The sequence below is a fragment of the Chiloscyllium punctatum genome, chromosome 51 (genome assembly GCF_047496795.1).
Source record: "Chiloscyllium punctatum isolate Juve2018m chromosome 51, sChiPun1.3, whole genome shotgun sequence".
Taxonomy (NCBI): Eukaryota; Metazoa; Chordata; class Chondrichthyes; order Orectolobiformes; family Hemiscylliidae; genus Chiloscyllium; species Chiloscyllium punctatum.
Window position 1 is genome coordinate 54,299,255 of NC_092789.1, and position 71,903 is coordinate 54,371,157.

The following is a 71,903-nucleotide window of genomic DNA, read 5'->3' on the forward strand; positions in this document are numbered from 1 at the left end:
GAGATATCTGTACACTGACTGGTGTCTCTCAGTCCCCTCTCTCTCTCTCTGGGAGATATCTGTACACTGACTGGTGTCTCTCAGTCCCCTCTCTCTCAGGGAGATATCTGTACACTGACTGGTGTCTCTCGATCCCCTCTCTCACTCACAGGCAGATTCCTGTACACTGACTGGTCCCTCTCAGTCCCCTCTCTCTCAGGGAGATATCTGTACACTGACTGGTGTCTCTCAGTCCCCCCTCTCTCTCACAGGGAGATATCTGTACACTGACTGGTGTCTCTCAATCCCCCCTCTCTCTCTCAGGGAGATATCTGTACACTGACTGGTGTCTCTCAGTCCCCTCTCTCTCAGGGAGATATATGTACACTGACTAGTTTCTCTCAGTCCTCTCTCTCTCTGGGAGATATCTGTACACTGACTGGTGTCTCTCAGTCCCCTCTCTCTCTCACCGGGAGATATCTGTACCCTGACTGGTGTCTCTCAGTCCCCTCTCTCTCAGGGAGATATCTGTACACTGACTGGTGTCTCTCAGTCCACTCTCTCTCAGGGAGATATCTGTACACTGACTGGTGTCTCTCAGTCCCCCCCCTCTATCTCAGGGAGATATCTGTACACTGACTGGTGTCTCTCAGTCCCCGCTCTCTCTCTCAGGGAGATATCTGTACACTGACTGGTGTCTCTCAGTCCCCCCTCTCTCTCTCTCAGGGAGATATCTGTACACTGACTGTTGTCTCTCAGTCCCCTCTCTCTCAGGGAGATATCTGTCCACTGACTGGTGTCTCTCAGTCCCCTCTCTCCATCAGGGAGATATCTGTACACTGACTGGTGTCTCTCAGTCCCCCCCCTCTCTCAGGGAGATATCTGTACACTGACTGGTGTCTCTCAGTCCCCTCTCTCTCAGGGAGATATCTGTACACTGACTGGTGTCTTTCAGTCCCCTCTCTCTCAGGGAAATATCTGTCCACTGACTGGTGTCTCTCAGTCCCCTCTCTCTCAGGGAGATATCTGTACACTGACTGGTGTCTCTCAGGCCGCCCACTCTCTCTCAGGGAGATATCTGTACACTGACTGTTGTCTCTCAGTCCCCTCTCTCTCAGGGAGATATCTGTACACTGACTGTTGTCTCTCAGTCCCCTCTCTCTCAGGGAGATATCTGTACACTGACTGGTGACTCTCAGTCCACTCTCTCTCAGGGAGGTATCTGTACACTGACTGGTGTCTCTCAGTCCCCACTCTCTCTCTCTCAGGGAGATATCTGTACACTGACTGGTGTCTCTCAGTCCCCCCTCTCTCTCTCTCAGGGAGATATCTGTACACTGACTGTTGTCTCTCAGTCCCCTCTCTCTCAGGGAGATATCTGTACACTGACTGGTGTCTCTCAGTCCCCCTTCTGTTTCTCAGGGAGATATCTGTACACTGACTGGTGTCTCTCAGTCCCCTCTCTCTCAGGGAGATATCTGTACACTGACTGGTGTCTTTCAGTCCCCTCTCTCTCAGGGAGATATCTGTGCACTGACTGGTGTCTCTCAGTCCCCTCTCTCCCTCAGGGAGATATCTGTACACTGACTGGTGTCTCTCAGTCCCCTCTCTCTCAGGGAGATATCTGTACACTGACTGGTGTCTTTCAGTCCCCTCTCTCTCAGGGAGATATCTGTACACTGACTGGTGTCTCTCAGTCCCCTCTCTCTCAGGGAGATATCTGTACACTGACTGGTGTCTTTCAGTCCCCTCTCTCTCAGGGAGATATCTGTGCACTGACTGGTGTCTCTCAGTCCCCTCTCTCTCTCAGGGAGATATCTGTACACTGACTGGTGTCTCTCAGGCCGCCCACTCTCTTTCAGGGAGATATCTGTACACTGACTGGTGTCTCTCAGTCCCCTCTCTCTCTCAGGGAGATATCTGTACACTGACTGTTGCCTCTCAGTCCCATCTGTCTCTCAGGGAGATATCTGTGCACTGACTGGTGTCTCTCATTCCCCTCTCTCTCTCTCAGGGAGATATCTGTACACTGACTGGTGTATCTCAGTCCCCCCTCTCTCTCAGGGAGATATCTGTACACTGACTGGTGTCTCTCAGTCCCCTCTCTCTCAGGGAGATATCTGTACACTGACTGGTGTCTCTCAGTCCCCTCTCTCTCTCAGGGAGATATCTGTACACTGACTGGTGTCTCTCAGTCCCCTCTCTCTCAGTGAGATATCTGTACACTGACTGGTGTCTCTCAGTCCCCTCTCTCTCAGGGAGATATCTGTAAACTGACTGGTGTCTCTCAGTCCACTCTCTCTCAGGGAGATATCTGTACACTGACTGGTGTCTCTCAGTCCCCTCTCTCTCTCTCGGGGAGATATCTGTACACTGACTGGTGTCTCTCAGTCCCCCCTCTCTCTCAGGGAGATATCTGTACACTGACTGGTGTCTCTCAGTCCCCCCCCTCTCTCTCAGGGAGATATCTGTACACTGACTGGTGTCTCTCAGTCCCCTCTCTCTCAGGGAGATATCTGTACACTGACTGGTGTCTCTCAGTCCCCGCTCTCTCTCTCAGTGAGATATCCGTACACTGACTGGTGTCTCTCAGTCCCCTCTCTCTCAGGGATATATCTGTAAACTGACTGGTGTCTCTCAGTCCCCTCTCTCTCAGGGAGATATCTGTAAACTGACTGGTGTCTCTCAGTCCACTCTCTCTCAGGGAGATATCTGTACACTGACTGGTGTCTCTCAGTCCCCTCTCTCTCAGGGAGATATCTGTAAACTGACTGGTGTCTCTCAGTCCACTCTCTCTCAGGGAGATATCTGTACACTGACTGGTGTCTCTCAGTCCCCTCTCTCTCTCTCGGGGAGATATCTGTACACTGACTGGTGTCTCTCAGTCCCCCCTCTCTCTCAGGGAGATATCTGTACACTGACTGGTGTCTCTCAGTCCCCCCCCTCTCTCTCAGGGAGATATCTGTACACTGACTGGTGTCTCTCAGTCCCCTCTCTCTCAGGGAGATATCTGTACACTGACTGGTGTCTCTCAGTCCCCGCTCTCTCTCTCAGGGAGATATCTGTACACTGACTGGTGACTCTCAGTCCCCTCTCTCTTAGGGAGTTATCTGTACACTGACTGGTGTCTCTCATTCCCCCCCTCTCTCTCTCAGGGAGATATCTGTACACTGACTGGTGTCTCTCAGTCCCCGCTCTCTCTCTAAGGGAGATATCTGTACACTGACTGGTGACTCTCAGTCCCCTCTCTCTTAGGGAGTTATCTGTACACTGACTGGTGTCTCTCAGTCCCCACTCTCTCTCTCTCAGGGAGATATCTGTACACTGACTGGTGTCTCTCAGTCCCCCCTCTCTCTCTCTCAGGGAGATATCTGTACACTGACTGTTGTCTCTCAGTCCCTCTCTCTCAGGGAGATATCTGTACACTGACTGGTGTCTCTCAGTCCCCCTTCTGTATCTCAGGGAGATATCTGTACACTGACTGCTGTCTCTCAGTCCCCTCTCTCTCAGGGAGATATCTGTACACTGACTGGTATCTTTCAGTCCCCTCTCTCTCAGGGAGATATCTGTACACTGACTGGTGTCTCTCAGTCCCCTCTCTCTCTGAGGGAGATATCTGTACACTGACTGGTGTCTCTCAGGCCCCCCACTCTCTTTCAGGGAGATATCTGTACACTGACTGTTGCCTCTCAGTCGCCTCTGTCTCTCAGGGAGATATCTGTGCACTGACTGGTGTCTCTCATTCCCCTCTCTCTCTCTCAGGGAGATATCTGTACACTGACTGGTGTCTCTCAGTCCCCCCTCTCTCTCAGGGAGATATCTGTACACTGACTGGTGTATCTCAGTCCCCCCACTCTCTCAGGGAGATATCTGTACACTGACTGGTGTCTCTCAGTCCCCTCTCTCCCTCTCAGGGAGATATCTGTACACTGACTGGTGTCTCTCAGTCCCCTCTCTCTCTCAGGGAGATATCTGTACACTGACTGGTGTCTCTCAGTCCCCTCTCTCTCTCAGTGAGATATCTGTACACTGACTGGTGTCTCTCAGTCCCCTCTCTCTCAGGGAGATATCTGTACACTGACTGGTGTCTCTGAGTCCCCTCTCTCTCAGGGAGATATCTGTACACTGACTGGTGTCTCTCAGTCCCCTCTCTCTCAGGGAGATATCTGTGCACTGACTTTTGTCTCTCAGTAACCCCTCTGTCTCTCAGGGAGATATCTGTACACTGACTGGTGTCTCTCAGTCCCCTCTCTCTCTCACTCAGGGAGATATGTGTACACTGACTGTTGCCTCTCAGTCCCCCCTCTCTCTCCGGGAGATATCTGTACACTGACTGGTGTCTCTCAGTCCCTTCTCTCCCTCAGGGAGATATCTGTACACTGACTGGTGTCTCTCAGTCCCCTCTCTCTCTGAGGGAGATATCTGTACACTGACTCATGTCTCTCAGTCCCCTCTCTCTCTGAGGGAGATATCTGTACACTGACTCGTGTCTCTCAGTCCGCTCTCCCTCTCAGGGTGATATCTGTACACTGACTGGTGTCTCTCTGTCCCCTCTCTCAGGGAGATATCTGTACACTGACTGGTGTCTCTCAGAAGCCTCCCTCTCTCTCAGGGAGATATCTGTACACTGACTGGGGTCTTTCAGTCCCCTCTCTCTCTCTGAGGGAGATATCTGTACACTGACTGGTGTCTCTCAGTCCCCTCTCTCTCTCAGGGAGATATCTGTACACTGACTGGTGTCTCTCAGTCCCCTCTCTCTCAGGGAGATATCTGTACACTGACTGGTGTCTCTCTGTCCCCTCTCTCTCAGGGAGATATCTGTACACTGACTGGTGTCTCTCAGTCCCCCCTCTCTCTCTCAGGGAGATATCTGTACACTGACTGGTGCCTCTCAGTCCCCTCTCTCTCAGGGAGATATCTGTACTCTGACTGGTGTCGATGAGTCCCCTCTCTCTCTCTCAGGGAGATATCTGTACACTGACTGGTGTCTCTCAGTCCCCTCTCTTTCTCTCAGGGAGATATCTGTACACTGACTGGTGTCTCTCAGTCCCCTCTCTCTCTCTCAGGGAGATATCTGTACACTGACTGGTGTCTCTCAGTCCCCTCTCTCTCTCAGGGAGATATCTGTACACTGAATGGTGTCTCTCAGTCCCCTCTCTCTCCCTCAGGGAGATATCTGTACACTGACTGGGGTCTTTCAGTCCCCTCTCTCTCTCACAGGGAGATATCTGTACACTGACTGGTGTCTCTCAGTCCCCTCTCTCTCTCACAGGGAGATATCTGTACACTGACTGGTGTCTCTCAGTCCCCTCTCTCTCAGGGAGATATCTGTACACTGACTGGTGTCACTCAGTCCCCTCTCTCTCTCAGGGAGATATCTGTACACTGACTGGTGTCTCTCAGTCCCCCCTCTCTCTCTCAGGGAGATATCTGTACACTGACTGGTGTCTCTCAGTCCCCCCTCTGTATCTGTCTCAAGGAGATATCTGTACACTGACTGGTGTCTCTCAGTCCCCTCTCTCTCTCAGGGAGATATCTGTACACTGACTGGTGTCTCTCACTCCCCCCTCTCTCTCTCAGGGAGATATCTGTACACTGACTGGTGTCTCTCAGTCCCCTCTCTCTCTCAGGGAGATATCTGTACACTGACTGGTGTCTCTCAGTCCCCTCTATCTCTGGGAGATATCTGTACACTGACTGGTGTCTCTCAGTACCCCCCCTCTCTCAGGGAGATATCTGTACACTGACTGGTGTCTCTCAGTCCCCTCTCTCTCTCAGGGAGATATCTGTACACTGACTGGTGTCTCTCAGTCCCCTCTATCTCTGGGAGATATCTGTACACTGACTGGTGTCTCTCAGTCCCCCCCCTCTCTCAGGGAGATATCTGTACACTGACTGGTGTCTCTCAGTCCCCTCTCTCTCAGGGAGATATCTGTACACTGACTGGTGTCTCTCAATCCCCTCTCTCACTCTCAGGGAGATATCTGTACACTGACTGGTGCCTCTCAGTCCCCTCTCTCTCAGGGAGATATCTGTACACTGACTGGTGTCTCTCAGTCCCCTCTCTCTCCCTCTCAGAGAGATATCTGTACACTGACTGGTGTCTCTCAGTCCCCTCTCTCTCAGGGAGATATCTGTACACTGACTGGTGTCTCTTATTCCGCTCTCTCTCTCAGGGAGATATCTGTCCACTAACTGGTGTCTCTCAGTCCCCTCTCTCTCTCTCAGGCAGATATCTGTACACGGACTGGTGTCTCTCAGTCCCCCCTCTCTCTCACAGGGAGATATCTGTACACTGACTGGTGTCTCTCAGTCCACTCTCTCTCTCACAGGGAGATATCTGTACACTGACTGGTGTCTCTCAGTCCCCTCTCTCTCAGGGAGATATCTGTACACTGACTGGTGTCTCTCAGTCCCCCCTCTCTCTCAGGGAGATATCTGTACACTGACTGGTGTCTCTCAGTCCCCTCTCTTACTCTCAGGGAGATATCTGTACACTGACTGGTGTCTCTCAGTCCCCTCTCTCTCTCTCAGGGAGATATCTGTACACTGACTGGTGTCGATGAGTCCCCTCTCTCTCTCTCAGGGAGATATCTGTGCACTGACTGGTGTCTCTCAGTCCCCTCTCTCTCAGGGAGATATCTGTACACTGACTGGTGTCTCTCAGTCCCCTCTCTCTCTCTCTCAGGGAGATATCTGTACACTGACTGGTGTCTCTCTGTCCCCTCTCTCTCAGGGAGATAAATGTACACTGTCTGGTGTCTCTCAGTACCCCGTCTCTCTCTCACAGGGAGATAACTGTACAATGACTGGTGTCTCTCATTCCCCCGTCTCTCTCCCAGGAAGGTATCTGTACACTGACTGGTGTCTCTCAGTCCCCTCTCTCAGGGAGATATCTGTACACTGACTGGTGTCTCTCTGTCCCCTCTCTCAGGGAGATATCTGTACACTGACTGGTGTCTCTCAGAAGCCTCCCTCTCTCTCAGGGAGACATCTGTATACTGACTGGTGTCTCTCAGTCCCCTCTCTCTCTCTCAGGGAGATATCTGTACACTGACTGGTGTCTCTCAGTCCCCTCTCTCTCTCTCAGGGAGATATCTGTACACTGACTGGTGTCTCTCAGTCCCCTCTCTCTCAGGGAGATATCTGTACACTGACTGGTGTCTCTCAGTCCCCTCTCTCTCTCAGGGAGATATCTGTACACTGACTGGTGTCTCTCAGTCCCCCCTCTCTCTCTCAGGGAGATATCTGTACACTGACTGGTGTCTCTCAGTCCCCCCTCTCTCTCTCAGGGAGATATCTGTACACTGACTGGTGTCTCTCAGTCCCCTCTCTCTCTCAGGGAGATCTCTGTACACTGACTGGTGTCTCTCAGTCCCCCCTCTGTATCTGTCTCAAGGAGATATCTGAAAACTGACTGGTGTCTCTCAGTCCCCTCTCTCTCTCTCAGGGAGATATCTGTACACTGACTGGTGTCTCTCAGTCCCCTCTGTCTCTCAGGGAGATATCTGTGCACTGACTGGTGTCTCTCAGTCCCCTCCCTCTCAGGGAGATATCTGTACACTGACTGGTGTCTCTCAATCCCCTCTCTCACTCGCAGGGAGATATCTGTACACTGACTGGTGCCTCTCAGTCCCCTCTCTCTCAGGGAGATATCTGTACACTGACTGGTGTCTCTCAGTCCCCTCTCTCTCAGGGAGATATCTGTACACTGACTGGTGTCTCTCAGTCCGCTCTGTCTCTCAGGGAGATATCTGTCCACTAACTGGTGTCTCTCAGTCCCCTCTCTCTCTCTCAGGGAGATATCTGTACACTGACTGGTGTCTCTCAGTCCCCCCTCTCTCTCACAGGGAGATATCTGTACACTGACTGGTGTCTCTCAGTCCCCCCTCTCTCTCTCAGGGAGATATCTGTACACTGACTGGTGTCTCTCAGTCCCCTCTCTCTCTCACAGGGAGATATCTGTACACTGACTGGTGTCTCTCAGTCCCCTCTCTCTCAGGGAGATATATGTACACTGACTAGTTTCTCTCAGTCCTCTCTCTCTCTGGGAGATATCTGTACACTGACTGGTGTCTCTCAGTCCCCTCTCTCTCTCACAGGGAGATATCTGTACACTGACTGGTGTCTCTCAGTCCCCCCTCTCTCTCTCAGGGAGATATCTGTACACTGACTGTTGTCTATCAGTCCCCTCTCTCTCAGGGAGATATCTCTACACTGACTGGTGTCTCTCAGTCCCCCCTCTCTCTCTCAGGGAGATATCTGTACACTGACTGGTGTCTCTCAGTCCCCTCTCTCTCTCACAGGGAGATATCTGTACACTGACTGGTGTCTCTCAGTCCCCTCTCTCTCAGGGAGATATCTGTACACTGACTGGTGTCTTTCAGTCCCCTCTCTCTCAGCGAGATATCTGTACACTGACTGGTGTCTCTCAGTCCCCTCTCTCTCTCAGGGAGATATCTGTACACTGACTGGTGTCTCTCAGGCCCCCCACTCTCTTTCAGGGAGATATCTGTACACTGACTGGTGTCTCTCAGTCCCCTCTCTCTATCAGTGAGATATCTGTACACTGACTGGTGTCTTTCAGTCCCCTCTCTGTCAGGGAGATATCTGTACACTGACAGGTGTCTCTCAGTCCCCTCTCTCTCTCTCAGGGAGATATCTGTACACTGACTGGTGTCTCTCAGTCCCCTCTCTCTCTCTCAGGGAGATATCTGTACACTGACTGGTGTCTCTCAGTCCCCTCTCTCTATCAGTGAGATATCTGTACACTGACTGGTGTCTTTCAGTCCCCTCTCTCTCAGGGAGATATCTGTACACTGACTGGTGTCTCTCAGTCCCCTCTCTCTCTCTCAGGGAGATATCTGTACACTGACTGGTGTCTCTCAGTCCCCTCTCTCTCTCTCAGGGAGATATCTGTACACTGACTGGTGTCTCTCAGTCCCCTCTCTCTCTCAGGGAGATATCTGTACACTGACTGGTGTCTCTCAGTCCCCCCTCTCTCTCTCAGGGAGATATCTGTACACTGACTGGTGTCTCTCAGTCCCCTCTCTCTCTCAGGGAGATCTCTGTACACTGACTGGTGTATCTCAGTCCCCCCTCTGTATCTGTCTCAAGGAGATATCTGTCCACTGACTGGTGTCTCTCAGTCCCCTCTCTCTCCCTCGGGGAGATATCTGTACACTGACCGGTGTCTCTTAGTCCTCTCTCTCTCTCAGGGAGATATCTGTACACTGACTGGTGTCTCTCAATCCCCTCTATCTCTAGGAGATATCTGTACACTGACTGGTGTCTCTCAGTCCCCCCCCTCTCTCAGGGAGATATCTGTACACTGACTGGTGTCTCTCAATCCCCTCTCTCACTCTCAGGGAGATATCTGTACACTGACTGGTGCCTCTCAGTCCCCTCTCTCTCAGGGAGATATCTGTACACTGACTGGTGTCTCTCAGTCCCCTCTCTCTCAGGGAGATGTCTGTACACTGACTGGTGTCTCTCAGTCCGCTCTCTCTCTCAGGGAGATATCTGTCCACTAACTGGTGTCTCTCAGTCCCCTCTCTCTCTCTCAGGGAGATATCTGTACACTGACTGGTGTCTCTCAGTCCCCTCTCTCTCTCTCAGGGAGATATCTGTACACTGACTGGTGTCTCTCAGTCCCCTCTCTCTCTCACAGGGAGATATCTGTCCACTAACTGGTGTCTCTCAGTCCCCTCTCTCTCTCTCAGGGAGATATCTGTACACTGACTGGTGTCTCTCAGTCCCCTCTCTCTCTCACAGGGAGATATCTGTACACTGACTGGTGTCTCTCAGTCCCCTCTCTCTCAGGGAGATATATGTACACTGACTAGTTTCTCTCAGTCCCCTCTCTCTATCAGGGAGATATCTGTACACTGACTGGTGTCTCTCAGTCCCCTCTCTCTCTCAGGGAGATATCTGTACACTGACTGGTGTCTCTCAGTCCTCTCTCTCTCAGGGAGATATCTGTACACTGACTGGTGTCTCTCAGTCCCCCCTCTCTCTCAGGGAGATATCTGTACACTGACTAGTTTCTCTCAGTCCTCTCTCTCTCAGGGAGATATCTGTACACTGACTGGTGTCTCTCAGTCCCCTCTCTCTCTCTCAGGGAGATATCTGTACACTGACTGGTGTCTCTCAGTCCCCTCTCTCTCAGGGAGATATATGTACACTGACTAGTTTCTCTCAGTCCTCTCTCTCTCAGGGAGATATCTGTACACTGACTGGTGTCTCTCAGTCCCCTCTCTCTCTCACAGGGAGATATCTGTACACTGACTGGTGTCTCTCAGTCCCCTCTCTCTCTCACAGGGAGATATCTGTACACTGACTGGTGTCTCTCAGTCCTCTCTCTCAGGGAGATGTCTGTACACTGACTAGATTCTCTCAGTCCTCTCTCTCTCAGGGAGATATCTGTACACTGACTGGTGTCTCTCAGTCCCCTCTCTCTCTCTCAGGGAGATATCTGTACACTGACTGGTGTCTCTCAGTCCCCTCTCTCTCTCACAGGGAGATATGTGTACACTGACTGTTGTCTCTCTGTCCTCCCTCTCTCTCTCAGGGAGATATCTGTACACTGACTGGTGTCTCTCAGTCCCCGCTCTCTCTCTCAGGGAGATATCTGTACACTGACTGGTGACTCTCAGTCCCCTCTCTCTCAGGGAGATATCTGTACACTGACTGGTGTCTCTGAGTCCCCTCTCTCTCTCTCTCTTAGGGAGATATCTGTACACTGACTGGTGTCTCTCAGTCCCCCCTCTCTCTCTCAGGGAGATGTCTGTACACTGACTGTTGTCTCTCAGTCCCCTCTCTCTCAGGGAGATATCTGTACACTGACTGGTGTCTTTCAGTGCCCTCTCTCTCAGGGAGATATCTGTACACTGACTGGTGTCTCTCAGGCCCCCCACTCTCTTTCAGGGAGATATCCGTACACTGACTGGTGTCTCTCATTCCCCTCTCTCTCTCTCAGGGAGATATCTGTACACTGACTGGTGTATCTCAGTCCCCCCTCTCTCTCAGGGAGATATCTGTACACTGACTGGTGTCTCTCAGTCCCCTCTCTCCCTCTCAGGGAGATATCTGTACACTGACTGGTGTCTCTCAGTCCCCTCTCTCTCTCAGGGAGATATCTGTACACTGACTGGTGTCTCTCAGTCCCCTCTCTCTCAGTGAGATATCTGTACACTGACTGGTGTCTCTCAGTTACCCCTCTGTCTCTCAGGGAGATATCTGTACACTGACTGGTGTCTCTCAGTCCCCTCTCTCTCTCACTCAGGGAGATATGTGTACACTGACTGTTGCCTCTCAGTCCCCCCTCTCTCTCCGGGAGATATCTGTACACTGACTGGTGTCTCTCAGTCCCTTCTCTCTCTCAGGGAGATATCTGTACACTGACTGGTGTCTCTCAAACCCCTCTCTCTCTCACTCAGGGAGATATCTGTACACTGACTGGTGTCTCTCAGTCCCCTCTCTCTCTGAGGGAGATATCTGTACACTGACTCGTGTCTCTCAGTCCCCTCTCCCTCTCAGGGTGATATCTGTACACTGACTGGTGTCTCTCAGTCCCCTCTCCCTCTCAGGGTGATATCTGTACACTGACTGGTGTCTCTCAGTCCCCTCTCTCTCTCTCAGGGAGATATCTGTACACTGACTGGTGTCTCTCAGAAGCCTCCCTCTCTCTCAGGGAGATATCTGTACACTGACTGGTGTCTCTCAGTCCCCTCTCTCTGAGGGAGATATCTGTACACTGTCTGGTGTCTCTCAGTACCCCGTCTCTCTCTCACAGGGAGATAACTGTACAATGACTGGTGTCTCTCATTCCCCCGTCTCTCTCCCAGGAAGGCATCTGTACACTGACTGGTGTCTCTCAGTCCCCTCTCTCAGGGAGATATCTGTACACTGACTGGTGTCTCTCTGTCCCCTCTCTCAGGGAGATATCTGAACACTGACTGGTGTCTCTCAGAAGCCTCCCTCTCTCTCAGGGAGACATCTGTCCACTGACTGGTGTCTCTCAGTCCCCTCTCTCTCTCTCAGGGAGATATCTGTATACTGACTGGTGTCTCTAAGTCCCCTCTCTCTCCCTCGGGGAGATATCTGTACACTGACCGGTGTCTCTCAGTCCCCTCTCTCTCTCTCAGGGAGATATCTGTACACTGACTGGTGCCTCTCAGTCCCCTCTCTCTCAGGGAGATATCTGTACACTGACTGGTGTCTCTCAGTCCCCTCTCTCTCTCTGAGGGAGATATCTGTACACTGACTGGTGTCTCTCAGTCCCCTCTCTCTCTCAGGGAGATATCTGTACACTGACTGGTGTCTCTCAGTCCCCCCTCTCTCTCTCAGGGAGATATCTGTACACTGACTGGTGTCTCTCAGTCCCCCCTCTCTCTCTCAGGGAGATATCTGTACACTGACTGGTGTCTCTCAGTCCCCTCTCTCTCTCTCAGGGAGATATCTGTACACTGACTGGTGTCTCTCAGTCCCCTCTCTCTCGCAGGGAGATATCTGTACACTGACTGGTGTCAATGAGTCCCCTCTCTCTCTCTCAGGGAGATATCTGTACACTGACTGGTGTCTCTCAGTCCCCTCTCTCTCTCAGGGAGATCTCTGTACACTGACTGGTGTCTCTCAGTCCCCCCTCTGTATCTGTCTCAAGGAGATATCTGTACACTGACTGGTGTCTCTCAGTCCCCTCTCTCTCCCTCGGGGAGATATCTGTACACTGACCGGTGTCTCTTAGTCCTCTCTCTCTCTCAGGGAGATATCTGTACTCTGACTGGTGTCTCTCAGTCCTCTCTCTCTCTCAGGGAGATATCTGTACTCTGACTGGTGTCTCTCAGTCCTCTCTCTCTCTCAGGGAGATATCTGTACACTGACTGGTGTCTCTCAGTCCCCTCTCTCTCTCTCAGGGAGATATCTGTACACTGACTGGTGTCTCTCAGTCCCCCCTCTCTCTCAGGGAGATATCTGTACACTGACTGGTGTCTCTCAGTCCCCCCTCTCTCTCTCAGGGAGATATCTGTACTCTGACTGGTGTCTCTCAGTCCTCTCTCTCTCTCAGGGAGATATCTGTACACTGACTGGTGTCTCTCAGTCCCCTCTCTCTCTCAGGGAGATATCTGTACACTGACTGGTGTCTCTCAGTACCCTCTATCTCTGGGAGATATCTGTACCCTGACTGGTGTCTCTCAGTCCCCCCCCTCTCTCAGGGAGATATCTGTACACTGACTGGTGTCTCTCAGTCCCCTCTCTCTCTCAGGGAGATATCTGTACTCTGACTGGTGTCTCTCAGTCCCCTCTCTCTCTCTCTGGGAGATATCTGTACACTGACTGGTGTCTCTCAGTCCCCTCTCTCTCAGGGAGATATCTGTACACTGACTGGTGTCTCTCGATCCCCTCTCTCACTCTCAGGCAGATTCCTGTACACTGACTGGTCCCTCTCAGTCCCCTCTCTCTCAGGGAGATATCTGTACACTGACTGGTGTCTCTCAGTCCCCCCTCTCTCTCACAGGGAGATATCTGTACACTGACTGGTGTCTCTCAATCTCCCCTCTCTCTCTCAGGGAGATATCTGTACACTGACTGGTGTCTCTCAGTCCCCTCTCTCTCAGGGAGATATATGTACACTGACTAGTTTCTCTCAGTCCTCTCTCTCTCTGGGAGATATCTGTACACTGACTGGTGTCTCTCAGTCCCCTCTCTCTCTCACCGGGAGATATCTGTACCCTGACTGGTGTCTCTCAGTCCCCTCTCTCTCAGGGAGATATCTGTACACTGACTGGTGTCTCTCAGTCCACTCTCTCTCAGGGAGATATCTGTACACTGACTGGTGTCTCTCAGTCCCCCCCCTCTCTCTCAGGGAGATATCTGTACACTGACTGGTGTCTCTCAGTCCCCGCTCTCTCTCTCAGGGAGATATCTGTACACTGACTGGTGTCTCTCAGTCCCCCCTCTCTCTCTCTCAGGGAGATATCTGTACACTGACTGTTGTCTCTCAGTCCCCTCTCTCTCAGGGAGATATCTGTCCACTGACTGGTGTCTCTCAGTCCCCTCTCTCTATCAGGGAGATATCTGTACACTGACTGGTGTCTCTCAGTCCCCCCCCTCTCTCAGGGAGATATCTGTACACTGACTGGTGTCTCTCAGTCCCCTCTCTCTCAGGGAGATATCTGTACACTGACTGGTGTCTTTCAGTCCCCTCTCTCTCAGGGAGATATCTGTCCACTGACTGGTGTCTCTCAGTCCCCTCTCTCTCTCAGGGAGATATCTGTACACTGACTGGTGTCTCTCAGTCCCCTCTCTCTCAGGGAGATATCTGTACACTGACTGGTGTCTCTCAGGCCGCCCACTCTCTCTCAGGGAGATATCTGTACACTGACTGGTGACTCTCAGTCCACTCTCTCTCAGGGAGGTATCTGTACACTGACTGGTGTCTCTCAGTCCCCACTCTCTCTCTCTCAGGGAGATATCTGTACACTGACTGGTGTCTCTCAGTCCCCCCTCTCTCTCTCTCAGGGAGATATCTGTACACTGACTGTTGTCTCTCAGTCCCCTCTCTCTCAGGGAGATATCTGTACACTGACTGGTGTCTCTCAGTCCCCCTTCTGTTTCTCAGGGAGATATCTGTACACTGACTGGTGTCTCTCAGTCCCCTCTCTCTCAGGGAGATATCTGTACACTGACTGGTGTCTTTCAGTCCCCTCTCTCTCAGGGAGATATCTGTACACTGACTGGTGTCTCTCAGTCCCCTCTCTCTCTGAGGGAGATATCTGTACACTGACTGGTGTCTCTCAGTCCCCTCTCTCTATCAGTGAGATATCTGTACACTGACTGTTGCCTCTCAGTCCCCTCTGTCTCTCAGGGAGATATCTGTGCACTGACTGGTGTCTCTCAGTCCCCTCTCTCTCTCTCAGGGAGATATCTGTACACTGACTGGTGTATCTCAGTCCCCCCTCTCTCTCAGGGAGATATCTGTACACTGACTGGTGTCTCTCAGTCCCCTCTCTCTCAGGGAGATATCTGTACACTGACTGGTGTCTCTCAGTCCCCTCTCTCTCTCAGGGAGATATCTGTACACTGACTGGTGTCTCTCAGTCCCCTCTCTCTCAGTGAGATATCTGTACACTGACTGGTGTCTCTCAGTCCCCTCTCTCTCAGGGAGATATCTGTAAACTGACTGGTGTCTCTCAGTCCACTCTCTCTCAGGGAGATATCTGTACACTGACTGGTGTCTCTCAGTCCCCTCTCTCTCTCTCGGGGAGATATCTGTACACTGACTGGTGTCTCTCAGTCCCCCCTCTCTCTCAGGGAGATATCTGTACACTGACTGGTGTCTCTCAGTCCCCCCCCTCTCTCTCAGGGAGATATCTGTACACTGACTGGTGTCTCTCAGTCCCCTCTCTCTCAGGGAGATATCTGTACACTGACTGGTGTCTCTCAGTCCCCGCTCTCTCTCTCAGGGAGATATCTGTACACTGACTGGTGACTCTCAGTCCCCTCTCTCTTAGGGAGTTATCTGTACACTGACTGGTGTCTCTCAGTCCCCCCTCTCTCTCTCTCAGGGAGATATCTGTACACTGACTGGTGTCTCTCAGTCCCCGCTCTCTCTCTAAGGGAGATATCTGTACACTGACTGGTGACTCTCAGTCCCCTCTCTCTTAGGGAGTTATCTGTACACTGACTGGTGTCTCTCAGTCCCCACTCTCTCTCTCTCAGGGAGATATCTGTACACTGACTGGTGTCTCTCAGTCCCCCCTCTCTCTCTCTCAGGGAGATATCTGTACACTGACTGTTGTCTCTCAGTCCCTCTCTCTCAGGGAGATATCTGTACACTGACTGGTGTCTCTCAGTTCCCCTTCTGTATCTCAGGGAGATATCTGTACACTGACTGGTGTCTCTCAGTCCCCTCTCTCTCAGGGAGATATCTGTACACTGACTGGTATCTTTCAGTCCCCTCTCTCTCAGGGAGATATCTGTACACTGACTGGTGTCTCTCAGTCCCCTCTCTCTCTGAGGGAGATATCTGTACACTGACTGGTGTCTCTCAGGCCCCCCACTCTCTTTCAGGGAGATATCTGTACACTGACTGTTGCCTCTCAGTCGCCTCTGTCTCTCAGGGAGATATCTGTGCACTGACTGGTGTCTCTCATTCCCCTCTCTCTCTCTCAGGGAGATATCTGTACACTGACTGGTGTCTCTCAGTCCCCCCTCTCTCTCAGGGAGATATCTGTACACTGACTGGTGTATCTCAGTCCCCCCTCTCTCTCAGGGAGATATCTGTACACTAACTGGTGTCTCTCAGTCCCCTCTCTCCCTCTCAGGGAGATATCTGTACACTGACTGGTGTCTCTCAGTCCCCTCTCTCTCTCAGGGAGATATCTGTACACTGACTGGTGTCTCTCAGTCCCCTCTCTCTCTCAGTGAGATATCTGTACACTGACTGGTGTCTCTCAGTCCCCTCTCTCTCAGGGAGATATCTGTACACTGACTGGTGTCTCTGAGTCCCCTCTCTCTCAGGGAGATATCGGTACACTGACTGGTGTCTCTCAGTCCCCTCTCTCTCAGGGAGATATCTGTGCACTGACTTTTGTCTCTCAGTAACCCCTCTGTCTCTCAGGGAGATATCTGTACACTGACTGGTGTCTCTCAGTCCCCTCTCTCTCTCACTCAGGGAGATATGTGTACACTGACTGTTGCCTCTCAGTCCCCCCTCTCTCTCCGGGAGATATCTGTACACTGACTGGTGTCTCTCAGTCCCTTCTCTCCCTCAGGGAGATATCTGTACACTGACTGGTGTCTCTCAGTCCCCTCTCTCTCTGAGGGAGATATCTGTACACTGACTCATGTCTCTCAGTCCGCTCTCTCTCTGAGGGAGATATCTGTACACTGACTGGTGTCTCTCAGTCCCCTCTCCCTCTCAGGGTGATATCTGTACACTGACTGGTGTCTCTCTGTCCCCTCTCTCAGGGAGATATCTGTACACTGACTGGTGTCTCTCAGAAGCCTCCCTCTCTCTCAGGGAGATATCTGTACACTGACTGGTGTCTCTCAGTCCCCTCTCTCTGAGGGAGATATCTGTACACTGACTGGTGTCTCTCAGTCCCCCCTCTCTCTCAGGGAGATATCTGTACACTGACTGGTGTCTCTCAGTCCCCCCTCTCTCTTTCAGGGAGATATCTGTACACTGACTGGTGTCTCCCAGTCCCCCCTCTCTCTCTCAGGGAGATATCTGTACACTGACTGGTGTCTCCCAGTCCCCTCTCTCTCAGTGAGATATCTGTACACTGACTGGTGTCTCTCAGTCCCCTCTCTCTCAGTGAGATATCTGTAGACTGACTGGTGTCTCTCATTCCCCTCTCTCTCTCTCAGGGAGATATCTGTACACTGACTGGTGTATCTCAGTCCCCCCTCTCTCTCAGGGAGATATCTGTACACTGACTGGTGTCTCTCAGTCCCCTCTCTCTCTCAGGGAGATATCTGTACACTGACTGGTGTCTCTCAGTCCCCTCTCTCTCTCAGGGAGATATGTGTACACTGACTGGTGTCTCTGAGACCCCTCTCTCTCAGGGAGATATCGGTACACTGACTGGTGTCTCTCAGTCCCCTCTCTCTCAGGGAGATATCTGTGCACTGACTGGTGTCTCTCAGTCCCCTCCCTCTCAGGGAGATATCTGTGCACTGACTGGTGTCTCTCAGTACCCCCTCTGTCTCTCAGGGAGATATCTGTACACTGACTGGTATCTCTCAGTCCCCTCTCTCTCTCACTCCGGGAGATATGTGTACACTGACTGTTGCCTCTCAGACGCCCCTCTCTCTCTCAGGGAGATATCTGTTCACTGACTGGTGTCTCTCAGTCCCTTCTCTCTCTTAAGGAGATATCTGTACACTGACTGGTGTCTCTCAGTCCCCTCCCTCTCTCACTCAGGGAGATATCTGTACACTGACTGGTGTCTCTCAGTCCCCTCTCTCTCTCACTCAGGGAGATATCTGTACACTGACTGGTGTCTCTCAGTCCCTTCTCTCTCTCAGGGAGATATCTGTACACTGACAGGTGTCTCTCAGTCCCCTCTCTCAGGGTGATATCTGTAAACTGACTGGTGTCGATGAGTCCCCTCTCTCTCTCTCAGGGAGATATCTGTGCACTGACTGTTGCCTCTCAGTCCCCCCTCTCTCTCTCAGGGAGATATCTGTCCACTGACTGGTGTCTCTCAGTCCCCTCTCTCTCTCTCTCAGGGAGATATCTGTACACTGACTGGTGTCTCTCAGTCCCCTCTCTCTCTCAGGGAGATATCTGTACACTGACTGGTGTCTCTCAGTCCCCTCTCTCTCTCTCTCAGGGAGATATCTGTACACTGACTGGTGCCTCTCAGTCCCCTCTCTCTCTCTCTCAGGGAGATATCTGTACACTGACTGGTGCCTCTCAGTCCACCCTCTCTCAGGGAGATATCTGTACACTGACTGGTGTCTCTCAGTCCCCCGCCTCTCTCCCAGGAAGGTATCTGTACACTGACTGGTGTCTCTCAGTCCCCTCTCTCAGGGAGATATCTGTACACTTACTGGTGGCTCTCTGTCCCCTCTCTCTCTCAGGGAGATATCTGTACACTGACTGGTGTCTCTCAGTCCCCCCTCTCTCTCTCAGGCAGATATCTGTACACTGACTGGTGTCTCTCAGTCCCCCCTCTCTCTCAGGGAGATATCTGTACACTGACTGGTGTCTCTCAGTCCCCCCTCTCTCTCAAGGAGATATCTGTACACTGACTGGCGTCTCTCTGTCCCCTCTCTCTCTCTCAGGGAGATATCTGTACACTGACTGGTGTCTCTCAGTCCCCTCTCTCTCAGTGAGATATCTGTTCACTGACTGGTGTCTCTGAGTCCCCTCTCTCTCAGGGAGATATCTGTACACTGACTGGTGTCTCTGAGACCCCTCTCTCTCAGGGAGATATCGGTACACTGACTGGTGTCTCTCAGTCCCCTCTCTCTCAGGGAGATATCTGTACACTGACTGGTGTGTCTCAGTCCCCTCCCTCTCAGGGAGATATCTGTGCACTGACTGGTGTCTCTCAGTAAACCCTCTGTCTCTCAGGGAGATATCTGTACACTGACTGTTGCCTCTCAGTCCCCCCTCTCTCTCAGGGAGATATCTGTACACTGACTGGTGTCTCTCAGTCCCCTCTCTCTCTCACTCAGGGAGATATCTGTACACTGACTCGTGTCTCTCAGTCCCCTCTCCCTCTCAGGGAGATATCTGCACACTGACTGGTGTCTCTCAGTCCCCTCTCTCTCCCTCTCAGGGAGATATCTGTACACTGACAGGTGTCTCTCTGTCCCCTCTCTCTCAGGGAGATATCTGTTCACTGACTGGTGTCTCTCAGTCCCCTCTCTCTCTCTCAGGGAGATATCTGTACACTGACTGGTGTCTCTCAGTCCCCTCTCTCTCAGGGAGATATCTGTACACTGACTGGTGTCTCTCAGTCCCCTCTCTCTCTCTCAGGGAGATATCTGTTCACTGACTGGTGTCTCTCAGTCCCCTCTCTCTCTCAGGGAGATATCTGTACACTGACTGGTGTTTCTCAGTCCCCTCTCTCTCTCTCAGGGAGATATCTGTACACTGACTGGTGCCTCTCAGTCCCCTCTCTCTCAGGGAGATATCTGTACACTGACTGGTGTCGATGAGTCCCCTCACTCTCTCTCAGGGAGATATCTGTCCACTGACTGGTGCCTCTCAGTCCACCCTCTCTCTGGGAGATATCTGTACACTGACTGGTGTCACTCAGTACCCCGTCTCTCTCTCACAGGGAGATAACTGTACACTGACTGGTGTCTCTCAGTCCCCCGTCTCTCTCCCAGGAAGGTATCTGTACACTGACTGGTGTCTCTCAGTCCCCTCTCTCTCTCAGAGAGATATCTGTACACTGACTGGTGCCTCTCAGTCCACTCTCTCTCAGGGAGATATCTGTACACTGACTGGTGTTGATGAGTCCCCTCTCTCTCTCTCAGGGAGATATCTGTACACTGACTGGTGTCTCTCAGTCCCCTCTCTCTCCCTCGGGGAGATATCTGTACACTGACTGGTGTCTCTTAGTCCCCTCTCCCTCTCAGGGAGATATCTGCACACTGACTGGTGTCTCTCAGTCCTCTCTCTCTCCCTCTCAGGGAGATATCTGTACACTGACTGGTGTCTCTCAGTCCTCTCTCTCTCTGAGGGAGATATCTGTACACTGACTCGTGTCTCTCAGTCCCCTCTCCCTCTCAGGGAGATATCTGCACACTGACTGGTGTCTCTCAGTCCCCTCTCTCTCCCTCTCAGGGAGATATCTGTACACTGACAGGTGTCTCTCAGTCCCCTCTCTCAGGGTGATATCTGTACACTGACTGGTGTCTCTCTGTCCCCTCTCTCAGGGAGATATCTGTAGACTGACTGGTGTCTCTCAGAAGCCTCCCTCTCTCTCAGGGAGATATCTGTACACTGACTGGTGTCTCTCAGTCCCCTCTCTCTCTCAGGGAGATATCTGTACACTGACTGGTGTCTCTCAGTCCACTCTCTCTCAGGGAGATATCTGTACACTGACTGGTGTCTCTCAGTCCCCTCTCTCTCTCAGGGAGATATCTGTACACTGACTGGTGTCTCTCAGTCCCCTCTCTCTCTCTCAGGGAGATATCTGTACACTGACTGGTGCCTCTCAGTCCCCTCTCTCTCAGGGAGATATCTGTACACTGACTGGTGTCGATGAGTCCCCTCTCTCTCTCTCAGGGAGATATCTGTACACTGACTGGTGTCTCTCAGTCCCCTCTCTCTCTCTCTCAGGGAGATATTTGTACACTGACTGGTGTCTCTCAGTCCCCTCTCTCTCAGGGAGATATATGTACACTGACTGGTGTCTCTCAGTCCCCTCTCTCTCAGGGAGATATCTGTACACTGACTGGTGTCTCTCTGTCCCCTCTCTCTCTCTCAGGGAGATATCTGTCCACTGACTGGTGCCTCTCAGTCCACCCTCTCTCTGGGAGATATCTGTACACTGACTGGTGTCTCTCAGTACCCCGTCTCTCTCTCACAGGGAGATAACTGTACACTGACTGGTGTCTCTCAGTCCCCCGTCTCTCTCCCAGGAAGGTATCTGTACACTGACTGGTGTCTCTCAGTCCCCTCTCTCTCTCAGGGAGATATCTGTACACTGACTGGTGCCTCTCAGTCCACTCTCTCTCAGGGAGATATCTGTACACTGACTGGTGTCGATGAGTCCCCCCTCTCTCTCTCAGGGAGATATCTGTACACTGACTGGTGTCTCTCAGTCCCCCATCTCTATCTGTCTCAAGGAGATATCTGTACACTGACTGGTGTCTCCCAGTCCCCCCTCTCTCTCAGGGAGATATCTGTACACTGACTGGTGTCTCTTAGTCCCCTCTCTCTCAGGGAGATATCTGTACACTGACTGGTGTCTCTCAGTCCCCTCTCTCTCTCTCAGGGAGATATCTGTTCACTGACTGGTGTCTCTCAGTCCCCTCTCTCTCTCAGGGAGATATCTGTACACTGACTGGTGTCTCTCAGTCCCCTCTCTCTCTCTCAGGGAGATATCTGTACACTGACTGGTGCCTCTCAGTCCCCTCTCTCTCAGGGAGATATCTGTACACTGACTGGTGTCGATGAGTCCCCTCACTCTCTCTCAGGGAGATATCTGTACACTGACTGGTGCCTCTCAGTCCCCTCTCTCTCAGGGAGATATCTGTACACTGACTGGTGTCGATGAGTCCCCTCACTCTCTCTCAGGGAGATATCTGTAGACTGACTGGTGTCTCTCAGTCCCCTCACTCTCTCTCAGGGAGATATCTGTACACTGACTGGTGTCTCTCAGTCCCCCCTCTCTCTCAGGGAGATATTTGTACACTGACTGGTGTCTCTCAGTCCCCTCTCTCTCAGGGAGATATCTGTACACTGACTGGTGTCTCTCAGTCCCCTCTCTCTCAGGGAGATATCTGTACACTGACTGGTGTCTCTCAGTCCACTCTCTCTCAGGGAGATATCTGTACACTGACTGGTGTCTCTCAGTCCCCTCTCTCTCTCAGGGAGATATCTGTACACTGACTGGTGTCTCTCAGTCCCCTCTCTCTCTCAGGGAGATATCTGTACACTGACTGGTGTCTCTCAGTCCCCTCTCTCTCTCTCAGGGAGATATCTGTACACTGACTGGTGTCTCTCAGTCCCCCCTCTCTCTCAGGGAGATATTTGTACACTGACTGGTGTCTCTCTGTCCCCTCTCTCTCTCTCTGGGAGATATCTGTCCACTGACTGGTGCCTCTCAGTCCACCCTCTCTCTTCGAGATATCTGTACACTGACTGGTGTCTCTCAGTACCCCGTCTCTCTCTCACAGGGAGATAACTGTACACTGACTGGTGTCTCTCAGTCCCCCCTCTCTCAGGGAGATATCTGTACACTGACTGGTGTCGATGAGTCCCCTCTCTCTCTCTCAGGGAGATATCTGTACACTGACTGGTGTCTCTCAGTCCCCTCTCTCTCTCAGGGAGATCTCTGTACACTGACTGGCGTCTCTCAGTCCCCCCTCTCTATCTGTCTCAAGGAGATATCTGTACACTGACTGGTGTCTCTCAGTCCCCTCTCTCTCCCTCGGGGAGATATCTGTACACTGACTGGTGTCTCTTAGTCCCCTCTCCCTCTCAGGGAGATATCTGCACACTGACTGGTGTCTCTCAGTCCCCTCTCTCTCCCTCTCAGGGAGATATCTGTACACTGACTGGTGTCTCCCAGTCCCCTCTCTCTCTGAGGGAGATATCTGTACACTGACTCGTGTCTCTCAGTCCCCTCTCCTTCTCAGGGAGATATCTGCACACTGACTGGTGTCTCTCAGTCCCCTCTCTCTCCCTCTCAGGGAGATATCTGTACACTGACAGGTGTCTCGCAGTCCCCTCTCTCTCTCAGGGAGATATCTGTACACTGACTGGTGTCTCTCTGTCCCCTCTCTCAGGGAGATATCTGTACACTGACTGGTGTCTCTCAGAAGCCTCCCTGTCTCTCAGGGAGATATCTGTACACTGACTGGTGTCTCTCAGTCCCCTCTCTCTCTCAGGGAGATATCTGTACACTGACTGGTGCCTCTCAGTCCCCTCTCTCTCAGGGAGATATCTGTACACTGACTGGTGTCGATGAGTCCCCTCTCTCTCTCTCAGGGAGATATCTGTACACTGACTGGTGTCTCTCAGTCCCCTCTCTCTCTCTCTCAGGGAGATATTTGTACACTGACTGGTGTCTCTCAGTCCCCTCTCTCTCAGGGAGATATATGTACACTGACTGGTGTCTCTCAGTCCCCTCTCTCTCAGGGAGATATCTGTACACTGACTGGTGTCTCTCAGTCCCCTCACTCTCTCTCAGGGAGATATCTGTACACTGACTGGTGTCTCTCAGTCCCCCCTCTCTCTCAGGGAGATATTTGTACACTGACTGGTGTCTCTCAGTCCCCTCTCTCTCAGGGAGATATCTGTACACTGACTGGTGTCTCTCAGTCCCCTCTCTCTCAGGGAGATATCTGTACACTGACTGGTGTCTCTCAGTCCACTCTCTCTCAGGGAGATATCTGTACACTGACTGGTGTCTCTCAGTCCCCTCTCTCTCTCAGGGAGATATCTGTACACTGACTGGTGTCTCTCAGTCCCCTCTCTCTCTCTCAGGGAGATATCTGTACACTGACTGGTGTCTCTCAGTCCCCCCTCTCTCTCAGGGAGATATCTGTACACTGACTGGTGTCTCTCTGTCCCCTCTCTCTCTCTCTGGGAGATATCTGTCCACTGACTGGTGCCTCTCAGTCCACCCTCTCTCTTCGAGATATCTGTACACTGACTGGTGTCTCTCAGTACCCCGTCTCTCTCTCACAGGGAGATAACTGTACACTGACTGGTGTCTCTCAGTCCCCCGTCTCTCTCCCAGGAAGGTATCTGTACACTGACTGGTGTCTCTCAGTCCCCTCTCTCTCTCAGGGAGATATCTGTACACTGACTGGTGCCTCTCAGTCCACTCTCTCTCAGGGAGATATCTGTACACTGACTGGTGTCGATGAGTCCCCTCTCTCTCTCTCAGGGAGATATCTGTACACTGACTGGTGTCTCTCAGTCCCCTCTCTCTCTCAGGGAGATCTCTGTACACTGACTGGCGTCTCTCAGTCCCCCCTCTCTATCTGTCTCAAGGAGATATCTGTACACTGACTGGTGTCTCTCAGTCCCCTCTCTCTCCCTCGGGGAGATATCTGTACACTGACTGGTGTCTCTTAGTCCCCTCTCCCTCTCAGGGAGATATCTGCACACTGACTGGTGTCTCTCAGTCCCCTCTCTCTCCCTCTCAGGGAGATATCTGTACACTGACTGGTGTCTCTCAGTCCCCACTCTCTCTGAGGGAGATATCTGTACACTGACTCGTGTCTCTCAGTCCCCTCTCCCTCTCAGGGAGATATCTGTACACTGACAGGTGTCTCTCAGTCCCCTCTCTCTCTCAGGGAGATATCTGTACACTGACTGGTGTCTCTCTGTCCCCTCTCTCAGGGAGATATCTGTACACTGACTGGTGTCGATGAGTCCCCTCTCTCTCTCTCAGGGAGATATCTGTACACTGACTGGTGTCTCTCAGTCCCCTCTCTCTCTCTCTCAGGGAGATATTTGTACACTGACTGGTGTCTCTCAGTCCCCTCTCTCTCAGGGAGATATATGTACACTGACTGGTGTCTCTCAGAAGCCTCCCTGTCTCTCAGGGAGATATCTGTACACTGACTGGTGTCTCTCAGTCCCCTCTCTCTCTCAGGGAGATATCTGTACACTGACTGGTGCCTCTCAGTCCCCTCTCTCTCAGGGAGATATCTGTACACTGACTGGTGTCGATGAGTCCCCTCTCTCTCTCTCAGGGAGATATCTGTACACTGACTGGTGTCTCTCAGTCCCCTCTCTCTCTCTCTCAGGGAGATATTTGTACACTGACTGGTGTCTCTCAGTCCCCTCTCTCTCAGGGAGATATATGTACACTGACTGGTGTCTCTCAGTCCCCTCTCTCTCAGGGAGATATCTGTACACTGACTGGTGTCTCTCTGTCCCCTCTCTCTCTCTCAGGGAGATATCTGTCCACTGACTGGTGCCTCTCAGTCCACCCTCTCTCTGGGAGATATCTGTACACTGACTGGTGTCTCTCAGTACCCCGTCTCTCTCTCACAGGGAGATAACTGTACACTGACTGGTGTCTCTCAGTCCCCCGTCTCTCTCCCAGGAAGGTATCTGTACACTGACTGGTGTCTCTCAGTCCCCTCTCTCTCTCAGGGAGATATCTGTACACTGACTGGTGCCTCTCAGTCCACTCTCTCTCAGGGAGATATCTGTACACTGACTGGTGCCTCTCAGTCCACTCTCTCTCCCTCGGGGAGATATCTGTACACTGACTGGTGTCTCTCAGTCCCCCCTCTCTCTCAGGGAGATATCTGTACACTGACTGGTGTCTCTTAGTCCCCCATCTCTATCTGTCTCAAGGAGATATCTGTACACTGACTGGTGTCTCTCAGTCCCCTCTCTCTCCCTCGGGGAGATATCTGTACACTGACTGGTGTCTCTCAGTCCCCCCTCTCTCTCAGGGAGATATCTGTACACTGACTGGTGTCTCTTAGTCCCCTCTCTCTCTCAGGGAGATATCTGTACACTGACTGGTGTCTCTCAGTCCCCCCTCTGTCTCTCAGGGAGATATCTGTACACTGACTGGTGTCTCTCAGTCCCCTCTCTCTCACAGGGAGATATCTGAACACTGACTGGTGTCTCTCAGTCCCCTCTATCTCTGGGAGATATCTGTACTCTGACTGGTGTCTCTCAGTCCCCCCCCTCTCTCACGGAGATATCTGTACACTGACTGGTGTCTCTCAATCCCCTCTCTCACTCTCAGGGAGATATCTGTACACTGACTGGTGCCTCTCAGTCCCCTCTCTCTCAGGGAGATATCTGTACACTGACTGGTGTCTCTCAGTCCCCTCTCTCTCCCTCTCAGGGAGATATCTGTACACTGACTGGTGTCTCTCAGTCCGCTCTCTCTCTCAGGGAGATATCTGTACACTAACTGGTGTCTCTCAGTCCCCTCTCTCTCAGGGAGATATCTGTACACTGACTGGTGTCTCTCAGTCCCCCCTCTCTCTCTCAGGGAGATATCTGTAGACTGACTGGTGTCTCTCAGTCCCCGCTCACTCTCTCAGGGAGTTATCTGTACACTGACTGTTGACTCTCAGTCCCCTCTCTCTCAGGGAGATATCTGTACACTGACTGGTGTCTCTCTGTCCCCTCTCTCTCTCAGGAAGATATCTGTACACTGACTGGTGTCTCTCAGTCCCCTCTCTCTCTCACAGGGAGATATCTGTACACTGACTGGTGTCTCTCAGTCCCCTCTCTCTCCCTCGGGGAGATATCTGTACACTGACTGGTGTCTCTTAGTCCCCGCTCTCTCTCTCAGGCAGTTATCTGTACACTGACTGGTGTCTCTCAGTCCCCGCTCTCTCTCTCAGGGAGATATCTGTACACTGACTGGTGACTCTCAGTCCCCTCTCTCTCAGGGAGATATCTGTACACTGACTGGTGACTCTCAGAAGCCTCCCTCTCTCTCAGGGAGACATCTGTGCACTGACTGGTGTCTCTCAGTCCCCTCTATCTCAGGGAGATATCTATATACTGACTGGTGTCTCTCAGTCCCCTCTCTCTCTCAGGGAGATATCTGTACATTGACTGGTGTCTCTCAGTCCCCTCTCTCTCTCAGGGAGATCTCTGTACACTGACTGGTGTCTCTCAGTCCCCCCTCTCTATCTGTCTCAGGGAGATATCTGTACACTGACTGGTGTCTCTCAGTCCCCTCTCTCTCCCTCGGGGAGATATCTGTACACTGACTGGTGTCTCTTAGTCCCCTCTCCCTCTCAGGGAGATATCTGCTCACTGACTGGTGTCTCTCAGTCCCCTCTCTCTCCATCTCAGGGAGATATCTGTACACTGACTGGTGTCTCTCAGTCCCCTCTCTCTCTGAGGGAGCTATCTGTACACTGACTCGTGTCTCTCAGTCCCCTCTCCCTCTCAGGGAGATATCTGCACACTGACTGGTGTCTCTCAGACCCCTCTCTCTCCCTCTCAGGGAGATATCTGTACACTGACAGGTGTCTCTCAGTCCCCTCTCTCAGGGTGATATCTGTACACTGACTGGTGTCTCTCTGTCCCCTCTCTCAAGGAGATATCTGTACACTGACTGGTGTCTCTCAGAAGCCTCCCTCTCTCTCCGGGAGATATCTGTACACTGACTGGTGTCTCTCAGTCCCCTCTCTCTCTCAGGGAGATATCTGTACACTGACTGGTGTCTCTCAGTCCCCTCTCTCTCAGGGAGATATCTGTACACTGACTGGTGTCTCTCAGTCCCCTCTCTCTCTCTCAGGGAGATATCTGTACACTGACTGGTGCCTCTCAGTCCCCCCTCTCTCTCAGGGAGATATCTGTACACTGACTGGTGTCTCTCAGTCCCCTCTCTCTCTCTCTCTCTTAGGGAGATATCTGTACACTGACTGGTGTCTCTCAGTCCCCTCTCTCTCAGGGAGATATCTGTACACTGACTGGTGTCTCTCAGTCCCGTCTCTCTCTCTCAGGGAGATATCTGTACACTGACTGGTGCCTCTCAGTCCCCTCTCTCTCAGGGAGATATCTGTACACTGACTGGTGTCGATGAGTCCCCTCTCTCTCTCTCAGGGAGATATCTGTACACTGACTGGTGTCTCTGAGTCCCCTCTCTCTCTCTCTCAGGGAGATATTTGTACACTGACTGGTGTCTCTCAGTCCCCTCTCTCTCTCAGGGAGATATCTGTACACTGACTGGTGTCTCTCAGTCCCCTCTCTCTCACAGGGAGATATCTGAACACTGACTGGTGTCTCTCAGTCCCCTCTATCTCTGGGAGATATCTGTACTCTGACTGGTGTCTCTCAGTCCCCCCCCTCTCTCACGGAGATATCTGTACACTGACTGGTGTCTCTCAATCCCCTCTCTCACTCTCAGGGAGATATCTGTACACTGACTGGTGCCTCTCAGTCCCCTCTCTCTCAGGGAGATATCTGTACACTGACTGGTGTCTCTCAGTCCCCTCTCTCTCCCTCTCAGGGAGATATCTGTACACTGACTGGTGTCTCTCAGTCCGCTCTCTCTCTCAGGGAGATATCTGTACACTAACTGGTGTCTGTCAGTCCCCTCTCTCTCTCACAGGGAGATATCTGTACACTGACTGGTGTCTCTCAGTCCCCTCTCTCTCTCACAGGGAGATATCTGTACACTGACTGGTGTCTCTCAGTCCCCTCTCTCTCAGGGAGATATCTGTACACTGACTGGTGTCTCTCAGTCCACTATCTCTCAGGGAGATATCTGTACACTGACTGGTGTCTCTCAGTCCCCCCTCTCTCTCTCAGGGAGATATCTGTAGACTGACTGGTGTCTCTCAGTCCCCGCTCACTCTCTCAGGGAGTTATCTGTACACTGACTGGTGACTCTCAGTCCCCTCTCTCTCAGGGAGATATCTGTACACTGACTGGTGTCTCTCTGTCCCCTCTCTCTCTCAGGAAGATATCTGTACACTGACTGGTGTCTCTCAGTCCCCTCTCTCTCTCACAGGGAGATATCTGTACACTGACTGGTGTCTCTCAGTCCCCTCTCTCTCCCTCGGGGAGATATCTGTACACTGACTGGTGTCTCTTAGTCCCCGCTCTCTCTCTCAGGGAGATATCTGTACACTGACTGGTGTCTCTCAGTCCCCGCTCTCTCTCTCAGGGAGATATCTGTACACTGACTGGTGACTCTCAGTCCCCTCTCTCTCAGGGAGATATCTGTACACTGACTGGTGACTCTCAGAAGCCTCCCTCTCTCTCAGGGAGACATCTGTGCACTGACTGGTGTCTCTCAGTCCCCTCTATCTCAGGGAGATATCTATATACTGACTGGTGTCTCTCAGTCCCCTCTCTCTCTCAGGGAGATATCTGTACATTGACTGGTGTCTCTCAGTCCCCTCTCTCTCTCAGGGAGATCTCTGTACACTGACTGGTGTCTCTCAGTCCCCCCTCTCTATCTGTCTCAAGGAGATATCTGTACACTGACTGGTGTCTCTCAGTCCCCTCTCTCTCCCTCGGGGAGATATCTGTACACTGACTGGTGTCTCTTAGTCCCCTCTCCCTCTCAGGGAGATATCTGCTCACTGACTGGTGTCTCTCAGTCCCCTCTCTCTCCATCTCAGGGAGATATCTGTACACTGACTGGTGTCTCTCAGTCCCCTCTCTCTCTGAGGGAGCTATCTGTACACTGACTCGTGTCTCTCAGTCCCCTCTCCCTCTCAGGGAGATATCTGCACACTGACTGGTGTCTCTCAGACCCCTCTCTCTCCCTCTCAGGGAGATATCTGTACACTGACAGGTGTCTCTCAGTCCCCTCTCTCAGGGTGATATCTGTACACTGACTGGTGTCTCTCTGTCCCCTCTCTCAAGGAGATATCTGTACACTGACTGGTGTCTCTCAGAAGCCTCCCTCTCTCTCCGGGAGATATCTGTACACTGACTGGTGTCTCTCAGTCCCCTCTCTCTCTCAGGGAGATATCTGTACACTGACTGGTGTCTCTCAGTCCCCTCTCTCTCAGGGAGATATCTGTACACTGACTGGTGTCTCTCAGTCCCCTCTCTCTCTCTCAGGGAGATATCTGTACACTGACTGGTGCCTCTCAGTCCCCCCTCTCTCTCAGGGAGATATCTGTACACTGACTGGTGTCTCTCAGTCCCCTCTCTCTCTCTCTCTCTTAGGGAGATATCTGTACACTGACTGGTGTCTCTCAGTCCCCTCTCTCTCAGGGAGATATCTGTACACTGACTGGTGTCTCTCAGTCCCGTCTCTCTCTCTCAGGGAGATATCTGTACACTGACTGGTGCCTCTCAGTCCCCTCTCTCTCAGGGAGATATCTGTACACTGACTGGTGTCGATGAGTCCCCTCTCTCTCTCTCAGGGAGATATCTGTACACTGACTGGTGTCTCTGAGTCCCCTCTCTCTCTCTCTCAGGGAGATATTTGTACACTGACTGGTGTCTCTCAGTCCCCTCTCTCTCTCAGGGAGATATCTGTACACTGACTGGTGTCTCTCAGTCCCCTCTCTCTCTCTCAGGGAGATATCTGTACACTGACTGGTGCCTCTCAGTCCCCTCTCTCTCAGGGAGATATCTGTACACTGACTGGTGTCGATGAGTCCCCTCACTCTCTCTCAGGGAGATATCTGTACACTGACTGGTGTCTCTCAGTCCCCTCTCTCTCAGGGAGATATCTGTACACTGACTGGTGTCTCTCAGTCCCCTCTCTCTCTCTCTCAGGGAGATATTTGTACACTGACTGGTGTCTCTCAGTCCCGTCTCTCTCAGGGAGATATATGTACACTGACTGGTGTCTCTCAGTCCCCTCTCTCTCAGGGAGATATCTGTACACTGACTGGTGTCTCTCTGTCCCCTCTCTCTCTCTGGGAGATATCTGTCCACTGACTGGTGTCTCTCAGTCCCCTCTCTCTCTCTCAGGGAGATATCTGTACACTGACTGGTGCCTCTCAGTCCCCTCTCTCTCAGGGAGATATCTGTACACTGACTGGTGTCGATGAGTCCCCTCTCTCTCTCTCAGGGAGATATCTGTACACTGACTGGTGTCTCTCAGTCCCCTCTCTCTCTCTCTCAGGGAGATATTTGTACACTGACTGGTGTCTCTCAGTCCCCTCTCTCTCAGGGAGATATATGTACACTGACTGGTGTCTCTCAGTCCCCTCTCTCTCAGGGAGATATCTGTACACTGACTGGTGTCTCTCTGTCCCCTCTCTCTCTCTCAGGGAGATATCTGTCCACTGACTGGTGCCTCTCAGTCCACCCTCTCTCTGGGAGATATCTGTACACTGACTGGTGTCTCTCAGTACCCCGTCTCTCTCTCACAGGGAGATAACTGTACACTGACTGGTGTCATTCAGTCCCCCGTCTCTCTCCCAGGAAGGTATCTGTACACTGACTGGTGTCTCTCAGTCCCCTCTCTCTCTCAGGGAGATATCTGTACACTGACTGGTGCCTCTCAGTCCACTCTCTCTCAGGGAGATATCTGTACACTGACTGGTGCCTCTCAGTCCACTCTCTCTCAGGGAGATATCTGTACACTGACTGGTGTCGATGAGTCCCCTCTCTCTCTCTCAGGGAGATATCTGTACACTGACTGGTGTCTCTCAGTCCCCCATCTCTATCTGTCTCAAGGAGATATCTGTACACTGACAGGTGTCTCTCAGTCCCCTCTCTCTCCCTCGGGGAGATATCTGTACACTGACTGGTGTCTCTCAGTCCCCCCTCTCTCTCAGGGAGATATCTGTACACTGACTGGTGTCTCTTAGTCCCCTCTCTCTCTCAGGGAGATATCTGTACACTGACTGGTGTCTCTCAGTCCCCCCTCTCTCTCTCAGGGAGATATCTGTACACTGACTGGTGTCTCTCAGTCCCCTCTCTCTCTGAGGGAGATATTTGAACACTGACTGGTGTCTCTCAGTCCCCTCTATCTCTGGGAGATATCTGTACTCTGACTGGTGTCTCTCAGTCCCCCCCCTCTCTCACGGAGATATCTGTACACTGACTGGTGTCTCTCAATCCCCTCTCTCACTCTCAGGGAGATATCTGTACACTGACTGGTGCCTCTCAGTCCCCTCTCTCTCAGGGAGATATCTGTACACTGACTGGTGTCTCTCAGTCCCCTCTCTCTCCCTCTCAGGGAGATATCTGTACACTGACTGGTGTCTCTCAGTCCGCTCTCTCTCTCAGGGAGATATCTGTACACTAACTGGTGTCTGTCAGTCCCCTCTCTCTCTCACAGGGAGATATCTGTACACTGACTGGTGTCTCTCAGTCCCCTCTCTATCTCACAGGGAGATATCTGTACACTGACTGGTGTCTCTCAGTCCCCTCTCTCTCAGGGAGATATCTGTACACTGACTGGTGTCTCTCAGTCCACTCTCTCTCAGGGAGATATCTGTACACTGACTGGTGTCTCTCAGTCCCCCCTCTCTCTCTCAGGGAGATATCTGTAGACTGACTGGTGTCTCTCAGTCCCCGCTCACTCTCTCAGGGAGATATCTGTACACTGACTGGTGTCTCTTAGTCCCCTCTCCCTCTCAGGGAGATATCTGCACACTGACTGGTGTCTCTCAGTCCCCTCTCTCTCCATCTCAGGGAGATATCTGTACACTGACTGGTGTCTCTCAGTCCCCTCTCTCTCTGAGGGAGCTATCTGTACACTGACTGGTGTCTCTCAGTCCCCTCTCTCTCTCAGGGAGATATCTGTACACTGACTGGTGTCTCTCAGTCCCCTCTCTCTCAGGGAGATATCTGTACACTGACTGGTGTCTCTCAGTCCCCTCTCTCTCTCTCAGGGAGATATCAGTACACTGACTGGTGCCTCTCAGTCCCCCCTCTCTCTCAGGGAGATATCTGTACACTGACTGGTGTCTCTCAGTCCCCTCTCTCTCTCTCTCTCTTAGGGAGATATCTGTACACTGACTGGTGTCTCTCAGTCCCCTCTCTCTCAGGGAGATATCTGTACACTGACTGGTGTCTCTCAGTCCCCTCTCTCTCTCAGGGAGATATCTGTACACTGACTGGTGTCTCTCAGTCCCCTCTCTCTCTCTCAGGGAGATATCTGTACACTGACTGGTGCCTCTCAGTCCCCTCTCTCTCAGGGAGATATCTGTACACTGACTGGTATCGATGAGTCCCCTCTCTCTCTCTCAGGGAGATATCTGTACACTGACTGGTGTCTCTCAGTCCCCTCTCTCTCTCTCTCAGGAAGATATATATACACTGACTGGTGTCTCTCGGTTCCCTCTCTCTCAGGGAGATATCTGTACACTGACTGGTGTTTCTCTGTCCCCTCTCTCTCTCTCAGGGAGATATCTGTCCACTGACTGGTGCCTCTCAGTCCACCCTCTCTCTGGGAGATATCTGTACACTGACTGGTGTCTCTCAGTACCCCGTCTCTCTCTCACAGGGAGATAACTGTACACTGACCGGTGTCTCTCAGTCCCCCGTCTCTCTCCCAGGAAGGTATCTGTACACTGACTGGTGTCTCTCAGTCCCCTCTCTCTCTCAGGGAGATATCTGTACACTGACTGGTGCCTATCAGTCCACTCTCGCTCAGGGAGATATCTGTACACTGACTGGTGTCTCTCAGTCCCCTCTCTCTCTCTCAGGGAGATATCTGTACACTGACTGGTGCCTCTCAGTCCCCTCTCTCTCAGGGAGATATCTGTACACTGACTGGTGTCGATGAGTCCCCTCTCTCTCTCTCAGGGTGATATCTGTACACTGACTGGTGTCTCTCAGTCCCCTCTCTCTCTCTCTCTCAGGGAGATATTTGTACACTGACTGGTGTCTCTCAGTCCCCTCTCTCTCAGGGAGATATATGTACACTGACTGGTGTCTCTCAGTCCCCTCTCTCTCAGGGAGATATCTGTACACTGACTGGTGCCTCTCAGTCCCCTCTCTCTCAGGGAGATATCTGTACACTGACTGGTGTCTCTCAGTACCCCGTCTCTCTCTCACAGGGAGATAACTGTACACTGACTGGTGTCTCTCAGTCCCCCATCTCTCTCCCAGGAAGGTATCTGTACACTGACTGGTGTCTCTCAGTCCCCTCTCTCTCTCAGGGAGATATCTGTACACTGACTGGTGCCTCTCAGTCCACTCTCTCTCAGGGAGATATCTGTACACTGACTGGTGTCGATGAGTCCCCTCTCTCTCTCTCAGGGAGATATCTGTACACTGACTGGTGTCTCTCAGTCCCCTCTCTCTCTCAGGGAGATCTCTGTACACTGACTGGCGTCTCTCAGTCCCCCCTCTCTATCTGTCTCAAGGAGATATCTGTACACTGACTGGTGTCTCTCAGTCCCCTCTCTCTCCCTCGGGGAGATATCTGTACACTGACTGGTGTCTCTTAGTCCCCTCTCCCTCTCAGGGAGATATCTGCACACTGACTGGTGTCTCTCAGTCCCCTCTCTCTCCCTCTCAGGGAGATATCTGTACACTGACTGGTGTCTCTCAGTCCCCTCTCTCTCTGAGGGAGATATCTGTACACTGACTCGTGTCTCTCAGTCCCCTCTCCCTCTCAGGGAGATATCTGTACACTGACTGGTGTCTCTCAGTCCCCTCTCTCTCCCTCTCAGGGAGATATCTGTACACTGACAGGTGTCTCTCAGTCCCCTCTCTCAGGGTGATATCTGTACACTGACTGGTGCCTCTCTGTCCCCTCTCTCAGGGAGATATCTGGACACTGACTGGTGTCTCTCAGAAGCCTCCCTCTCTCTCAGGGAGATATCTGTACACTGACTGGTGTCTCTCAGACCCCTCTCTCTCTCAGGGAGATATCTGTACACTGACTGGTGTCTCTCAGTCCCCTCTCTCTCAGGGAGATATCTGTACACTGACTGGTGTCTCTCAGTCCCCTCTCTCTCTCAGGGAGATATCTGTACACTGACTGGTGTCTCTCAGTCCCCTCTCTCTCTCTCAGGGAGATATCTGTACACTGACTGGTGCCTCTCAGTCCCCTCTCTCTCAGGGAGATATCTGTACACTGACTGGTGTCTCTCAGTCCCCTCTCTCTCAGGGAGATATATGTACACTGACTGGTGTCTCACAGTCCCCTCTCTCTCAGGGAGATATCTGTACACTGACTGGTGTCTCTCTGTCCCCTCTCTCTCTCTCAGGGAGATATCTGTCCACTGACTGGTGCCTCTCAGTCCACCCTCTCTCTGGGAGATATCTGTACACTGACTGGTGTCTCTCAGTACCCCGTCTCTCTCTCACAGGGAGATAACTGTACACTGACTGGTGTCTCTCAGTCCCCCGTCTCTCTCCCAGGAAGGTATCTGTACACTGACTGGTGTCTCTCAGTCCCCTCTCTCTCTCAGGGAGATATCTGTACACTGACTGGTGTCGATGAGTCCCCTCTCTCTCTCTCATGGAGATACCTGTACACTGACTGGTGTCTCTTAGTCCCCTCTCTCTCCCTCGGGGAGATATCTGTACACTGACTGGTGTCTCTCAGTCCCCCCTCTCTCTCTCAGGGAGATATCTGTACACTGACTGGTGTCTCTCAGTCCCCTCTCTCTCTCTCAGGGAGATATCTGTACACTGACTGGTGTCTCTTAGTCCCCTCTCTCTCTCAGGGAGATATCTGTACACTGACTGGTGTCTCTCAGTCCCCCCTCTCTCTCTCAGGGAGATATCTGTACACTGACTGGTGTCTCTCAGTCCCCTCTCTCTCTCAGGGAGATATCTGAACACTGACTGGTGTCTCTCAGTCCCCTCTATCTCTGGGAGATATCTGTACAATGACTGGTGTCTCTCAGTCCCCCCCCTCTCTCACGGAGATATCTGTACACTGACTGCTGTCTCTCAATCCCCTCTCTCACTCTCAGGGAGATATCTGTACACTGACTGGTGCCTGTCATTCCCCTCTCTCTCAGGGAGATATCTGTACACTGACTGGTGTCTCTCAGTCCCCTCTCTCTCCCTCTCAGGGAGATATCTGTACACTGACTGGTGTCTCTCAGTCCCCTCTCTCTCTCAGGGAAATATCTGTCCACTGACTGGTGCCTCTCAGTCCACTCTCTCTCTGGGAGATAACTGTACACTGACTGGTGTCTCTCAGTCCCCTCTCTCTCTCTCAGGGAGATATCTGTACACTGACTGGTGTCTCTCAGTCCCCTCTCTCTCTCTCTCTGGGAGATATCTGTACACTGACTGATGTCTCTCAGTCCCCCCTCTCTCTCTCAGGGAGATATCTGTACACTGACTGGTGTCTCTCAGTCCCCTCTATCTCAGGGAGATATCTGTACACTGACTGGTGTCTCTCAGTCCCCCCCCTCTCTCAGGGAGATATCTGTACACTGACTGGTGTCTCTCAATCCCCTCTCTCACTCTCAGGGAGATATCTGTACACTGACTGGTGTCTCTCAATCCCCTCTCTCACTCACAGGGAGATATCTGTACACTGACTGGTGTCTCTCAGTCCCCTCTCTCGCAGGGAGATATCTGTACACTGACTGGTGTCTCTCAGTCCCCCCTCTCTCTCAGGGAGATATCTGTACACTGACTGGTGTCTCTCTGTCCCCTCTCTCTCTCTCAGGGAGATATCTGTACACTGACTGGTGTCTCTCAGTCCCCTCTCTCTATCTCAGGGAGATATCTGTACACTGACTGGTGTCTCTCAGTCCCCTCTCTCTCAGTGAGATATCTGTTCACTGACTGGTGTCTCTGAGTCCCCTCTCTCTCAGGGAGATATCTGTACACTGACTGGTGTCTCTGAGACCCCTCTCTCTCAGGGAGATATTGGTACACTGACTCGTGTCTCTCAGTCCCCTCCCTCTCAGGGAGATATCTGTGCACTGACTGGTGTCTCTCAGTACGCCCTCTGTCTCTCAGGGAGATATCTGTACACTGACTGGTGCCTCTCAGTCCCCCCTCTCTCTCAGGGAGATATCTGTTCACTGACTGGTGTCTCTCAGTCCCTTCTCTCTCTCAGGGAGATATCTGTTCACTGACTGGTGTCTCTCAGTCCCTTCTCTCTCTCAGGGAGATATCTGTACACTGACTGTTGCCTCTCAGTCCCCCCTCTCTCTCAGGGAGATATCTGTACACTGACTGGTGTCTCTCAGTCCCCTCTCTCTCTAAGGGAGATATCTGTACACTGACTGGTGTCTCTCAGTCCCTTCTCTCTCTCAGGGAGATATCTGTACACTGACTGGTGTCTCTCAGTCCCCTCTCTCTATCAGGGAGATATCTGTACACTGACTGGTGTCTCTCAGTCCTCTCTCTCTCAGGGAGATATCTGTACACTAACTGGTGTCTCTCAGTGCCCCCTCTCTCACAGGGAGATATCTGTACACTGACTGGTGTCTCTCCATCCTCTCTCTCTCTCAGGGAGATATCTGTACACTGACTGGTGTCTCTCAGTCCCCTCTCTCTCTCTCTCAGGGAGATATCTGTACACTGACTGTTGCCTCTCAGTCCCCCCTCTCTCTCAGGGAGATATCTGTTCACTGACTGGTGTCTCTCAGTCCCTTCTCTCTCTCAGGGAGATATCTGTACACTGACTGGTGTCTCTCAGTCCCCTCTCTTTCTCACTCAGGGAGATATCTGTACACTGACTGGTGTCTCTCAGTCCCCTCTCTCTCTGAGGGAGATATCTGTACACTGACTCGTGTCTCTCAGTCCCCTCTCCCTCTCAGGGAGATATCTGTACACTGACTGGTGTCTCTCTGTCCCCTCTCTCAGGGAGATATCTGTACACTGACTGGTGTCTCTCAGAAGCCTCCCTCTCTCTCAGGGAGATATCTGTACACTGACTGGTGTCTCTCAGTCCCCTCTCTCTCTCAGGGAGATATCTGTACACTGACTGGTGTCTCTCAGTCCCCTCTCTCTCAGGGAGATATCTGTGCACTGACTGGTGTCGATGAGTCCCCTCTCTCTCTCTCAGGGAGATATCTGTACACTGACTGGTGTCTCTCAGTCCCCTCTCTCTCTCTCTCAGGGAGATATTTGTACACTGACTGGTTTCTCTCTGTCCCCTCTCTCTCAGGGAGATATCTGTACACTGACTGGTGTCTCTCAGTCCCCTCTCCCTCTCAGGGAGATATCTGCACACTGACTGGTGTCTCTCAGTCCCCTCTCTCTCCCTCTCAGGGAGAGATCTGTACACTGACTGGTGTCTCTCAGTCCCCTCTCTCTCTCTCAGGGAGATATCTGTCCACTGACTGGTGCCTCTCAGTCCACCCTCTCTCTGGGAGATATCTGTACACTGACTGGTGTCTCTCAGTACCCCGTCTCTCTCTCACAGGGAGATAACTGTACAGTGACTGGTGTCTCTCAGTCCCCTCTCTCTCTCAGGGAGATATCTGTACACTGACTGGTGCCTCACAGTCCACTCTCTCTCAGGGAGATATCTGGACACTGACTGGTGTCGATGAGTCCCCTCTCTCTCTCTCAGGGAGATATCTGTACACTGACTGGTGTCTCTCAGTCCCCTCTCTCTCTCAGGGAGATCTCTGTACACTGTCTGGTGTCTCTCAGTCCCCTCTCTCTCTCTCAGGGAGATATCTGTACACTGACTGGTGTCTCTCACTCCCCTCTCTCTCTCTCAGGGAGATATCTGTAAACTGACTGGTGTCTCTCTGTCCCCTCTCTCTCTCTCTCAGGGAGATATTTGTACACTGTCTGGTGTCTCTCAGTCCCCTCTCTCTCTCTCAGGGAGATATCTGTACACTGACTGGTGTCTCTCAGTCCCCTCTCTCTCGGGGAGATATCTGTACACTGACTGGTGTCTCTCAGTCCCCTCTCTCTCTCTCTCAGGGAGATATCTGTACACTGACTGGTGTCTCTCAGTCCCCTCTCTCTCTCTCAGGGAGATATCTTTACACTGACTGGTATCTCTCCGTCCCCCCTCTCTCTCAGGGAGATATCTGTACACTGACTGGTGTCTCTCAGTCCCCTCTCTCTCTCCCTCAGGGAGATATCTGTACACTGACTGGTGTCTCTCAGCCCCCCCTCTCTCTCTCTCTCTCAGGGAGATATCTGTACACTGACTGGTGTCTCTCAGTCCCCTCTCTCTCTCAGGGAGATCTCTGTACACTGACTGGTGTCTCTCTGTCCCCCCTCTCTCTCAGGGAGATATCTGTACTCTGACTGGTGTCTCTCAGTCCCCCCCCCTCTCTCAGGGAGATATCTGTACACTGACTGGTGTCTCTCTTTCCCCCCCCTCTCTCACAGGGAGATATCTGTACACTGACTGGTGTCTCTCAGTCCCCTCTCTCTCCCTCTCAGGGAGATATCTGTACACTGACAGGTGTCTCTCAGTCCCCTCTCTCTCTCAGGGAGATATCTGTACACTGACTGGTGTCTCTCAGTCCCCTCTCTCTCTCAGGGTGATATCTGTACACTGACTGGTGTCTCTCATTCCCCTCTCTCTCAGGCAGATATCTGTACACTGACTGGTGTCTCTCAGTCCCCTCTCTCTCTCAGGGAGATATCTGTACACTGACTGGTGTCTCTCAGTCCCCTCTCTCTCTCTCAGGGAGATATCTGTACACTGACTGGTGCCTCTCAGTCCCCTCTCTCTCAGGGAGATATCTGTACACTGACTGGTGTCTCTCAGTCCCCTCTCTCTCAGGGAGATATCTGTACACTGACTGGTGTCGATGAGTCCCCTCTCTCTCTCTCAGGGAGATATTTGGACACTGACTGGTGTCTCTCAGTCCCCTCTCTCTCAGGGAGATATATGTCCACTGACTGGTGTCTCTCAGTCCCCTCTCTCTCAGGGAGATATCTGTACACTGACTGGTGTCGATGAGTCCCCTCTCTCTCTCTCAGGGAGATATTTGGACACTGACTGGTGTCTCTCAGTCCCCTCTCTCTCAGGGAGATATATGTCCACTGACTGGTGTCTCTCAGTCCCCTCTCTCTCAGGGAGATATCTGTACACTGACTGGTGTCTCTCTGTCCCCTCTCTCTCTCTCAGGGAGATATCTGTTCACTGACTGGTGCCTCTCAGTCCACCCTCTCTCTGGGAGATATCTGTACACTGACTGGTGTCTCTCAGTACCCCGTCTCTCTCTCACAGGGAGATAACTGTACACTGACTGGTGTCTCTCAGTCCCCCGTCTCTCTCCCAGGAAGGTATCTGTACACTGACTGGTGTCTCTCAGTCCCCTCTCTCTCTCAGGGAGATATCTGTACACTGACTGGTGTCGATGAGTCCCCTCTCTCTCTCTCTCAGGGAGATATCTGTACACTGACTGGTGTCTCTCAGTCCCCTCTCTCTCTCTCAGGGAGATATCTGTACACTGACTGGTGTCTCTCAGTCCCCCCTCTGTCTCAAGGAGATATCTGTACACTGACTGGTGTCTCTCAGTCCCCTCTCTCTCTCTCTCAGGGCGATATCTGTACACTGACTGGTGTCTCTGGGTCCCCTCTCTCTCTCAGGGAGATATCTGTACACTGACTGGTGTCTCTCAGTCCCCGCTCTCTCTCTCAGGGAGATATCTGTACACTGACTGGTGACTCTCAGTCCCCTCTCTCTCTCAGGGAGATATCTGTACACTGACTGGTGTCTCTCAGTCCCCGCTCTCTCTCTCAGGGAGATATCTGTACACTGACTGGTGACTCTCAGTCCCCTCTCTCTCAGGGAGATATCTGTACACTGTCTGGTGTCTCTCAGTCCCCTCTCTCTCTCTCAGGGAGATATCTGTACACTGACTGGTGTCTCTCAGTCCCCTCTCTCTCTCTCAGGGAGATATCTGTACACTGACTGGTGTCTCTCTGTCCCCTCTCTCTCTCTCAGGGAGATATCTGCACACTGACTGGTGTCTCTCCGTCCCCTCTCTCTCAGGGAGATATCTGTACACTGACTGGTGTCTCTCAGTCCCCCCTCTCTCTCTCTCAGGGAGATATCTGTACTCTGACTGGTGTCTTTTAGTCCCCTCTCTCTCAGGGAGATATCTGTACACTGATTGGTATCTCTCCGTCCCCCCTCTCTCTCAGCGAGATATCTGTACACTGACTGGTGTCTCTCAGTCCCCCCTCTCTCTCTCTCAGGGAGATATCTGTACACTGACTGGTGTCTCTCAGTCCCCTCTCTCTCAGGGAGATATCTGTACACTGACTGGTGTCTCTCAGTCCCCTCTCTCTCTCCCTCAGGGAGATATCTGTACACTGACTGGTGTCTCTCAGTCCCCTCTCTCTCTCTCTCTCTCTCAGGGAGATATCTGTACACTGACTGGTGTCTCTCAGTCCCCCCTCTCTCAGGGAGATATCTGTACACTGACAGGTGTCTCTCAGTCCCCTCTCTCTCTCAGGGAGATATCTGTACACTGACTGGTGTCTCTCAGTCCCCTCTCTCTCTCAGGGAGATATCTGTACACTGACTGGTGTCTCTCAGTCCCCTCTCTCATCTCAGGGAGATCTCTGTACACTGACTGGTGTCTCTCAGTCACCCCTCTCTCTCTGTCTCAAGGAGATATCTGTACACTGACTGGTGTCTCATAGTCCCCTCTCTCTCTCAGGGAGATATCTGTACTCTGACTGGTGTCTCTCAGTCCCCCACCCCTCTCTCAGGGAGACATCTGTACACTGACTGGTGTCTCTCTGTCCCCCCCCTCTCTCACAGGGAGATATCTGTACACTGACTGGTGTCTCTCAGTCGCCCCTCTCTTTCTCAGGGAGATATCTGTACACTGACTGGTGTCTCTCAGTCCCCTCTCTCTCTCTCAGGGAGATATCTGTACACTGACTGGTGTCTCTCTGTGCCCCCTCGCTCTCAGGGAGATATCTGTACACTAACTGGTGTCTCTCAGTGCCCCCTCTCTCACAGGGAGATATCTGTACACTGACTGGTGTCTCTCAGTCCCCTCTCTCACAGGGAGATATCTGTACACTGACTGGTGTCTCTCAGTCGCCCCTCTCTTTCTCAGGGAGATATCTGTACACTGACTGGTGTCTCTCAGTCCCCTCTCTCTCTCTCAGGGAGATATCTGTACACTGACTGGTGTCTCTCTGTGCCCCTTCGCTCTCAGGGAGATATCTGTACACTAACTGGTGTCTCTCAGTGCCCCCTCTCTCACAGGGAGATATCTGTACACTGACTGGTGTCTCTCAGTCGCCCCTCTCTTTCTCAGGGAGATATCTGCACACTGACTGGTGTCTCTCCGTCCCCTCTGTCTCTCAGGGAGATATCTGTACACTGACTGGTGTCTCTCTGTCCCCTCTCTCTCTCTCAGGGAGATATCTGTACACTGACTGGTGTCTCTCCGTCCCCTCTGTCTCTCAGGGAGATATCTGTACTCTGAATGGTGTCTTTCAGTCCCCTCTCTCTCAGGGAGTAATCTGTACACTGACTGGTGTCGATGAGTCCCCTCTCTCTCTCTCAGGGAGATATCTGTACACTGACTGGTGTCTCTCAGTCCCCTCTCTCTCTCAGGGAGATCTCTGTACACTGACTGGTGTCTCTCAGTCCCCCCTCTCTATCTGTCTCAAGGAGATATCTGTACACTGACTGGTGTCTCTCAGTCCCCTCTCTCTCCCTCGGGGAGATATCTGTACACTGACTGGTGTCTCTTAGCCCCTCTCTCTCTCAGGGAGATATCTGTACACTGACTGGTGTCTCTCAGTCCCCCCTCTCTCTCTCAGGGAGATATCTGTACACTGACTGGTGTCTCTCAGTCCCCTCTATCTCTGGGAGATATCTGTACACTGACTGGTGTCTCTCAGTCCCCCCTCTCTCTCAGGGAGATATCTGTACACTGACTGGTGTCTCTCAGCCCCCCTCTCTCTCAGGGAGATATCTGTACACTGACTGGTGTCTCTCTGTCCCCTCTCTCTCTCTCAGGGAGGTATCTGTACACTGACTGGTGTGTCTCAGTCCCCTCTCTCTATCAGGGAGATATCTGTACACTGACTGGTGTCTCTCAGTCCCCTCTCTCTCAGTGAGATATCTGTTCACTGACTGGTGTCTCTGAGTCACCTCTCTCTCAGGGAGATATCTGTCCACTGACTGGTGTCTCTGAGACCCCTCTCTCTCAGGGAGATATCGGTACACTGACTGGTGTCTCTCAGTCCCCTCTCTCTCAGGGAGATATCTGTCCACTGACTGGTGACTCTCAGTCCCCTCTCTCACTCAGGGAGATATCTGTACACTGACTGGTGCCTCTCAGTCCCCTCCCTCTCAGGCAGATATCTGTGCACTGACTGGTGTCTCTCAGTACGCCCTCTCTCTCTCAGGGAGATATCTGTACACTGACTGTTGCCTCTCAGTCCCCCCTCTCTCTCAGGGAGATATCTGTTCACTGACTGGTGTCTCTCAGTCCCTTCTCTCTCTCAGGGAGATATCTGTACACTGACTGGTGTCTCTCAGTCCCCTCTCTCTCTCACTCAGGGAGATATCTGTACACTGACTGGTGTCTCTCAGTCCCCTCTCTCTCTGAGGGAGATATCTGTACACAGACTCGTGTCTCTCAGTCCCCTCTCCCTCTCAGGGAGATATCTGCACACTGACTGGTGTCTCTCAGTCCCCTCTCTCAGGGTGATATCTGTACACTGACTGGTGTCTCTCTCTCCCCTCTCTCAGGGAGATATCTGGACACTGACTGGTGTCTCTCAGAAGCCTCCCTCTCTCTCAGGGAGATATCTGTACACTGACTGCTGTCTCTCAGTCCCCTCTCTCTCTCAGGGAGATATCTGTACACTGACTGGTGTCTCTCAGTCCCCTCTCTCTCAGGGAGATATCTGTACACTGACTGGTGTCTCTCAGTCCCCTCTCTCTCTCAGGGAGATATCTGTACACTGACTGGTGTCTCTCAGTCCCCTCTCTCTCTCTCAGGGAGATATCTGTACACTGACTGGTGCCTCTCAGTCCCCTCTCTCTCAGGGAGATATCTGTACACTGACTGGTGTCGATGAGTCCCCTCTCTCTCTCTCAGGGAGATATCTGTACACTGACTGGTGTCTCTCAGTCCCCCCTCTCTCTCTCAGGGAGATATTTTTACACTGACTGGTGTCTCTCAGTCCCCTCTCTCTCAGGGAGATATATGTACACTGACTGGTGTCTCTCAGTCCCCTCTCTCTCAGGGAGATATCTGTACACTGACTGGTGTCTCTCTGTCCCCTCTCTCTCTCTCAGGGAGATATCTGTCCACTGACTGGTGCCTCTCAGTCCACCCTCTCTCTGGGAGATATATGTACACTGACTGGTGTCTCTCAGTACCCCGTCTCTCTCTCACAGGGAGATAACTGTACACTGAGTGGTGTCTCTCAGTCCCCCGTCTCTCTCCCAGGAAGGTATCTGTACACTGACTGGTGTCTCTCAGTCCCCTCTCTCTCTCAGGGAGATATCTGTACACTGACTAGTGCCTCTCAGTCCACTCTCGCTCAAGGAGATATCTGTACACTGACTGGTGTCTCTCAGTCCCCTCTCTCTCCCTCGGGGAGATATCTGTACACTGACTGGTGCCTCTTAGTCCCCTCTCTCTCTTAGGGAGATATCTGTACACTGACTGGTGTCTCTCAGTCCCCCCTCTCTCTCTCAGGGAGATATCTGTACACTGACTGGTGTCTCTCAGTCCCCTCTATCTCTGGGAGATATCTGTACACTGACTGGTGTCTCTCAGTGCCCCCCCTCTATCAGGGAGATATCTGTACACTGACTGGTGTCTCTCAATCCCCTCTCTCACTCTCAGGGAGATATCTGTACACTGACTGGTGTCTCTCAGTCCCCCCTCTCTCTCAGGGAGATATCTGTACACTGACTGTTGTCTCTCAGTCCCCCCTCTCTCTCAGGGAGATATCTGTACACTGACTGGTGTCTCTCAGTCCCCTCTCTCTCTCTCATGGAGATACCTGTACACTGACTGGTGTCTCTTAGTCCCCTCTCTCTCCCTCGGGGAGATATCTGTACACTGACTGGTGTCTCTCAGTCCCCCCTCTCTCTCAGGGAGATATCTGTACACTGACTGGTGTCTCTTAGTCCCCTCTCTCTCTCAGGGAGATATCTGTACACTGACTGGTGTCTCTCAGTCCCCCCTCTCTCTCTCAGGGAGATATCTGTACACTGACTGGTGTCTCTCAGTCCCCTCTCTCTCTCAGGGAGATATCTGAACACTGACTGGTGTCTCTCAGTCCCCTCTATCTCTGGGAGATATCTGTACACTGACTGGTGTCTCTCAGTCCCCCCCCTCTCTCACGGAGATATCTGTACACTGACTGGTGTCTCTCAATCCCCTCTCTCACTCTCAGGGAGATATCTGTACACTGACTGGTGCCTGTCATTCCCCTCTCTCTCAGGGAGATATCTGTACACTGACTGGTGTCTCTCAGTCCCCTCTCTCTCCCTCTCAGGGAGATATCTGTACACTGACTGGTGTCTCTCAGTCCCCTCTCTCTCAGGGAGATATCTGTACACTGACTGGTGTCTCTCAGTCCGCTCTCTCTCTCAGGGAGATATCTGTACACTAACTGGTGTCTGTCAGTCCCCTCTCTCTCTCACAGGGAGATATCTGTACACTGACTGGTGTCTCTCAGTCCCCTCTCTCTCTCACAGGGAGATATCTGTACACTGACTGGTGTCTCTCAGTCCCCTCTCTCTCTCAGGGAGATATCTGTACACTGACTGGTGTCTCTCAGTCCACTCTCTCTCAGGGAGATATCTGTACACTGACTGGTGTCTCTCAGTCCCCCCTCTCTCTCTCAGGGAGATATCTGTAGACTGACTGGTGTCTCTCAGTCCCCGCTCACTCTCTCAGGGAGATATCTGTCCACTGACTGGTGTCTCTCTGTCCCCTGTCTCTCTCAGGAAGATATCTGTACACTGACTGGTGTCTCTCAGTCCCCTCTCTCTCTCTCAGGGAGATATCTGTACACTGACTGGTGTCTCTCAGTCCCCTCTCTCTCTCTCAGGGAGATATCTGTCCACTGACTGGTGCCTCTCAGTCCACCCTCTCTCTGGGAGATATCTGTCCACTGACTGGTGCCTCTCAGTCCACTCTCTCTCTGGGAGATAACTGTACACTGACTGGTGTCTCTCAGTCCCCTCTCTCTCTCTCAGGGAGATATCTGTACACTGACTGGTGTCTCTCAGTCCCCTCTCTCTCTCTCTCTGGGAGATATCTGTACACTGACTGATGTCTCTCAGTCCCCCCTCTCTCTCTCAGGGAGATATCTGTACACTGACTGGTGTCTCTCAGTCCCCTCTATCTCAGGGAGATATCTGTACACTGACTGGTGTCTCTCAGTCCCCCCCCTCTCTCAGGGAGATATCTGTACACTGACTGGTGTCTCTCAATCCCCTCTCTCACTCTCAGGGAGATATCTGTACACTGACTGGTGTCTCTCAATCCCCTCTCTCACTCACAGGCAGATATCTGTACACTGACTGGTGTCTCTCAGTCCCCTCTCTCGCAGGGAGATATCTGTACACTGACTGGTGTCTCTCAGTCCCCCCTCTCTCTCAGGGAGATATCTGTACACTGACTGGTGTCTCTCTGTCCCCTCTCTCTCTCTCAGGGAGATATCTGTACACTGACTGGTGTCTCTCAGTCCCCTCTCTCTATCTCAGGGAGATATCTGTACACTGACTGGTGTCTCTCAGTCCCCTCTCTCTCAGTGAGATATCTGTTCACTGACTGGTGTCTCTGAGTCCCCTCTCTCTCAGGGAGATATCTGTACACTGACTGGTGTCTCTGAGACCCCTCTCTCTCAGGGAGATATTGGTACACTGACTCGTGTCTCTCAGTCCCCTCCCTCTCAGGGAGATATCTGTGCACTGACTGGTGTCTCTCAGTACGCCCTCTGTCTCTCAGGGAGATATCTGTACACTGACTGGTGCCTCTCAGTCCCCCCTCTCTCTCAGGGAGATATCTGTTCACTGACTGGTGTCTCTCAGTCCCTTCTCTCTCTCAGGGAGATATCTGTTCACTGACTGGTGTCTCTCAGTCCCTTCTCTCTCTCAGGGAGATATCTGTACACTGACTGTTGCCTCTCAGTCCCCCCTCTCTCTCAGGGAGATATCTGTACACTGACTGGTGTCTCTCAGTCCCCTCTCTCTCTAAGGGAGATATCTGTACACTGACTGGTGTCTCTCAGTCCCTTCTCTCTCTCAGGGAGATATCTGTACACTGACTGGTGTCTCTCAGTCCCCTCTCTCTATCAGGGAGATATCTGTACACTGACTGGTGTCTCTCAGTCCTCTCTCTCTCAGGGAGATATCTGTACACTAACTGGTGTCTCTCAGTGCCCCCTCTCTCACAGGGAGATATCTGTACACTGACTGGTGTCTCTCCATCCTCTCTCTCTCTCAGGGAGATATCTGTACACTGACTGGTGTCTCTCAGTCCCCTCTCTCTCTCTCTCAGGGAGATATCTGTACACTGACTGTTGCCTCTCAGTCCCCCCTCTCTCTCAGGGAGATATCTGTTCACTGACTGGTGTCTCTCAGTCCCTTCTCTCTCTCAGGGAGATATCTGTACACTGACTGGTGTCTCTCAGTCCCCTCTCTTTCTCACTCAGGGAGATATCTGTACACTGACTGGTGTCTCTCAGTCCCCTCTCTCTCTGAGGGAGATATCTGTACACTGACTCGTGTCTCTCAGTCCCCTCTCCCTCTCAGGGAGATATCTGTACACTGACTGGTGTCTCTCTGTCCCCTCTCTCAGGGAGATATCTGTACACTGACTGGTGTCTCTCAGAAGCCTCCCTCTCTCTCAGGGAGATATCTGTACACTGACTGGTGTCTCTCAGTCCCCTCTCTCTCTCAGGGAGATATCTGTACACTGACTGGTGTCTCTCAGTCCCCTCTCTCTCAGGGAGATATCTGTGCACTGACTGGTGTCGATGAGTCCCCTCTCTCTCTCTCAGGGAGATATCTGTACACTGACTGGTGTCTCTCAGTCCCCTCTCTCTCTCTCTCAGGGAGATATTTGTACACTGACTGGTTTCTCTCTGTCCCCTCTCTCTCAGGGAGATATCTGTACACTGACTGGTGTCTCTCAGTCCCCTCTCCCTCTCAGGGAGATATCTGCACACTGACTGGTGTCTCTCAGTCCCCTCTCTCTCCCTCTCAGGGAGAGATCTGTACACTGACTGGTGTCTCTCAGTCCCCTCTCTCTCTCTCAGGGAGATATCTGTCCACTGACTGGTGCCTCTCAGTCCACCCTCTCTCTGGGAGATGTCTGTACACTGACTGGTGTCTCTCAGTACCCCGTCTCTCTCTCACAGGGAGATAACTGTACAGTGACTGGTGTCTCTCAGTCCCCTCTCTCTCTCAGGGAGATATCTGTACACTGACTGGTGCCTCACAGTCCACTCTCTCTCAGGGAGATATCTGGACACTGACTGGTGTCGATGAGTCCCCTCTCTCTCTCTCAGGGAGATATCTGTACACTGACTGGTGTCTCTCAGTCCCCTCTCTCTCTCAGGGAGATCTCTGTACACTGTCTGGTGTCTCTCAGTCCCCTCTCTCTCTCTCAGGGAGATATCTGTACACTGACTGGTGTCTCTCACTCCCCTCTCTCTCTCTCAGGGAGATATCTGTAAACTGACTGGTGTCTCTCTGTCCCCTCTCTCTCTCTCTCAGGGAGATATTTGTACACTGTCTGGTGTCTCTCAGTCCCCTCTCTCTCTCTCAGGGAGATATCTGTACACTGACTGGTGTCTCTCAGTCCCCTCTCTCTCGGGGAGATATCTGTACACTGACTGGTGTCTCTCAGTCCCCTCTCTCTCTCTCTCAGGGAGATATCTGTACACTGACTGGTGTCTCTCAGTCCCCTCTCTCTCTCTCAGGGAGATATCTTTACACTGACTGGTATCTCTCCGTCCCCCCTCTCTCTCAGGGAGATATCTGTACACTGACTGGTGTCTCTCAGTCCCCTCTCTCTCTCCCTCAGGGAGATATCTGTACACTGACTGGTGTCTCTCAGCCCCCCCTCTCTCTCTCTCTCTCAGGGAGATATCTGTACACTGACTGGTGTCTCTCAGTCCCCTCTCTCTCTCAGGGAGATATCTGTACACTGACAGGTGTCTCTCAGTCCCCTCTCTCTCTCAGGGAGATATCTGTACACTGACTGGTGTCTCTCAGTCCCCTCTCTCTCTCAGGAAGATATCTGTACACTGACTGGTGTCTCTCAGTCCCCTCTCTCTCTCAGGGAGATCTCTGTACACTGACTGGTGTCTCTCTGTCCCCCCTCTCTCTCAGGGAGATATCTGTACTCTGACTGGTGTCTCTCAGTCCCCCCCCCTCTCTCAGGGAGATATCTGTACACTGACTGGTGTCTCTCTTTCCCCCCCCTCTCTCACAGGGAGATATCTGTACACTGACTGGTGTCTCTCAGTCCCCTCTCTCTCCCTCTCAGGGAGATATCTGTACACTGACAGGTGTCTCTCAGTCCCCTCTCTCTCTCAGGGAGATATCTGTACACTGACTGGTGTCTCTCAGTCCCCTCTCTCTCTCAGGGTGATATCTGTACACTGACTGGTGTCTCTCATTCCCCTCTCTCTCAGGCAGATATCTGTACACTGACTGGTGTCTCTCAGTCCCCTCTCTCTCTCAGGGAGATATCTGTACACTGACTGGTGTCTCTCAGTCCCCTCTCTCTCTCTCAGGGAGATATCTGTACACTGACTGGTGCCTCTCAGTCCCCTCTCTCTCAGGGAGATATCTGTACACTGACTGGTGTCGATGAGTCCCCTCTCTCTCTCTCAGGGAGATATTTGGACACTGACTGGTGTCTCTCAGTCCCCTCTCTCTCAGGGAGATATATGTCCACTGACTGGTGTCTCTCAGTCCCCTCTCTCTCAGGGAGATATCTGTACACTGACTGGTGTCTCTCTGTCCCCTCTCTCTCTCTCAGGGAGATATCTGTTCACTGACTGGTGCCTCTCAGTCCACCCTCTCTCTGGGAGATATCTGTACACTGACTGGTGTCTCTCAGTACCCCGTCTCTCTCTCACAGGGAGATAACTGTACACTGACTGGTGTCTCTCAGTCCCCCGTCTCTCTCCCAGGAAGGTATCTGTACACTGACTGGTGTCTCTCAGTCCCCTCTCTCTCTCAGGGAGATATCTGTACACTGACTGGTGTCGATGAGTCCCCTCTCTCTCTCTCTCAGGGAGATATCTGTACACTGACTGGTGTCTCTCAGTCCCCTCTCTCTCTCTCAGGGAGATATCTGTACACTGACTGGTGTCTCTCAGTCCCCCCTCTGTCTCAAGGAGATATCTGTACACTGACTGGTGTCTCTCAGTCCCCTCTCTCTCTCTCTCAGGGCGATATCTGTACACTGACTGGTGTCTCTGGGTCCCCTCTCTCTCTCAGGGAGATATCTGTACACTGACTGGTGTCTCTCAGTCCCCGCTCTCTCTCTCAGGGAGATATCTGTACACTCACTGGTGACTCTCAGTCCCCTCTCTCTCAGGGAGATATCTGTACACTGTCTGGTGTCTCTCAGTCCCCTCTCTCTCTCTCAGGGAGATATCTGTACACTGACTGGTGTCTCTCAGTCCCCTCTCTCTCTCTCAGGGAGATATCTGTACACTGACTGGTGTCTCTCTGTCCCCTCTCTCTCTCTCAGGGAGATATCTGCACACTGACTGGTGTCTCTCCGTCCCCTCTGTCTCTCAGGGAGATATCTGTACTCTGACTGGTGTCTCTCAGTCCCCTCTCTCTCAGGGAGATATCTGTACACTGATTGGTATCTCTCCGTCCCCCCTCTCTCTCAGCGAGATATCTGTACACTGACTGGTGTCTCTCAGTCCCCCCTCTCTCTCTCTCAGGGAGATATCTGTACACTGACTGGTGTCTCTCAGTCCCCTCTCTCTCAGGGAGATATCTGTACACTGACTGGTGTCTCTCAGTCCCCTCTCTCTCTCCCTCAGGGAGATATCTGTACTCTGACTGGTGTCTCTCAGTCCCCTCTCTCTCTCTCTCTCTCTCAGGGAGATATCTGTACACTGACTGGTGTCTCTCAGTCCCCCCTCTCTCAGGGAGATATCTGTACACTGACAGGTGTCTCTCAGTCCCCTCTCTCTCTCAGGGAGATATCTGTACACTGACTGGTGTCTCTCAGTCCCCTCTCTCTCTCAGGGAGATATCTGTACACTGACTGGTGTCTCTCAGTCCCCTCTCTCATCTCAGGGAGATCTCTGTACACTGACTGGTGTCTCTCAGTCACCCCTCTCTCTCTGTCTCAAGGAGATATCTGTACACTGACTGGTGTCTCATAGTCCCCTCTCTCTCTCAGGGAGATATCTGTACTCTGACTGGTGTCTCTCAGTCCCCCACCCCTCTCTCAGGGAGACATCTGTACACTGACTGGTGTCTCTCTGTCCCCCCCCTCTCTCACAGGGAGATATCTGTACACTGACTGGTGTCTCTCAGTCGCCCCTCTCTTTCTCAGGGAGATATCTGTACACTGACTGGTGTCTCTCAGTCCCCTCTCTGTCTCTCAGGGAGATATCTGTACACTGACTGGTGTCTCTCTGTGCCCCCTCGCTCTCAGGGAGATATCTGTACACTAACTGGTGTCTCTCAGTGCCCCCTCTCTCACAGGGAGATATCTGTACACTGACTGGTGTCTCTCAGTCCCCTCTCTCACAGGGAGATATCTGTACACTGACTGGTGTCTCTCAGTCGCCCCTCTCTTTCTCAGGGAGATATCTGTACACTGACTGGTGTCTCTCAGTCCCCTCTCTCTCTCTCAGGGAGATATCTGTACACTGACTGGTGTCTCTCTGTGCCCCTTCGCTCTCAGGGAGATATCTGTACACTAACTGGTGCCTCTCAGTGCCCCCTCTCTCACAGGGAGATATCTGTACACTGACTGGTGTCTCTCAGTCGCCCCTCTCTTTCTCAGGGAGATATCTGCACACTGACTGGTGTCTCTCCGTCCCCTCTGTCTCTCAGGGAGATATCTGTACACTGACTGGTGTCTCTCTGTCCCCTCTCTCTCTCTCAGGGAGATATCTGTACACTGACTGGTGTCTCTCCGTCCCCTCTGTCTCTCAGGGAGATATCTGTACTCTGAATGGTGTCTTTCAGTCCCCTCTCTCTCAGGGAGTAATCTGTACACTGACTGGTGTCGATGAGTCCCCTCTCTCTCTCTCAGGGAGATATCTGTACACTGACTGGTGTCTCTCAGTCCCCTCTCTCTCTCAGGGAGATCTCTGTACACTGACTGGTGTCTCTCAGTCCCCCCTCTCTATCTGTCTCAAGGAGATATCTGTACACTGACTGGTGTCTCTCAGTCCCCTCTCTCTCCCTCGGGGAGATATCTGTACACTGACTGGTGTCTCTTAGCCCCTCTCTCTCTCAGGGAGATATCTGTACACTGACTGGTGTCTCTCAGTCCCCCCTCTCTCTCTCAGGGAGATATCTGTACACTGACTGGTGTCTCTCAGTCCCCTCTATCTCTGGGAGATATCTGTACACTGACTGGTGTCTCTCAGTCCCCCCTCTCTCTCAGGGAGATATCTGTACACTGACTGGTGTCTCTCAGCCCCCCTCTCTCTCAGGGAGATATCTGTACACTGACTGGTGTCTCTCTGTCCCCTCTCTCTCTCTCAGGGAGGTATCTGTACACTGACTGGTGTGTCTCAGTCCCCTCTCTCTCTCAGGGAGATATCTGTACACTGACTGGTTTCTCTCAGTCCCCTCTCTCTCAGTGAGATATCTGTTCACTGACTGGTGTCTCTGAGTCACCTCTCTCTCAGGGAGATATCTGTCCACTGACTGGTGTCTCTGAGACCCCTCTCTCTCAGGGAGATATCGGTACACTGACTGGTGTCTCTCAGTCCCCTCTCTCTCAGGGAGATATCTGTCCACTGACTGGTGACTCTCAGTCCCCTCTCTCACTCAGGGAGATATCTGTACACTGACTGGTGCCTCTCAGTCCCCTCCCTCTCAGGCAGATATCTGTGCACTGACTGGTGTCTCTCAGTACGTCCTCTCTCTCTCAGGGAGATATCTGTACACTGACTGTTGCCTCTCAGTCCCCCCTCTCTCTCAGGGAGATATCTGTTCACTGACTGGTGTCTCTCAGTCCCTTCTCTCTCTCAGGGAGATATCTGTACACTGACTGGTGTCTCTCAGTCCCCTCTCTCTCTCACTCAGGGAGATATCTGTACACTGACTGGTGTCTCTCAGTCCCCTCTCTCTCTGAGGGAGATATCTGTACACAGACTCGTGTCTCTCAGTCCCCTCTCCCTCTCAGGGAGATATCTGCACACTGACTGGTGTCTCTCAGTCCCCTCTCTCAGGGTGATATCTGTACACTGACTGGTGTCTCTCTGTCCCCTCTCTCAGGGAGATATCTGGACACTGACTGGTGTCTCTCAGAAGCCTCCCTCTCTCTCAGGGAGATATCTGTACACTGACTGCTGTCTCTCAGTCCCCTCTCTCTCTCAGGGAGATATCTGTACACTGACTGGTGTCTCTCAGTCCCCTCTCTCTCAGGGAGATATCTGTACACTGACTGGTGTCTCTCTGTCCCCTCTCTCTCTCTCAGGGAGGTATCTGTACACTGACTGGTGTGTCTCAGTCCCCTCTCTCTCTCAGGGAGATATCTGTACACTGACTGGTGTCTCTCAGTCCCCTCTCTCTCAGTGAGATATCTGTTCACTGACTGGTGTCTCTGAGTCACCTCTCTCTCAGGGAGATATCTGTCCACTGACTGGTGTCTCTGAGACCCCTCTCTCTCAGGGAGATATCGGTACACTGACTGGTGTCTCTCAGTCCCCTCTCTCTCAGGGAGATATCTGTCCACTGACTGGTGACTCTCAGTCCCCTCTCTCACTCAGGGAGATATCTGTACACTGACTGGTGCCTCTCAGTCCCCTCCCTCTCAGGCAGATATCTGTGCACTGACTGGTGTCTCTCAGTACGCCCTCTCTCTCTCAGGGAGATATCTGTACACTGACTGTTGCCTCTCAGTCCCCCCTCTCTCTCAGGGAGATATCTGTTCACTGACTGGTGTCTCTCAGTCCCTTCTCTCTCTCAGGGAGATATCTGTACACTGACTGGTGTCTCTCAGTCCCCTCTCTCTCTCACTCAGGGAGATATCTGTACACTGACTGGTGTCTCTCAGTCCCCTCTCTCTCTGAGGGAGATATCTGTACACAGACTCGTGTCTCTCAGTCCCCTCTCCCTCTCAGGGAGATATCTGCACACTGACTGGTGTCTCTCAGTCCCCTCTCTCAGGGTGATATCTGTACACTGACTGGTGTCTCTCTGTCCCCTCTCTCAGGGAGATATCTGGACACTGACTGGTGTCTCTCAGAAGCCTCCCTCTCTCTCAGGGAGATATCTGTACACTGACTGCTGTCTCTCAGTCCCCTCTCTCTCTCAGGGAGATATCTGTACACTGACTGGTGTCTCTCAGTCCCCTCTCTCTCAGGGAGATATCTGTACACTGACTGGTGTCTCTCAGTCCCCTCTCTCTCTCAGGGAGATATCTGTACACTGACTGGTGTCTCTCAGTCCCCTCTCTCTCTCTCAGGGAGATATCTGTACACTGACTGGTGCCTCTCAGTCCCCTCTCTCTCAGGGAGATATCTGTACACTGACTGGTGTCGATGAGTCCCCTCTCTCTCTCTCAGGGAGATATCTGTACACTGACTGGTGTCTCTCAGTCCCCCCTCTCTCTCTCAGGGAGATATTTTTACACTGACTGGTGTCTCTCAGTCCCCTCTCTCTCAGGGAGATATATGTACACTGACTGGTGTCTCTCAGTCCCCTCTCTCTCAGGGAGATATCTGTACACTGACTGGTGTCTCTCTGTCCCCTCTCTCTCTCTCAGGGAGATATCTGTCCACTGACTGGTGCCTCTCAGTCCACCCTCTCTCTGGGAGATATATGTACACTGACTGGTTTCTCTCAGTACCCCGTCTCTCTCTCACAGGGAGATAACTGTACACTGAGTGGTGTCTCTCAGTCCCCCGTCTCTCTCCCAGGAAGGTATCTGTACACTGACTGGTGTCTCTCAGTCCCCTCTCTCTCTCAGGGAGATATCTGTACACTGACTAGTGCCTCTCAGTCCACTCTCGCTCAAGGAGATATCTGTACACTGACTGGTGTCTCTCAGTCCCCTCTCTCTCCCTCGGGGAGATATCTGTACACTGACTGGTGTCTCTTAGTCCCCTCTCTCTCTTAGGGAGATATCTGTACACTGACTGGTGTCTCTCAGTCCCCCCACTCTCTCTCAGGGAGATATCTGTACACTGACTGGTGTCTCTCAGTCCCCTCTATCTCTGGGAGATATCTGTACACTGACTGGTGTCTCTCAGTGCCCCCCCTCTATCAGGGAGATATCTGTACACTGACTGGTGTCTCTCAATCCCCTCTCTCACTCTCAGGGAGATATCTGTACACTGACTGGTGTCTCTCAGTCCCCCCTCTCTCTCAGGGAGATATCTGTACACTGACTGTTGTCTCTCAGTCCCCCCTCTCTCTCAGGGAGATATCTGTACACTGACTGGTGTCTCTCTGTCCCCTCTCTCTCTCTCAGGGAGATATCTGTACACTGACTGGTGTGTCTCAGTCCCCTCTCTCTCTCAGGGAGATATCTGTACACTGACTGGTGTCTCTCAGTCCCCTCTCTCTCAGTGAGATATCTGTTCACTGACTGGTGTCTCTGAGTCACCTCTCTCTCAGGGAGATATCTGTACACTGACTGGTGTCTCTCAGTCCCCTCTCTCTCAGGGAGATATCTGTCCACTGACTGGTGACTCTCAGTCCCCTCTCTCTCAGGGAGATATCTGTACACTGACTGGTGTCTCTCAGTCCCCTCCCTCTCAGGGAGATATCTGTGCACTGACTGGTGTCTCTCAGTCCCCTCCCTCTCAGGGAGATATCTGTGCACTGACTGGTGTCTCTCAGTACGCCCTCTCTCTCTCAGGGATATATCTGTACACTGACTGTTGCCTCTCAGTCCCTTCTCTCTCTCAGGGAGATATCTGTACACTGACTGGTGTCTCTCAGTCCCCTCTCTCTCTCACTCAGGGAGATATCTGTACACTGACTGGTGTCTCTCAGTCCCCTCTCTCTCTGAGGGAGATATCTGTACACTGACTCGTGTCTCTCAGTCCCCTCTCCCTCTCAGGGAGATATCTGTACACTGACTGGTGTCTCTCAGTCCCCTCTCTCTCCCTCTCAGGGAGATATCTGTACACTGACAGGTGTCTCTCAGTCCCCTCTCTCAGGGTGATATCTGTACACTGACTGGTGTCTCTCTGTCCCCTCTCTCAGGGAGATATCTGTACACTGACTGGTGTCTCTCAGAAGCCTCCCTCTCTCTCAGGGAGATATCTGTACACTGACTGGTGTCTCTCAGTCCCCTCTCTCTCTCAGGGAGATATCTGTACACTGACTGGTGTCTCTCAGTCCCCTCTCTCTCAGGGAGATATCTGTACACTGACTAGTGTCTCTCAGTCCCCTCTCTCTCTCTCAGGGAGATATCTGTACACTGACTGGTGTCTCTCAGTCCCCTCTCTCTCTCAGGGAGATATCTGTACACTGACTGGTGCCTCTCAGTCCCCTCTCTCTCAGGGAGATATCTGTAGACTGACTGGTGTCGATGAGTCCCCTCTCTCTCTCTCAGGGAGATATTTTTACACTGACTGGTGTCTCTCAGTCCCCTCTCTCTCTCTCAGGGAGATATCTGTCCACTGACTGGTGCCTCTCAGTCCACCCTCTCTCTGGGAGATATCTGTACTCTGACTGGTGTCTCTCAGTACCCCGTCTCTCTCTCACAGGGAGATAACTGTACACTGACTGGTGTCTCTCAGTCCCCCGTCTCTCTCCCAGGAAGGTATCTGTACACTGACTGGTGTCTCTCAGTCCCCTCTCTCTCTCAGGGAGATATCTGTACACTGACTAGTGCCTCTCAGTCCACTCTCTTTCAGGGAGATATCTGTACACTGACTGGTGTCGATGAGTCCCCTCTCTCTCTCTCAGGGAGACATCTGTACACTGACTGGTGTCTCTCAGTCCCCTCTCTCTCTCAGGGAGATCTCTGTACACTGACTGGTGTCTCTCAGTCCCCCCTCTCTATCTGTCTCAAGGAGATATCTGTACACTGACTGGTGACTCTCAGTCCCCTCTCTCTCCCTCGGGGAGATATCTGGACACTGACTGGTGTCTCTCAGTCCCCCCTCTCTCTCAGGGAGTTATCTGTACACTGACAGGTGTCTCTCAATCCCCTCTCTCTCCCTCGGGGAGATATCTGTACACTGACTGGTGTCTCTCAGTCCCCCCTCTCTCTCTCAGGGAGATATCTGTACACTGACTGGTGTCTCTCAGTCCCCTCTCTCTCAGGGAGATATATGTACACTGACTAGTTTCTCTCAGTCCTCTATCTCTCTGGGAGATATCTGTACACTGACTGGTGTCTCTCAGTCCCCTCTCTCTCTCACAGGGAGATATCTGTACACTGACTGGTGTCTCTCAGTCCACTCTCTCTCTCAGGGAGATATCTGTACACTGACTGGTGCCTCTCAGTCCCCTCTCTCTCTCAGGGAGATATCTGTGCACTGACTGGTGTCTCTCAGTCCCCCCTCTCTCTCTCAGGGAGATATCTGTACACTGACTGGTGTCTCTCAGTCCCCGCTCTCTCTCTCAGGGAGATATCTGTACACTGACTGGTGACTCTCAGTCCCCTCTCTCTCAGGGAGATATCTGTACACTGACTGGTGTCTCTCAGTCCCCTCTCTCTCTCTCTCTCAGGGAGATATCTGTACACTGACTGGTGTCTCTCAGTCCCCCCTCTCTCTCTCAGGGAGATATCTGTACACTGACTGTTGTCTATCAGTCCCCTCTCTCTCAGGGAGATATCTCTACACTGACTGGTGTCTCTCAGTCCCCCCTCTGTATCTCAGGGAGATATCTGTACACTGACTGGTGTCTCTCAGTCCCCTCTCTCTCAGGGAGATATCTGTACACTGACTGGTGTCTTTCAGTCCCCTCTCTCTCAGGGAGATATCTGTACACTGACTGGTGTCTCTCAGTCCCCTCTCTCTCTCAGGGAGATATCTGTACACTGACTGGTGTCTCTCAGGCCCCCCACTCTCTTTCAGGGAGATATCTGTACACTGACTGGTGTCTCTCAGTCCCCTCTCTCTATCAGTGAGATATCTGTACACTGACTGGTGTCTTTCAGTCCCCTCTCTCTCAGGGAGATATCTGTACACTGACAGGTGTCTCTCAGTCCCCTCTGTCTCTCAGGGAGATATCTGTACACTGACTGGTGTCTCTCAGTCCCCTCTCTCTCCCTCAGGGAGATATCTGTACACTGACTGGTGTCTCTCAGTCCCCTCTCTCTCAGGGAGATATCTGTACACTGACTGGTGTCTCTCAGTCCCCTCTCTCTCACAGGGAGATATCTGTACACTGACTGGAGTATCTCAGTCCCCCCTCTCTCTCAGGGAGATATCTGTACACTGACTGGTGTCTCTCAGTCCCCTCTCTCTCAGGGAGATATCTTTACACTGTCTGGTGTCTCTCTGTCCCCTCTCTCAGGGAGATATCTGTACACTGACTGGTGTCTCTCAGAAGCCTCCCTCTCTCTCAGGGAGACATCTGTACACTGACTGGTGTCTCTCAGTCACCCCTCTCTCTCTGTCTCAAGGAGATATCTGTACACTGACTGGTGTCTCTCAGTCCCCTCTCTCTCTCCCTCAGGGAGATATCTGTACACTGACTAGTGTCTCATAGTCCCCTCTCTCTCTCAGGGAGATATCTGTACTCTGACTAGTGTCTCTCAGTCCCCCACCCCTCTCTCAGGGAGACATCTGTACACTGACTGGTGTCTCTCTGTCCCCCCCCTCTCTCACAGGGAGATATCTGTACACTGACTGGTGTCTCTCAGTCGCACCTCTCTTTCTCAGGGAGATATCTGTACACTGACTGGTGTCTCTCAGTCCCCTCTCTCTCTCTCAGGGAGATATCTGTACACTGACTGGTGTCTCTCTGTGCCCCCTCGCTCTCAGGGAGATATCTGTACACTAACTGGTGTCTCTCAGTGCCCCCTCTCTCACAGGGAGATATCTGTACACTGACTGGTGTGTCTCAGTCCCCTCTCTCTCTCTCTCTCAGGGAGATATCTGTACACTGACTGGTGTCTCTCAGTCCCCCCTCTCTCAGGGAGATATCTGTACACTGACAGGTGTCTCTCAGTCCCCTCTCTCTCTCAGGGATATATCTGTACACTGACTGGTGTCTCTCAGTCCCCTCTCTCTCTCAGGGAGATATCTGTACACTGACTGGTGTCTCTCAGTCCCCTCTCTCTCTCAGGGAGATCTCTGTACACTGACTGGTGTCTCTCAGTCCCCTCTCTCTCTCAGGGAGATATCTGTACACTGACTGGTGTCTCTCAGTCCCCTCTCTCTCTCAGGGAGATATCTGGACACTGACTGGTGTCTCTCAGTCACCCCTCTCTCTCTGTCTCAAGGAGATATCTGTACACTGACTGGTGTCTCTTAGTCCCCTCTCTCTCTCAGGGAGATATCTGTACTCTGACTGGTGTCTCTCAGTCCCCCCCCCCCTCTCTCAGGGAGATATCTGTACACTGACTGGTGTCTCTCAGTCCCCTCTCTCTCAGGGAGATATCTGTACACTGACTGGTGTCTCTCAGTCGCCCCTCTCTTTCTCAGGGAGATATCTGCACACTGACTGGTGTCTCTCCGTCCCCTCTGTCTCTCAGGGAGATATCTGTACACTGACTGGTGTCTCTCTGTCCCCTCTCTCTCTCTCAGGGAGATATCTGTACACTGACTGGTGTCTCTCCGTCCCCTCTGTCTCTCAGGGAGATATCTGTACTCTGACTGGTGTCTTTCAGTCCCCTCTCTCTCAGGGAGTAATCTGTACACTGACTGGTGTCGATGAGTCCCCTCTCTCTCTCTCAGGGAGATATCTGTACACTGACTGGTGTCTCTCAGTCCCCTCTCTCTCTCAGGGAGATCTCTGTACACTGACTGGTGTCTCTCAGTCCCCCCTCTCTATCTGTCTCAAGGAGATATCTGTACACTGACTGGTGTCTCTCAGTCCGCTCTCTCTCCCTCGGGGAGATATCTGTACACTGACTGGTGTCTCTTAGTCCCCTCTCTCTCTCAGGGAGATATCTGTACACTGACTGGTGTCTCTCAGTCCCCCCTCTCTCTCTCAGGGAGATATCTGTACACTGACTGGTGTCTCTCAGTCCCCTCTATCTCTGGGAGATATCTGTACACTGACTGGTGTCTCTCAGTCCCCCCTCTCTCTCAGGGAGATATCTGTACACTGACTGGTGTCTCTCAGCCCCCCTCTCTCTCAGGGAGATATCTGTACACTGACTGGTGTCTCTCTGTCCCCTCTCTCTCTCTCAGGGAGGTATCTGTACACTGACTGGTGTCTCTCAGTCCCCTCTCTCTCTCAGGGAGATATCTGTACACTGACTGGTGTCTCTCAGTCCCCTCTCTCTCAGTGAGATATCTGTTCACTGACTGGTGTCTCTGAGTCACCTCTCTCTCAGGGAGATATCTGTCCACTGACTGGTGTCTCTGAGACCCCTCTCTCTCAGGGAGATATCGGTACACTGACTGGTGTCTCTCAGTCCCTTCTCTCTCTCAGGGAGATATCTGTACACTGACTGGTGTCTCTCAGTCCCCTCTCCCTCTCAGGGAGATATCTGTACACTGACTGGTGTCTCTCAGTCCCCTCTCTCTCAGGGAGATATCTGTACACTGACTGGTGTCTCTCAGTCCCCTCTCTCTCTCAGGGAGATATCTGTACACTGACTGGTGTCTCTCAGTCCCCTCTCTCTCTCTCAGGGAGATATCTGTACACTGACTGGTGCCTCTCAGTCCCCTCTCTCTCAGGGAGATATCTGTACACTGACTGGTGTCGATGAGTCCCCTCTCTTTCTCTCAGGGAGATATCTGTACACTGACTGGTGTCTCTCAGTCCCCCCTCTCTCTCTCAGGGAGATATTTTTACACTGACTGGTGTCTCTCAGTCCCCTCTCTCTCAGGGAGATATATGTACACTGACTGGTGTCTCTCAGTCCCCTCTCTCTCAGGGAGATATCTGTACACTGACTGGTGTCTCTCTGTCCCCTCTCTCTCTCTCAGGGAGATATCTGTCCACTGACTGGTGCCTCTCAGTCCACCCTCTCTCTGGGAGATATATGTACACTGACTGGTGTCTCTCAGTACCCCGTCTCTCTCTCACAGGGAGATAACTGTACACTGACTGGTGTCTCTCAGTCCCCCGTCTCTCTCCCAGGAAGGTATCTGTACACTGACTGGTGTCTCTCAGTCCCCTCTCTCTCTCAGGGAGATATCTGTACACTGACTAGTGCCTCTCAGTCCACTCTCGCTCAAGGAGATATCTGTACACTGACTGGTGTCTCTCAGTCCCCTCTCTCTCCCTCGGGGAGATATCTGTACACTGACTGGTGTCTCTTAGTCCCCTCTCTCTCTTAGGGAGATATCTGTACACTGACTGGTGTCTCTCAGTCCCCCCTCTCTCTCTCAGGGAGATATCTGTACACTGACTGGTGTCTCTCAGTCCCCTCTATCTCTGGGAGATATCTGTACACTGACTGGTGTCTCTCAGTGCCCCCCCTCTCTCAGGGAGATATCTGTACACTGACTGGTGTCTCTCAATCCCCTCTCTCACTCTCAGGGAGATATCTGTACACTGACTGGTGTCTCTCAGTCCCCCCTCTCTCTCAGGGAGATATCTGTACACTGACTGTTGTCTCTCAGTCCCCCCTCTCTCTCAGGGAGATATCTGTACACTGACTGGTGTCTCTCTGTCCCCTCTCTCTCTCTCAGGGAGATATCTGTACACTGACTGGTGTGTCTCAGTCCCCTCTCTCTCTCAGGGAGATATCTGTATACTGACTGGTGTCTCTCAGTCCCCTCTCTCTCAGTGAGATATCTGTTCACTGACTGGTGTCTCTGAGTCACCTCTCTCTCAGGGAGATATCTGTACACTGACTGGTGTCTCTCAGTCCCCTCTCTCTCAGGGAGATATCTGTCCACTGACTGGTGACTCTCAGTCCCCCCTCTCTCAGGGAGATATCTGTACACTGACTGGTGTCTCTCAGTCCCCTCCCTCTCAGGGAGATATCTGTGCACTGACTGGTGTCTCTCAGTCCCCTCCCTCTCAGGGAGATATCTGTGCACTGACTGGTGTCTCTCAGTACGCCCTCTCTCTCTCAGGGATATATCTGTACACTGACTGTTGCCTCTCAGTCCCCCCTCTCTCTCAGGGAGATATCTGTTCACTGACTGGTGTCTCTCAGTCCCTTCTCTCTCTCAGGGAGATATCTGTACACTGACTGGTGTCTCTCAGTCCCCTCTCTCTCAGGGAGATATCTGTACACTGACTGGTGTCTCTCAGTCCCCTCTCTCTCACAGGGAGATATCTGTACACTGACTGGAGTATCTCAGTCCCCCCTCTCTCTCAGGGAGATATCTGTACACTGACTGGTGTCTCTCAGTCCCCTCTCTCTCAGGGAGATATCTTTACACTGTCTGGTGTCTCTCTGTCCCCTCTCTCAGGGAGATATCTGTACACTGACTGGTGTCTCTCAGAAGCCTCCCTCTCTCTCAGGGAGACATCTGTACACTGACTGGTGTCTCTCAGTCACCCCTCTCTCTCTGTCTCAAGGAGATATCTGTACACTGACTGGTGTCTCTCAGTCCCCTCTCTCTCTCCCTCAGGGAGATATCTGTACACTGACTAGTGTCTCATAGTCCCCTCTCTCTCTCAGGGAGATATCTGTACTCTGACTAGTGTCTCTCAGTCCCCCACCCCTCTCTCAGGGAGACATCTGTACACTGACTGGTGTCTCTCTGTCCCCCCCCTCTCTCACAGGGAGATATCTGTACACTGACTGGTGTCTCTCAGTCGCACCTCTCTTTCTCAGGGAGATATCTGTACACTGACTGGTGTCTCTCAGTCCCCTCTCTCTCTCTCAGGGAGATATCTGTACACTGACTGGTGTCTCTCTGTGCCCCCTCGCTCTCAGGGAGATATCTGTACACTAACTGGTGTCTCTCAGTGCCCCCTCTCTCACAGGGAGATATCTGTACACTGACTGGTGTGTCTCAGTCCCCTCTCTCTCTCTCTCTCAGGGAGATATCTGTACACTGACTGGTGTCTCTCAGTCCCCCCTCTCTCAGGGAGATATCTGTACACTGACAGGTGTCTCTCAGTCCCCTCTCTCTCTCAGGGATATATCTGTACACTGACTGGTGTCTCTCAGTCCCCTCTCTCTCTCAGGGAGATATCTGTACACTGACTGGTGTCTCTCAGTCCCCTCTCTCTCTCAGGGAGATCTCTGTACACTGACTGGTGTCTCTCAGTCCCCTCTCTCTCTCAGGGAGATATCTGTACACTGACTGGTGTCTCTCAGTCCCCTCTCTCTCTCAGGGAGATATCTGGACACTGACTGGTGTCTCTCAGTCACCCCTCTCTCTCTGTCTCAAGGAGATATCTGTACACTGACTGGTGTCTCTTAGTCCCCTCTCTCTCTCAGGGAGATATCTGTACTCTGACTGGTGTCTCTCAGTCCCCCCCCCCCTCTCTCAGGGAGATATCTGTACACTGACTGGTGTCTCTCAGTCCCCTCTCTCTCAGGGAGATATCTGTACACTGACTGGTGTCTCTCAGTCGCCCCTCTCTTTCTCAGGGAGATATCTGCACACTGACTGGTGTCTCTCCGTCCCCTCTGTCTCTCAGGGAGATATCTGTACACTGACTGGTGTCTCTCTGTCCCCTCTCTCTCTCTCAGGGAGATATCTGTACACTGACTGGTGTCTCTCCGTCCCCTCTGTCTCTCAGGGAGATATCTGTACTCTGACTGGTGTCTTTCAGTCCCCTCTCTCTCAGGGAGTAATCTGTACACTGACTGGTGTCGATGAGTCCCCTCTCTCTCTCTCAGGGAGATATCTGTACACTGACTGGTGTCTCTCAGTCCCCTCTCTCTCTCAGGGAGATCTCTGTACACTGACTGGTGTCTCTCAGTCCCCCCTCTCTATCTGTCTCAAGGAGATATCTGTACACTGACTGGTGTCTCTCAGTCCGCTCTCTCTCCCTCGGGGAGATATCTGTACACTGACTGGTGTCTCTTAGTCCCCTCTCTCTCTCAGGGAGATATCTGTACACTGACTGGTGTCTCTCAGTCCCCCCTCTCTCTCTCAGGGAGATATCTGTACACTGACTGGTGTCTCTCAGTCCCCTCTATCTCTGGGAGATATCTGTACACTGACTGGTGTCTCTCAGTCCCCCCTCTCTCTCAGGGAGATATCTGTACACTGACTGGTGTCTCTCAGCCCCCCTCTCTCTCAGGGAGATATCTGTACACTGACTGGTGTCTCTCTGTCCCCTCTCTCTCTCTCAGGGAGGTATCTGTACACTGACTGGTGTCTCTCAGTCCCCTCTCTCTCTCAGGGAGATATCTGTACACTGACTGGTGTCTCTCAGTCCCCTCTCTCTCTCAGGGAGATATCTGTACACTGACTGGTGTCTCTCAGTCCCCTCTCTCTCAGGGAGATATCTGTACACTGACTAGTGTCTCTCAGTCCCCTCTCTCTCTCTCAGGGAGATATCTGTACACTGACTGGTGTCTCTCAGTCCCCTCTCTCTCTCAGGGAGATATCTGTACACTGACTGGTGCCTCTCAGTCCCCTCTCTCTCAGGGAGATATCTGTAGACTGACTGGTGTCGATGAGTCCCCTCTCTCTCTCTCAGGGAGATATTTTTACACTGACTGGTGTCTCTCAGTCCCCTCTCTCTCTCTCAGGGAGATATCTGTCCACTGACTGGTGCCTCTCAGTCCACCCTCTCTCTGGGAGATATCTGTACTCTGACTGGTGTCTCTCAGTACCCCGTCTCTCTCTCACAGGGAGATAACTGTACACTGACTGGTGTCTCTCAGTCCCCCGTCTCTCTCCCAGGAAGGTATCTGTACACTGACTGGTGTCTCTCAGTCCCCTCTCTCTCTCAGGGAGATATCTGTACACTGACTAGTGCCTCTCAGTCCACTCTCTTTCAGGGAGATATCTGTACACTGACTGGTGTCGATGAGTCCCCTCTCTCTCTCTCAGGGAGACATCTGTACACTGACTGGTGTCTCTCAGTCCCCTCTCTCTCTCAGGGAGATCTCTGTACACTGACTGGTGTCTCTCAGTCCCCCCTCTCTATCTGTCTCAAGGAGATATCTGTACACTGACTGGTGACTCTCAGTCCCCTCTCTCTCCCTCGGGGAGATATCTGGACACTGACTGGTGTCTCTCAGTCCCCCCTCTCTCTCAGGGAGTTATCTGTACACTGACTGGTGTCTCTCAGTCCCCCCTCTCTCTCTCAGGGAGATATCTGTACACTGACTGGTGTCTCTCAGTCCCCTCTGTATCTCAGGGAGATATCTGTACACTGACTGGTGTCTCTCAGTCCCCTCTATCTCTGGGAGATATCTGTACACTGACAGGTGTCTCTCAATCCCCTCTCTCACTCTCAGGGAGATATCTGTACACTGACTGGTGCCTCTCAGTCCCCTCTCTCTCAGGGAGATATCTGTACACTGACTGGTGTCTCTCAGTCCCCTCTCTCTCCCTCTCAGGGAGATATCTGTACACTGACTGGTGTCTCTCAGTCCCCTCTCTCTCAGGGAGATATCTGTACACTGACTGGTGTCTCTCAGTCCGCTCTCTCTCTCAGGGAGATATCTGTACACTAACTGATGTCTGTCAGTCCCCTCTCTCTCTCTCAGGGAGATATCTGTACACTGACTGGTGTCGCTCAGTCCCCCCTCTCTCTCACAGGGAGATATCTGTACACTGACTGGTGACTCTCAGTCCCCTCTCTCTCCCTCGGGGAGATATCTGTACACTGATTGGTGTCTCTTAGTCCCCGGTCTCTCTCTCAGGGAGATATCTGTACACTGACTGGTGACTCTCAGTCCCCTCTCTCTCAGGGAGATATCTGTACACTGACTGGTGTCTCTCAGTCCCCTCTCTCTCCCTCGGGGAGATATCTGTACACTGACTGGTGTCTCTTAGTCCCCGCTCTCTCTCTCAGGGAGATATCTGTACACTGACTGGTGTCTCTCTGTCCCCTCTCTCAGGGAGATATCTGTACACTGACTGGTGTCTCTCAGTCCCCTCTCTCTCTCAGGGAGATATCTGTACACTGACTGGTGTCTCTCAGAAGCCTCCCTCTCTCTCAGGGAGACATCTGTGCACTGACTGGTGTCTCTCAGTCCCCTCTATCTCAGGGAGATATCTGTACACTGACTGGTGTCTCTCAGTCCCCTCTCTCTCTCAGGGAGATATCTGTACACTGACTGGTGTCTCTCAGTCCCCCCTCTCTCTTTCAGGGAGATATCTGTACACTGACTGGTGCCTCTCAGTCCACTCTCTCTCAGGGCGATATCTGTACACTGACTGGTGTCGATGAGTCCCCTCTCTCTCTCTCAGGGAGATATCTGTACACTGACTGGTGTCTCTCAGTCCCCTCTCTCTCAGGGAGATCTCTGTACACTGACTGGTGTCTCTCAGTCCCCCCTCTCTATCTGTCTCAAGGAGATATCTGTACACTGACTGGTGTCTCTCAGTCCCCTCTCTCTCCCTCGGGGCGATATCTGTACACTGACTGGTGTCTCTTAGTTCCCGCTCTCTCTCTCAGGGAGATATCTGTACAGTGACTGGGGTCTCTCAGTCCCCGCTCTCTCTCTCAGGGAGATATCTGTACACTGACTGGTGACTGTCAGTCCCCTCTCTCTCAGGGAGATATCTGTACACTGACTGGTGTCTCTCAGTCCCCTCTCTCTCTCAGGGAGATATCTGTACACTGACTGGTGTCTCTCAGTCCCTCCTCTCTCTCAGTGAGATATCTGTACACTGACTTGTGTCTCTGTGTCCCCTCTCTCTCACGGAGATATCGGTACACTGACTGGTGTCTCTGAGTTCCCTCTCTCTCAGGGAGATATCTGTGCACTGACTGGTGTCTCTCAGTCCCCTCCCTCTCAGGGAGATATCTGTGCACTGACTGGTGTCTCTCAGTACCCCCTCTGTCTCTCAGGGAGATATCTGTACACTGACTGGTGTCTCTTAGTCCCCTCTATCTTTCACTCAGGGAGATATGTGTACACTGACTGTTGCCTCTCAGTCCCCCCTCTCTCTCAGGGAGATATCTGTTCACTGACTGGTGTCTCTCAGTCCATTCTCTCTCTCAGGGAGATATCTGTACACTGACTGGTGTCTCTCAGGCCCATCTCTCTCTCACTCTGTGAGATATCTGTACACTGACACGTGTCTCTCAGTCCCCTCTCTCTCTCAGGGAGATATCTGTACACTGACTGGTGTCTCTCAGTCCCCCCTCTCTCTCAGGGAGATATCTGTACACTGACTGGTGTCTCTCAGTCCCCTCTCTTTCTCTCAGGGAGATATCTGTACACTGACTGGTGTCTCTCAGTCCCCTCTCTCTCTCTCAGGGAGATATCTGTACACTGACTGGTGTCGATGAGTCCCCTCTCTCTCTCTCAGGGAGATATCTGTGCACTGACTGGTGTCTCTCAGTCCCCTCTCTCTCAGGGAGATATCTGTACACTGACTGGTGTCTCTCAGTCCCCTCTCTCTCTCTCTCAGGGAGATATCTGTACACTGACTGGTGTCTCTCTGTCCCCTCTCTCTCAGGGAGATAAATGTACACTGTCTGGTGTCTCTCAGTACCCCGTCTCTCTCTCACAGGGAGATAACTGTACAATGACTGGTGTCTCTCATTCCCCCGTCTCTCTCCCAGGAAGGTATCTGTACACTGACTGGTGTCTCTCAGTCCCCTCTCTCAGGGAGATATCTGTACACTGACTGGTGTCTCTCTGTCCCCTCTCTCAGGGAGATATCTGTACACTGACTGGTGTCTCTCAGAAGCCTCCCTCTCTCTCAGGGAGACATCTGTACACTGACTGGTGTCTCTCAGTCCCCTCTCTCTCTCTCAGGGAGATATCTGTACACTGACTGGTGTCTCTCAGTCCCCTCTCTCTCTCTCAGGGAGATATCTGTACACTGACTGGTGTCTCTCAGTCCCCTCTCTCTCAGGGAGATATCTGTACACTGACTGGTGTCTCTCAGTCCCCTCTCTCTCTCAGGGAGATATCTGTACACTGACTGGTGTCTCTCAGTCCCCCCTCTCTCTCTCAGGGAGATATCTGTACACTGACTGGTGTCTCTCAGTCCCCACTCTCTCTCTCAGGGAGATATCTGTACACTGACTGGTGTCAATGAGTCCCCTCTCTCTCTCTCAGGGAGATATCTGTACACTGACTGGTGTCTCTCAGTCCCCTCTCTCTCTCAGGGAGATCTCTGTACACTGACTGGTGTCTCTCAGTCCCCCCTCTGTATCTGTCTCAAGGAGATATCTGTAAACTGACTGGTGTCTCTCAGTCCCCTCTCTCTCTCTCAGGGAGATATCTGTAAACTGACTGGTGTCTCTCAGTCCCCTCTCACTCTCAGGGAGATATCTGTACACTGACTGGTGTCTCTCAGTCCCCTCTCTCTCAGGGAGATATCTGTACACTGACTGGTGTCTCTCAGTCCGCTCTCTCTCTCAGGGAGATATCTGCCCACTAACTGGTGTCTCTCAGTCCCCTCTCTCTCTCTCAGGGAGATATCTGTACACTGACTGGTGTCTCTCAGTCCCCCCTCTCTCTCACAGGGAGATATCTGTACACTGACTGGTGTCTCTCAGTCCCCCCTCTCTCTCTCAGGGAGATATCTGTACACTGACTGGTGTCTCTCAGTCCCCTCTCTCTCAGGGAGATATATGTACACTGACTAGTTTCTCTCAGTCCTCTATCTCTCTGGGAGATATCTGTACACTGACTGGTGTCTCTCAGTCCCCTCTCTCTCTCACAGGGAGATATCTGTACACTGACTGGTGTCTCTCAGTCCACTCTCTCTCTCAGGGAGATATCTGTACACTGACTGGTGCCTCTCAGTCCCCTCTCTCTCTCAGGGAGATATCTGTGCACTGACTGGTGTCTCTCAGTCCCCCCTCTCTCTCTCAGGGAGATATCGGTACACTGACTGGTGTCTCTCAGTCCCCGCTCTCTCTCTCAGGGAGATATCTGTACACTGACTGGTGACTCTCAGTCCCCTCTCTCTCAGGGAGATATCTGTACACTGACTGGTGTCTCTCAGTCCCCTCTCTCTCTCTCTCTCAGGGAGATATCTGTACACTGACTGGTGTCTCTCAGTCCCCCCTCTCTCTCTCAGGGAGATATCTGTACACTGACTGTTGTCTATCAGTCCCCTCTCTCTCAGGGAGATATCTCTACACTGACTGGTGTCTCTCAGTCCCCCCTCTGTATCTCAGGGAGATATCTGTACACTGACTGGTGTCTCTCAGTCCCCTCTCTCTCAGGGAGATATCTGTACACTGACTGGTGTCTTTCAGTCCCCTCTCTCTCAGGGAGATATCTGTACACTGACTGGTGTCTCTCAGTCCCCTCTCTCTCTCAGGGAGATATCTGTACACTGACTGGTGTCTCTCAGGCCCCCCACTCTCTTTCAGGGAGATATCTGTACACTGACTGGTGTCTCTCAGTCCCCTCTCTCTATCAGTGAGATATCTGTACACTGACTGGTGTCTTTCAGTCCCCTCTCTCTCAGGGAGATATCTGTACACTGACAGGTGTCTCTCAGTCCCCTCTGTCTCTCAGGGAGATATCTGTACACTGACTGGTGTCTCTCAGTCCCCTCTCTCTCCCTCAGGGAGATATCTGTACACTGACTGGTGTCTCTCAGTCCCCTCTCTCTCAGGGAGATATCTGTACACTGACTGGTGTCTCTCAGTCCCCTCTCTCTCACAGGGAGATATCTGTACACTGACTGGAGTATCTCAGTCCCCCCTCTCTCTCAGGGAGATATCTGTACACTGACTGGTGTCTCTCAGTCCCCTCTCTCTCAGGGAGATATCTTTACACTGTCTGGTGTCTCTCTGTCCCCTCTCTCAGGGAGATATCTGTACACTGACTGGTGTCTCTCAGAAGCCTCCCTCTCTCTCAGGGAGACATCTGTACACTGACTGGTGTCTCTCAGTCACCCCTCTCTCTCTGTCTCAAGGAGATATCTGTACACTGACTGGTGTCTCTCAGTCCCCTCTCTCTCTCCCTCAGGGAGATATCTGTACACTGACTAGTGTCTCATAGTCCCCTCTCTCTCTCAGGGAGATATCTGTACTCTGACTAGTGTCTCTCAGTCCCCCACCCCTCTCTCAGGGAGACATCTGTACACTGACTGGTGTCTCTCTGTCCCCCCCCTCTCTCACAGGGAGATATCTGTACACTGACTGGTGTCTCTCAGTCGCACCTCTCTTTCTCAGGGAGATATCTGTACACTGACTGGTGTCTCTCAGTCCCCTCTCTCTCTCTCAGGGAGATATCTGTACACTGACTGGTGTCTCTCTGTGCCCCCTTGCTCTCAGGGAGATATCTGTACACTAACTGGTGTCTCTCAGTGCCCCCTCTCTCACAGGGAGATATCTGTACACTGACTGGTGTGTCTCAGTCCCCTCTCTCTCTCTCTCTCAGGGAGATATCTGTACACTGACTGGTGTCTCTCAGTCCCCTCTCTCTCTCTCAGGGAGATATCTGTACACTGACTGGTGTCTCTCAGTCCCCCCTCTCTCAGGGAGATATCTGTACACTGACAGGTGTCTCTCAGTCCCCTCTCTCTCTCAGGGATATATCTGTACACTGACTGGTGTCTCTCAGTCCCCTCTCTCTCTCAGGGAGATATCTGTACACTGACTGGTGTCTCTCAGTCCCCTCTCTCTCTCAGGGAGATCTCTGTACACTGACTGGTGTCTCTCAGTCCCCTCTCTCTCTCAGGGAGATATCTGTACACTGACTGGTGTCTCTCAGTCCCCTCTCTCTCTCAGGGAGATATCTGGACACTGACTGGTGTCTCTCAGTCACCCCTCTCTCTCTGTCTCAAGGAGATATCTGTACACTGACTGGTGTCTCTTAGTCCCCTCTCTCTCTCAGGGAGATATCTGTACTCTGACTGGTGTCTCTCAGTCCCCCCCCCCCTCTCTCAGGGAGATATCTGTACACTGACTGGTGTCTCTCAGTCCCCTCTCTCTCAGGGAGATATCTGTACACTGACTGGTGTCTCTCAGTCGCCCCTCTCTTTCTCAGGGAGATATCTGCACACTGACTGGTGTCTCTCCGTCCCCTCTGTCTCTCAGGGAGATATCTGTACACTGACTGGTGTCTCTCTGTCCCCTCTCTCTCTCTCAGGGAGATATCTGTACACTGACTGGTGTCTCTCCGTCCCCTCTGTCTCTCAGGGAGATATCTGTACTCTGACTGGTGTCTTTCAGTCCCCTCTCTCTCAGGGAGTAATCTGTACACTGACTGGTGTCGATGAGTCCCCTCTCTCTCTCTCAGGGAGATATCTGTACACTGACTGGTGTCTCTCAGTCCCCTCTCTCTCTCAGGGAGATCTCTGTACACTGACTGGTGTCTCTCAGTCCCCCCTCTCTATCTGTCTCAAGGAGATATCTGTACACTGACTGGTGTCTCTCAGTCCGCTCTCTCTCCCTCGGGGAGATATCTGTACACTGACTGGTGTCTCTTAGTCCCCTCTCTCTCTCAGGGAGATATCTGTACACTGACTGGTGTCTCTCAGTCCCCCCTCTCTCTCTCAGGGAGATATCTGTACACTGACTGGTGTCTCTCAGTCCCCTCTATCTCTGGGAGATATCTGTACACTGACTGGTGTCTCTCAGTCCCCCCTCTCTCTCAGGGAGATATCTGTACACTGACTGGTGTCTCTCAGCCCCCCTCTCTCTCAGGGAGATATCTGTACACTGACTGGTGTCTCTCTGTCCCCTCTCTCTCTCTCAGGGAGGTATCTGTACACTGACTGGTGTCTCTCAGTCCCCTCTCTCTCTCAGGGAGATATCTGTACACTGACTGGTGTCTCTCAGTCCCCTCTCTCTCAGTGAGATATCTGTTCACTGACTGGTGTCTCTGAGTCACCTCTCTCTCAGGGAGATATCTGTCCACTGACTGGTGTCTCTGAGACCCCTCTCTCTCAGGGAGATATCGGTACACTGACTGGTGTCTCTCAGTCCCTTCTCTCTCTCAGGGAGATATCTGTACACTGACTGGTGTCTCTCAGTCCCCTCTCCCTCTCAGGGAGATATCTGTACACTGACTGGTGTCTCTCAGTCCCCTCTCTCTCAGGGAGATATCTGTACACTGACTGGTGTCTCTCAGTCCCCTCTCTCTCTCAGGGAGATATCTGTACACTGACTGGTGTC